At 34.8% G+C, this 72,089-nt stretch overlaps 3 protein-coding genes and 2 long non-coding RNA genes across 6 annotated transcripts in view; all 5 read left to right on the forward strand.

Moving 5' to 3' along the window:
* Window positions 1–16,577: 16,577 nt before the first annotated feature.
* On the forward strand, window positions 16,578–21,852 carry LOC127148998 (uncharacterized). The gene is made up of 4 exons (XR_007820169.1): window positions 16,578–16,677; window positions 17,000–17,050; window positions 21,227–21,299; window positions 21,750–21,852. It is a non-coding gene; the product is annotated as an uncharacterized LOC127148998 (long non-coding RNA).
* Window positions 21,853–25,395: 3,543 nt separating this feature from the next.
* Window positions 25,396–26,390, forward strand: LOC127148943 (uncharacterized). The gene is made up of 4 exons (XM_051083377.1): window positions 25,396–25,713; window positions 25,790–26,002; window positions 26,074–26,166; window positions 26,253–26,390. The coding sequence occupies exons 1-4, from the start codon at window positions 25,411–25,413 to the stop codon at window positions 26,388–26,390; spliced, it is 747 nt and encodes a 248-aa protein (XP_050939334.1). The 5' UTR covers window positions 25,396–25,410.
* A 129-nt stretch (window positions 26,391–26,519) lies between these two features.
* Window positions 26,520–27,621, forward strand: LOC127148914 (uncharacterized). Its single transcript, XR_007820159.1, has 4 exons — window positions 26,520–26,876; window positions 26,967–27,023; window positions 27,111–27,341; window positions 27,412–27,621. It is a non-coding gene; the product is annotated as an uncharacterized LOC127148914 (long non-coding RNA).
* A 10,459-nt stretch (window positions 27,622–38,080) lies between these two features.
* On the forward strand, window positions 38,081–46,482 carry LOC103490018 (uncharacterized). The gene is made up of 7 exons (XM_008449383.2): window positions 38,081–38,334; window positions 38,806–38,939; window positions 39,118–39,207; window positions 45,094–45,146; window positions 45,320–45,425; window positions 45,517–45,622; window positions 46,147–46,482. The coding sequence occupies exons 1-7, from the start codon at window positions 38,106–38,108 to the stop codon at window positions 46,185–46,187; spliced, it is 759 nt and encodes a 252-aa protein (XP_008447605.2). The 5' UTR covers window positions 38,081–38,105; the 3' UTR covers window positions 46,188–46,482.
* Window positions 46,483–66,280: 19,798 nt separating this feature from the next.
* Window positions 66,281–72,089, forward strand: part of LOC103490020 (beta-galactosidase 1) — a 6,322-nt gene continuing 513 nt past the window's right edge. The window contains exons 1-19 of one of the 2 annotated variants that reach the window (XM_008449384.3): window positions 66,281–66,873; window positions 67,087–67,182; window positions 67,277–67,389; window positions 67,513–67,579; window positions 67,692–67,784; window positions 67,930–68,073; window positions 68,513–68,601; window positions 68,732–68,837; window positions 68,926–69,013; window positions 69,421–69,539; window positions 69,618–69,782; window positions 69,933–70,111; window positions 70,223–70,332; window positions 70,546–70,655; window positions 70,792–70,902; window positions 70,997–71,107; window positions 71,255–71,460; window positions 71,562–71,898; window positions 71,979–72,089. The exon at window positions 71,979–72,089 is cut by the window's right edge and continues 513 nt beyond it. In XM_008449384.3, the coding sequence (XP_008447606.2) occupies window positions 66,694–66,873; window positions 67,087–67,182; window positions 67,277–67,389; window positions 67,513–67,579; window positions 67,692–67,784; window positions 67,930–68,073; window positions 68,513–68,601; window positions 68,732–68,837; window positions 68,926–69,013; window positions 69,421–69,539; window positions 69,618–69,782; window positions 69,933–70,111; window positions 70,223–70,332; window positions 70,546–70,655; window positions 70,792–70,902; window positions 70,997–71,107; window positions 71,255–71,460; window positions 71,562–71,898; window positions 71,979–72,089 (2,535 nt within the window). In that variant the 5' untranslated portion in view covers window positions 66,281–66,693. Of the gene's footprint in view, window positions 66,903–67,086; window positions 67,183–67,276; window positions 67,390–67,512; window positions 67,580–67,691; window positions 67,785–67,929; window positions 68,074–68,512; window positions 68,602–68,731; window positions 68,838–68,925; window positions 69,014–69,420; window positions 69,540–69,617; window positions 69,783–69,932; window positions 70,112–70,222; window positions 70,333–70,545; window positions 70,656–70,791; window positions 70,903–70,996; window positions 71,108–71,254; window positions 71,461–71,561; window positions 71,899–71,978 lie in introns of both variants that reach the window. The other variant, XM_051084379.1, reaches the window with a different exon arrangement.

Here is a 72,089-nt window from a genome sequence, read left to right on the forward strand (position 1 = left end):
GCAACCAGAATGGTCCCTAAGACACGAGGCAATCAAATACATTTACACTAAGCGTATAAAGGAGAGTACCTCTGTTAGAGAACATGTCCTGGACATAATGATGCACTTCAACATTGCTGAAGTAAATGGTGGTGCTATCGATGAGGCTAATCGGGTTAGTTTTATCTTAGAGTCTCTTACAAAGAGCTTCATACCATTTCAAACAAATGCGTCTCTAAACAAGATAGAGTTTAACCTAACAACTCTTCTAAACGAGCTCCAGCGATTTTAGACCGTTACCATGGGTAAGGGAAAACAAGTGGAAGCAAATGTTGCTACCACAAAAAGAAAATTTTCAAGAGGATCGTTCTCTAAAACCAAAGTTGGACCCTCAAAACCTAAACCTCAAATAAAAAGAAGGGAAAGGAGAAGACTCCCAAACAGAACAAGGGAAAGAAAGCTGCAGCAAAAGGTAAGTGTTACCTCTGTGGTCAGAACGGGCACTGGTTGAGAAACTACAAAAGTACCTTGCAGAGAAAAAGGCAGAGAAGGAAACGTAAGGTAAATATGATTTACTAGTTGTTGAAACATATTTAGTGGAATATGAAAATTCAACCTAGATATTAGATTCAGGAGTCACTGACCATATTAGTTCTTGGAAAAGGCTTTCAGAAGGCGAGATCACTCTCAAGGTTGGAACAGGAGAGATGGTCTCAACTGAAGCAGTGGGAGATTTAAAGTTGTATTTTGGAAATAAATATATCATACTAAAGAATGTCTTATATTACCACAAATGAAAAGAAATTTAATATCTATATCTTATATTTTGGAACACATGTATAGAATATCTTTTGAAATTAATGAAGCGTTCATTTTCTATAAAGGTATCCAAATCTATTTTGCTATACATGAAAAGAACTTATATAAGTTAAGACCAACACGAGCAAATTTTGTCTTAAATACTGAAATGTTTAGAACAGTCAAAACTCAGAATAAAAGACAAAAAGTTTCTTCTAATGCCTATTTATGGCACTTGATATTGGGAGATTAGTTAAAAGTGGACTTCTAAGTGAGTTAGAAGATAACTCTTTACCTCCTTGTGAATCTTGTCTTGAAGGAAAAATAACCAAGAGATCTTTTACTGGAAAAGGTATCAGAGCCAAAATACCTTTAGAGCTTGTACATTCGGACCTCTGTGGACCAATGAACATTAAAGGTCGGGGAGGGTACGAATATTTCATTAGTTTTATTGATGATTATTCGAGGTACGGTCATGTTACAAGTCTGATTCTTTTGAAAAATTTAAAGAATATAAGGCTGAAGTTGAGAATGAATTGGGTAAAACAATAAAAATACTTCGATCAGATCGAGGTGGAGAATATTTGGACTTACGATTCCAAGACTATTAGATAGAACATGGAATCCAGTCACAACTCTCTGCACCTAGTACGCCTCAGCAGAATGGTGTATCAGAAAGAAGAAACTGAACCTTGTTAGACATGGTTCGCTCTATGTGATCTTTTCTCAGTTGTCAGATTCCTTTTGGGGATATGCTTTAGAAATAGCAGTTTATATTTTGAATAATGTTCCCTCTAAAAGTGATTTAGAAACACCTTATGAGCTATGGAAATGGTGTAAAGGAAGTTTACATCACTTTAGAATTTAGGGATGTCCGGCACACATGTTAGTGCAAAATCCTAACAAATTGGAACATCATTCAAAATTATGCTTATTCATAGGTTATCCAAAAGAATCTAGAGGTAGTCTGTTTTATGATCCTCAAGAAAATAAAGTATTTGTATTAACAAATGTCACATTCTTAGAAGAAGACCACATCAAGGATCATCAACCTTGCAATAAACTAGTATTAAAATAAATTTTCAAGAGTGCTACAGATAAACCTAGTTCATCCACTAAAGTAGTTGATAAAACTAGGAAATCTGGTCAAACACATCCTTTTCAAGAGTTGAGAGAGTCTCGACGTAGTGGGAGGGTTGTTCATCAGTCTGGTTGTTACTTGGGTTTAAGTGAAACTCATGTCGTCATACCTTATGATGGCATAGAGGATTCACTAACCTATAAATAGGCAATAGATGATGTAAACCGTGACCAGTGGATCAAAGCCATTGACCTCGAAATGGAGTCTATGTATTTCAATATTGTCTGGACTTTAGTAGATCAACCAAATGACGTAAACTCTATTGGTTGTAAATGGATCTAAAAAAGAAAATGAGACCAAGCCGGTAAAGTACAGACTTTTAAGGCTCGACTTGTGGCAAAAGGTTATACCTCGAAATGAAGAAACTTTCTCTCTCGTTGCCATGCTAAAGTCAATTAGAATACTCTTATACATAGTCACTTTTTATGATTATGAAATTTGGCTGATGGATGTCAAGACAACTTTTTTGAATGGAAATCTTGAGATAAGTATCTATATGGCTCAACCAGAGGGGTTTATAGAAAAGGGTCAAGAACAAAAGGTTTGTAAGCTTCAAAAATCCATTTATGGTTTGAAGCAAGCATCTAGATCCTGGAATATAAGATTTGATACTGCAATTAAGTCTTATGGCTTTGAACAAAATGTTGTCGAACCTTGTGTTTACAAAAAGGTCGTTAATTCCATTGTAGCATTCTTAGTATTATATGTAGATGATATTCTACTCATTGGGAATGACGTAGGTTATCTTACTGATATCAAGAAATGGCTAGCTACGCAATTTCAAATGAAAGATTTGGGAGATGCACAATAGGTTCTTGGAATCCAACTTGTTTGGAACCATAAAAATAAAACACTAGACATGTCTCAAGCATCCTATATTGAGAAAATGTTGTCTAATATAAAATGCAGAATTCCAAAAAGGATTTGCTGCCGTACAGATATGGAATTCATTTGTCAAAGGAATAATGTCCTAAGACACCTCAAGAAATTGAGGATGTGAGAAAAAATTCCCTATGCTTTCGCTGTTGGAAGTTTGATGTATGCAATGTTATGTACTAGATCTGACATTTGCTTTTCAGTAAGAATGGTCCATAGGTATCAGTCCAATCCCGAACGTGATCACTGGACAACCATTAAGAATATTCTAAAATATCTTAAAAGAACAAAAGACTACATGCTCGTATATGATCTAAGGATCTGATCCTTACTGGGTACACTGATTATGATTTCCAAACGGATAAAGATGCTAGAAAGTCTACATCAGGATCAGTATTCACTTTAAATGGAGGAGCAGTAGTATGGAGAAGCGTAAAACAAACTTGTATAGCCGACTCCACAATGGAAGCTAAATATGTAACAACTTGCAAAGCAGCAAAGGAAGCAGTATGACTAAGGAAATTCTTGACAGATCTGGAAATTGTTCCAAATATGCATCTACCAATCACTTTATACTGTGACAACAGTGGTGTAGTTGAAAATTCACAAGAACCTAGAAGCCATAAACGGGAAAATCATATTGAACGCAAGTACCATCTTATTAGGGAAATTGTACATCGTGGTGATGTTGTAGTGACCCAGATTTCTTCCGAGCAAAACATTTATGATCCTTTTACAAAAGCCCTCACGGCTAAAGTGTTTAAGGGCCACCTACAGAATTTAGGTCTACGATGTTTGTAAATTAGGACAAGTGGGAGATTTATTGGGCATGTGCCTTAGTTTATTGTATTCATATGTTTATTGTACTCATATGTATTATTCTCTCTTATGGTTAAATTCAAACATTTTCATCCCACTAGGAGTTTTAGTCCAAGTGGGAGTTTGTTGGAAATTATGTCCTAAAACTCGTAGTTTGTAATCATATTCTATTCAATAAAGTCGTCATTGAGAAATTGAATACTATAATTTTAAATCCAATAAACTAAGATCCCAAGGCTATTTTGAGTAAACTTGGACTTTTTGTAGAGACGTAAATATGGATTAAGTTCGAGTAAATAGCCTAAATAGTCTATAGTATATAAATAAAGGTTAGGTACCTTATTCAGAGATTTATGGATGTAGCCCGCTTTGTAGTTAATATAAACAATGTAATCTTGAATCGTTCACGTAGAGACATGAAAGTGGAGACATCCTATGTAAAAGGTTTACATAAGATAGAACCATGAAATAGTCACTTTTACGTTATAACGCCGTTTACTGTTTAAAACTAACTATCTCCATTATTGATTACCTAGGTAACTTAATCTTAATCCTAAGCTAACTGTGAACTTCTGTTCACACGAGATTATCCTTAGATCTACATAGGTGAGGGCAACTCATTAGCATTGACCCAATAAGCCTCCCATTTAGAGGTAAGATCGGGTGGATAATTGGTAACATAGGGTGCAAGATGGAATTCACTCCTACTCACCTTAGGGTTAGTAAATAGGTTGTTCTCGTAGAGACTGAATCCAAGTCTTAGGTTGTACCTTAAAACCAATTGTTTAATAGTGGATCAGTGGGACTTAAAGAGAAAGATGTAGTCTTAGGGGTAAAGCGATGCTTTTTGACCCAACCAAGCTTACGAACAACCTGTGAAGGATTAACTTATTGATCATAGTTATATCAAATGGACACAAATATATCTATAGTGAGGGGAGTGCAACTACGGGACTTTAGTGGAATGACCCGTTAGTTAACAAATGTTGATTAGCTCGATATAAAAGAGTTTATCTTGTTAGTCACGGATCGTTGGAGCCTCTGCTAGCTTATATGGAATAAACTTAGAACAGTATGATGGAATGAGTCAAATTGTTTGAAACAGGAAAGGAGAGAGAAACCGACAAGTACATGTGATATAACCATCGGTGTTAAATTACTAATAGAGCTTTATGCTTAAATAGGATTTAAATATTAAAGATATGAATGTGGATTCATACTCGGAAGCTTGAAAAAGATGGAAATAGTCAATGTTGTAAAAAGTCAAAATGTTGATTTTTGATTTTTGAAAAGTCAAACTTTGATTGGCAATATATTCAAATGTGATTTGAATCTTGAGAAAATAAATGCGGATTCATGATTGGAAGGTCAAAATTAGTCAAGACAGACAAAATTGTAAAAAGTCAAAATGTTGACTTTTTGGTTTGAAAAGTCAAAGTTCGACTTTAACCAAAGAATAATTTTAGCCTTTGACCAAAGTTAGTGCGAAAATCCAACATTTTTGTTGGATAAACCCACTAACTATAGTGGGCTAGGTGTTAGCAAACTATGAAGACATTATGCCCTCTAATGGTTAGTGGGTTATATGTTGTTGGCTCATGTGTGTGCATGCACATGCAACCTTACATGTAAATTCTATATAAAATGGACTCTTGGGACCTTAAGAAAAAGGCTTAGCAATTTTTTCTAAAAGAAATTGCAAGATATAGATGCATACGAAGAACAAAGCTCGGGGTGCAGTAGCTCAAGACTCAATACCGATCCTAACCCTTGACTCATCTCTCTCTTTTGGCGAGTAAGTAAACGTAGAAAAAAAGTGAGGGATCAAGTATTAGATCAAAAAGAAGCTCAGCGATGGGAGTTTGAATGAGCTCCTGGGCATTCTTTCTTGTGTAAGTATTTGAAAGTGAGTCATCGTAGGTTCACTACAGAGCCTTCTTGTTATGATAGGGGCTAAGGCAAAAAGCCTAGCCTTTCATGGATAAAGAGAGAAATTAACATATAGCTCATTATCAAATTGAGTCAGATAAAAGATTCAACCACTTCCATGAAGCAAAAAACTCAAGCAAGTTTAGGGTGAACCTTTACTTTGTTCCCAATATCAGTCCTCCTACCAGATCTTAGTGCCTTAAGCAAACGACCACGTAGTGGGCTATAATGATCCTCACTCTACGAAAGAAAAACGAATGAATGTCGAAGAACTCAAGTTTGGTCTGACCCAAGCTTCTCTGAAAGGTGTGGTAAGGTTTCTTATTGGAAGAGCGTTGAGGCTACTTTCTACTGGTTACCTCACAGGATTGTGCATGCCTTCTGACTCTAGGCTTTATTCTTTTCTCCTTGCTCAATAAAATAGAACCTTGTGAAAGCTCTTTTGGGAACTATTCCTGAGACTTCTCCTCCGTCAATCGTCCATTACAGACAAAGGTTTGTCTCGTTTTCAAGATTAGACTTTCACCTATGGTCTCATTGGCTATCCATATTAACCTTGGGATTTGACCCTCTATCTGAATTGCTTTAAAGTCATAAAATAAGGAGAATTTCTGAGTTCCACTCCTTTAAAGGATAAGAAGCAAAGAATCAATCTCCTATGGAGCCTTCCTAACCTCACTCGAGTGGCTTTCGCTCCTCTCCTTACAGTCTCAACGCCTATAGAGCCTCTCCTTTCAGATGAATATGGATTTCTGACTCGTCTAAAGTAACTTAATTAGGACCTGTCCTTCACCTTCCCTAATGGAGGCTCTTCTCCTAACAGTCTCAAATTCTTTGATCCTGTTGACTTGTTTATATCCAGTCCTTATCAATGAGACTTGTGGATCAAATGGAAAGCGATAGCTTTTATGGAATTTCATGAATCCTCCGGACTACTCGTCCTCCGTAGTTGGGTTCATGGAATTTCTCAAATTCTTTGAGCCTGAATAGCCCCTTATTATTTTCTTTGAATCTCTCCTTCCTAACCTCACTCGAGTGGCTTGCCCCTCTCCTTTCAGATGAATATGGAATTCTGATTCGTTTGAAGTATCTTAATTCTAGTTTTTTTAAGTCGAGTGCTTAACCTATCCTATACGGCTAAGCCCTTTCTATCCTATATTTAGGGTCTCTATTGATGATTACATTGATTCGACTTTTGAGACTGTGATACCATCTCGTTGGCATTAGGCTTGATAAACTGAGAATGAATTGATCATAAGAAAGAACTTCGACTTCTCTAAGCTCAGGGGTTGGTTAGCATATTCCTTTATAGAAAAACTGGGAATGATGACTCCTACTCTGCCTCAGCTTATTCCTGAAATACAATGGCGGTCGAGCGCTTTCCTTTATGCCTCTTAGGTCTTGAGTGATTCCTCTGCCTCAGCTTATTCCTGAAATACAATGATTGAAATATTGAAAGAAGAAGATAAGGATCTAGTAATCCTTGACCCTTGCTTCTTCTTCAACTCAAATACTGACCTTGAATCTCATTTTCTCAAGGTAGAAGGATAAGAATCATTCTACCAATGAGAAATCACGTGGAAGAAGACTACTCGTCCTCCGTAGCTTAATTAGGGTAGCAAAGAATTTGCAAAAAGTCAAATAAAAAGATATTTGCAAGAATATTTAGTGATTTTAGTCTGGAGTAATTGAATTCCCTTTGTTCAATGAACTTTGAGCCTTTGTTTCCTTTGACGTAGAAGGAGGATGAATTCGGAGGGTGAAGACGAGGAGTCTGGCCCTTGCTGATGATAGTTAAAATATTCAATAAGATAAGAAAGATAAGAAGATCATGAAAAGTTTTATGTCTCGTTCTTTTTCTCTTTATTTTTTCTCAAATTCTTTGAAGCTTCTCTCTTTCATTTTATTAATAACTTCAAGAGTCATCAAGTCTGAGTTAGCATTCTCAATTTAGGAATCAGAATCAAAGACAGGGGTAGAGGAATGCCCATCGGTCGGAGAAGAGTGAAAAGATTGGGATCGATCGGAAATTGATTTGCTAGGTAGCAGAATGAGAGAGAATAAGTAGGCTTTGGGTTGAGGCATCATTCTCATCATTTGTAAGCATGATTTGCTAAGGCCTCTTGCCTCTCTTCTCTCTTTATTTGTGAAAGATCTTTTCTACTCTTGACTGAGAGTTGGCTTACTGAAGTGAAAAGCAAGGTTATAGCTTAAAGAATACCCAATGATCATCGAAGAACAACTTAAACAAAAAGAGAGAGGCTCCGTAGGAGTTGAGAAGAGGGAACAATGTTTAACTCTCTTCTGATCCTTGTCTTTGAGATAGATTTTTCCCCTCATAGTAGCCACTAGGTAATATTGTTGTCTAGCTTTATGCGAAAGGCGAACTTTCCCACTACGTGGGCTAGTAGGGTGAAGAACTGATATTTGTCCTAATTGAGAGTGGTAAGCAAATAGACACCAGAACTCAAGACCTCTTCTTCGACCTTTCCTCTCGACTCCTTCTATGTCTTTGCACGACTATAAAGTCTCAACTCCTATGGAGCCTCTCTTTTCCTTTATTTTTTATTGAGGGCTTTGACCTCTCAAATTCTTTGAGTCTCTAGACTTGTTTATATCTATATTAACTTTCTGAGAAATAATAGCTTTTATTAATCTAAGGGCTCTTTCACAATCTCTTCGCTCCGTACGTTACGGAGCCTCCCTTTAGTAGGTTTTTTAGGTTTCCTCTCCTTATATTTGAATAGTAGGTTATGCCTTCATCTCCTCTAAAAGGATAGGCTTTGATTTTCTGACTGAACTTTCTAATCTCATAAATTAGAGATTAGGAGTCTTCTTCCTTTTAGTAGGTTTTTTCTTTGCCTCCCTCCTCTTGAGTCTTCTCTGGCTTCTTATCTGACTTGTCTCCGCTTCTTCTGACTGAACCTGATTCGCTTTGTGGGCAGTCGCTTCGCGCCGACTTATATCTTCTTCTTATAATCAAAACTAGTTTATCAAGTCATAACTATTTATTCTTTGATAGAATTCTCTCTTTCTTTAATAAGTTTATGGCTCATGAGTTCATTCTTTCTTCTCACCGCTACGTGGGCCTCGAGCTACTTTCTTTGCGTGTCCATCCTATAGACCTCATGGAAGACATACTGGTGCACGGTCTCCTTCTTCCACCTTCTACTCCTAATTGATAGTGATTCTTCTTAGACAACTACTAGTGAGATAGATTTCTCTTTCTCTTCCACTCATTCCTTTTCTTATGTGAACTGCTTTAAGGATCAGGATAGCGGCTTAGTCGAGAAGATTTCCAGCATCTACTACTCTACTCGAGAATAAAATAAGCAGGGAGACTCCTCAATCCCAACTTGAAAGATAAGATGGAAATTTCAATGGCTTCTCACTGCCTATTGATAGATACTCGAACCCTACGGAAAGGGAGAAACAAAATGAAAGAAGGTTGAATGACTCAAAGATCTCATTCCCCTTCCTCTTCTTCTTACCTATCTGATTTCAAAAAGATAAGGACAAGTCCTTTTACCCTATCCCTACTTGTGTCTTCATCTTTTCATGATGAAAGAGAGAATTCTAACTCTTTCTTGATGAAACTCGGCCCTTCCCCTCTCCGGGATCCTTCCATTCGAGAAGATGACCATTGATTTCTACCTCAAGGAATAACTCAACCACCGCCTGAATGAACAAGGACTCTGACTTATTTGAATTTCAAAAAGATCACATGAAATGCGTGGAAGACTCAAATTGTTAATTCACTGAGAATTCCTCTTTCTTTCTTCTCTCTCATTCCACTTTCAAACTATGAATAAACCTCCCGCTCTCGTCTTATTCAGTAGGTCGAGACTGATCCTTTATCCTCTTCTTGGTTCTTTTGGAATCTCAGACACCTAAAAAACTCATTCTATGCGGTTGAGGAATAGCTTTGCTTATTTGATACAAAGTCAATGAACAAAGCAGAGAACTCATACGATTTAGTTAGTGGATAGCTAGTGATAAGACATTATTTCATAAAATGTATGAAGAAAAAGAGGATGAAGCATCCCCACCTAATAGCGAGCAAGAGGATACCTTCCAGTCTTAGGATTTAACTCATCCCCAGTTTCCATGGCGAAGGACCGAGACCATAAAAAGGCCATATAGGTGAGACCAGGTGCGAGTAGAACGAGATAAAGCTAAGTTAGCAACTGTGATTGGGATCTTTGTAATGATGTATAAGTTCATTGATCTTCATCCTTACATTTCTTCCTCTGAAAGGGCAAGAAAGAGTACTCGGTCAAGATAGAAAGAATCTTTGAACTGCTCTGTGGGCGGCTGATCTCGCTTTTAGCTATGAAATGGAGGAATCAAATAAGTCCTTCTCCACCTAGGAATTGAGCCTTTATTCACTTCTTTGCACTCCTTTTAAGAATAATGATAAGGATTTTCGCTTTCAAATTCTTCTCATTTGATCCTCTTCTTCTTAGTCGAGCTACTTCGCACCTTTCAGTCGAGTTATTTCATAACCTTCGGGGTCCGAAGGACTATCCATATTCAAAACCTTGTTCTCCTTCTCAAATTCTTTGAGCCTTTGTCAAGAATCAATGACCCACGGATTGGTTTGAATGACATCTTTTCCTCGTTCTTTAGTAGAGAAAATGAAAGCGATCTGAGTCGTCCAACTTGCATGTGAAAAGGCCAGCATGAATATAGATACCCTCTCTCCTTGATTCTGCCCTGCTAAGTTGGAGAAGAGTTCCAGTTCGATCCTTAGAAGGAAGATAGTCAGAAAGAGTCTGGTTGAATGAGTCATAGAAATAGGAAGCGAAGCTTTACGACTAATGAAAGGTGTGAAGGAATAGAATAGGTTGAGGAGCAAGGTTAGATACATCCTGTTGAAGCGATAGCAATACCAATAGGGCCACGGAGTGGTGTGAAGCTGCCTAAAGGTAGAATTGTTAATATAGTCTTTTGATTGGAATTCAGAGGTCTGACTATCCACTGAAAGTAGAAAAAGAAGACAAGAGGGGCAAGGGATGAATATGTTCCACGAGTTAAGTTGAATGAAGAATAAAAAGTAGTAGGGTCGGTGCCTACGTAGCGATATGAACAAGACCGAGTTGTAGAAGCAAGCTAGAACTCAGCTACATAAGAGAAAATCTTATTTGGGTCAACTCCTTGTGAAGCCTTGAGTACTATTGTTACCAGAATATCTACCAAGTATTCACAAGACCTTTGATGAGAATGAAGAAAGGGATGAGGCTTGAGCTTGAAGTTGCCTTTTTAGTTAGACTCTTCTTTGGTGTGCTAACACGACGCCATGCCCTATTCCCCCTTCTATTTGATAGTGGTGAGAGAGAGTAAGCTACTTTATGGGAGCCGGTGGGGGAGGATAGAATATGCTACTCCCCCTCTTAAAAAAAGAAGTAATCTTCCCTGTAAACTCATTATCAGTTATAAAAGAATTTTCTCGAGCAAAGAATATCTGTTCTCCTCTCTTTTCTCTCATAAAAGACCTACTGCACTCAATCCCTTGCTTCTTGCTCCAACTTAGGAGTAGGGGCTTGAGAGCTTTTTTCCGATTGAAGGCTGTTATGCTAGTTATAGCCCTCCCGCGCTTGACTAATAGTTTCTCAAGTGAAGGGAACTTTATCATGATCTTACGAATCTACAACTCTCTTTACTGATCGAGACTCTACCTAGATCTAAAGAATCAAATAGCCTTTTTTATTCCTGTGTAGACACCTAAACGAACTCATGTGGACACTCCTTAGCCCAAGGACATCAAATACGATATACTTTATTGTCAGATCTTCCTTTTTCTTTTATTTACTGATTCCTCTCAATTCAATTTTCCATGTTGCACTAAGTTACTTACAGATATATGCATGTGGTTCGGGAACACTTTGGGGTGAACACCCATCCAAACAAGTAAGGTCAATAGCTTAGCATTTAGGCCGTAACATTTAGCAAGAAAGAAAGATTGGACCCAACAAGTGCTCTCTCAACCAAGCTAGATAGTTTCCTATCACTAGGCTTACCAACCAACCTGGACTTTGATTTCTCTTATTCCTTCCGGTCTAGACGATAGAAGTTTGAGTGGTCCTACGTCCGTCCTCAAGCATTGAATGAGTGGAATTCAAAGCTCAAATTATTCGAGACTTCTTTAACTTTATTCGTAAATTATTTGTGCCTCACTCTCCTTTCAATCGAGACCTCTAGAACTCGTCTGGAGTCCTTTCAATATTCTATGAACCTTAACTAAACGAACTCATATTTCATTGAGTCTTTGTTTTTACTTTTACATCTAAGGATCTGTGGAATTCTTATGTTGCACTTTTATAGTTAGGGGCAAAGAATTTGTGAAGGACTCGCTTTCTCTTCTTTTCTTAGATAAATATGTTTCACTTCGCTCCTTTAAACTCGTCTGACCGCCCCATGGAAATATGTAGGATGAAAGGATCCAGAGATGCGGATGACTCAAACTTCTTCTTCTTTTGAACTTATGGGATTATTTCCAGCCTTCCTATATGACATAAGCACTCTTGGGGCCGACCATTCCATTTTTTCTTTGAGAAGGTCGTATTTGATAGTTGGCATGGAGATAGACTGAGCTTCGTAGACTGCCTCCCCAGCCCTTGGAAAGACTGAGTGAGAACGACTAAGGGCGCACAAAGAATGTCGTTACGTGGGGATGCGATTCGCCAAGTTGGGGCAAAGAAAGTCGTTCGGCCCTCCACCAGATTAGGAATGCGAAGGCCTTTCAAAGGAGAAAGGAGACCAAGAAAGAAAGAGCTATGCTATTGACCAACCCTTTTTATCGCTTTGGGTTCCGATCTATATGACCTCCTGGCGGTACAAAGTCAACCTCTGTAGTAGCGGTAGGCAGGTAGTAAGCTAACCTTTCTGAGTCTCTTTAAGGGGAGAGCCCCTTCTGACAATGGAAAGATCTCCGTGCATGATAAGAAATCCTAAAAAAATTGATTCAGACTCCCTCCCCAATCCCATGAAGATCTCTACATACTTGTTCAGTCTAGGACAAGATCTTCTGGTCTGAGTGCATGGGAGCAACTCAAAGAAATAAGAGTCTAGTCTGAATTTTGGGTCGGCCTGTCCGTCTACTGCTAGGTTCAGGAATGGCGCCAAGCAAGGGCATCAACTCCTTCGGAGCCTCTGCTACGCCTAAATTTGATTTGGTTGGCATAGATCACATGAAACCGACCCATTATTACGACGAAAAAGGCCCTACCCTTTTCCTTCACTGCTAGAAGAGTTCGCTACTTTTATTAGCACCGGACCTTGCGTCGAATTTCTCGTGTGTCATGTGCAACGTCCATCAATGATGGTGAATTAATGTCCATTGATTTAGACTCCTTCCCCCTTCCTAACTACTAATAAGAGTGAGAGGAGCCTGAACCAAAGCAAGAACAAAAACAGATGAGATTCACTCCTCATTCTCTCTTAAATAAAGCTCGTCCTCTATAAGTACCAACCAGAAAGAAGAAAGCCTACTCAAAGTATATGGAATAAATCAGTTCGACTATCGATACCTCCTCTTGTTCTCTTTCTGCCACAAGAAAGATGCTGAAAAGTGAAGAGCACGCGAAGGCTTAAAGAAAACAAAGGTCCTCAATGAGCGACTCCGTAGGCCAAAAAAGCAGAGGAGGCTCGACTGAAAGGAGTCCAAGATTCAAGCTGAATCAATGAACAAAGGTTGAAAAGCGACTAATCCAGAGGACTTGTTCATTCCACTAATATGGTAAGGAGCCACGAAGCGAAGCGACTGTGAAGGAACCCTTAGCTTAATAAATCGACTAAAAATGAAAGGATCAAAGAATTTGAGAAGAGTTTAAAAGTGAAAGTCCTTATCCTTATTCTTAAAAAGAGCTCTTAGCTTAATAACTCGACTCAAAATGAAAGGTGCGAAGCAGCTTGACTAAGTAGGAGAGGAGAGGGGCAAAAGCCACTCGAGTGAAGTTAGCAAGGAGAGGCGAAGTAGGAGTTTAGACTGAAAGGTGCAAAGCAACTCGACTAAGAAGAAGAGGAGAGGGCGAAAGGCACTCGAATGAGGTTAGGAAAACGGAGTAAGAGATTGATTCTTTGCTCCTTCAAAGGCTCAAAGAATTTGAGAATTCTACTAGACGAATTTGAGAAAGAATGTTCGTTGAGTAGAACATCAATAGAGCAGTAGAGAACTCTACGATCTTTTCCTCTAATTGTATTAATTAATAAACAAAGAGGTCAGTGTTGCGGCCCCAATTTGATCCAATATTAACCGAGGATGAGCCTTGACTTGCATAGGTCCTTGCTTTTCATAAAGCTCTATGGGACCATGCCAATTTCTCATTCTTGCTCAGTGGGCCCCCTTCTGTTGAATGCCCTGCCCGATTCACTGGGCTCTTGGCCTACCAACACTTGTCCGCTACTCCTTATCTTGATAATTCTCTTTGCTGGGCCCCCCATGGCTCTAGCCATAAGCTATGGTAGCTTCAGCTCGCAACCACAGGCTCCGTAAGGAGTTAACGGCTCGACTATAACGAGAGAGGCGAAAGTAGTCAGGTCCACCCTCATTCGAATTATGTTAGGAGGCTCAAATAATTTAAGCTTTTGCTAGATCTAGAGAGATACTACGAGTCCTCCATCCTAGATTTCATCACCACGGCCATCTCGTTCACCGCTACTACCAAAAAGTCTCATGCTTACTTGACTCTTATTGATTATTAATTATCTTGGACCCCGGTCGTGCTTCTTGTTTCCATTCCCAACATCAGATTTTTTAGAAATCCTCTCGTGCTCCACCACCAGAACTTGGAGTCAGTATCATGGTGAAACCCAATAGCGGTAAGGTTGTGATTCTTGCTCGAAAAAGACACCGAAGGCCTGAGATTTATTGGCTCATTCAACCCAACAGCATTCATGAGTCGCTCCTTCAACTGTCCCTCGAAGACAAGGTCGAGAAGTGTCATGCATCCTTGCCCCTGTCCTTTCATTCCTTCTGATCCTCTAAGTAAAGCCTATTATTTCCTAACTGATACAGAGAATGAAAGAAAGACAGAGTGAATTTTTCTGAGAAAGAAATAAGATGAGCTGATGATCTCAATTGATAGAACTCCGTTGAGTTCCTTCGCTTCATACCATGGGCTTCCTCTTTCTTTTCGGTCTCGCTCAATTACATCGCTACTTCCTGAAGTTTCCTACTATTTAGAGGCTCCTGCACCAGCCTTTTTTTCTTAGTAAAGTCAAGCTTTGGCTCCCTAAAGACCAAAGAAATGGTTAAGGGGGGACTTTTGAAACGGGCTATGCCACCCAAACAAACTGAGGGAAGTCACATCTATCCCATTGCAAGCACCTACAATGTCATGATCACATTGGTTTACCCCTTTTTTCATGGTAGTTCAATGCGCGGTCGCCCCTCCAACAACAAAAGTTATAAATATGGAAACTTCTCTGGCATTTAGATCAAAGAATTTATGGAGGAAACCGGTTTACAATTTCCAGAAACCACACGATTATATAGCCAAAGGGAATACGTCGCGCCTAAAATCATCCCAAGCACGGCTAATGTGGCTACTAAACTATTTCTTTGGAAAGCTCCTACTGAGATGGAAAATTTCCCAAAATGGTTGCTAGTACTAGGTAAACTTATATTGCCCAAAGTGAAAGAGAAGGAAGTGCTAGAGAGATTCAGCATGGTGCTCACTGAACCTCCATAATATCTAACAAGTCGAGTCTAATGTCGATCATATAGAACACCAACACATAGAAAAAAGGCTGAAGGAATCAGTCCATGAATTAACATCGATAGAATGCTACCTCCAATTCCCTGTATATTCGATAAGCCCAAGATTCCCCCTACTGATACAAGTACGTTGATTACCCCCGAACCGTACAAGATAGTTACCACCCATCATACTGCTTTCTAACGACTCTAATTTTTTTGGTTGTTTCGCTCTGTCAGTCGATGATAGTATAAGAGATCTGTAAACCCCCACAATTCTTTACATAATGGTTTCTGCTTTCTACACATAGTTAGCATGTATCTCTCTGGGTCATACTTGATGTATCACATTCCACTACTACAAATTTGGGTTTCAACGACACTAGTAATCAAATTATTGTGTCGTTAAAAGTAAAAAAGGGTGGGGTGGAAGAAAAATGTGTCGTTAAAACTAACAAATGCAGACTTTTTAACGACACATTTTTTGCGTTGTTATTTAATGTTTCTTGACAAAAAATTTTACGTCGCTAATTAACGACAAAATTTCTGTGTCATTAAAAAGTTATTCAAATAAAAAAATAATTTCATTAATTCTTGACACAATTTTCCTTGACAAAAATTTTGCGTCGCTAATTAACGACATAATTAAAGTGTCATTAAAAGGTTATTCAAATAAAAAAAAATATTTTTTGACACAAATTACAAGTGTCAAAAAAAATCCCTAACTTGACCATTCGCGCCGCCTCCCTGCCTTCGACGCCGTCTCTCTCAATCCAATCTCCACCGTCGTCTCCCTCCGTCCTCCACCACTCGCATACCTTAGCCGTCGTTTCCGTCCGCCACCCACCTCTTTAAGCCGTCCGACCTCAGCCGTTCTCTCCCTCCCATCCACCATCGTTGCCGTTTTCTCCCTCCACCAACCGATCGACCTCAGCCGTATAAGCCTTCCACCATCGTCGCTGTTTTCTCCCTCCACCACCCGATCGATCGTTGCCGTTTTCTCCCTCCATCATCCCCCGCTCGCATCTAATTTCCAGCCGCCGACGTCGTCTCTCTCAATCCAATCTCTGCCATCGTTCAGGTAATTCCGTCGTCAATGTAACATTCTGTGTTTTTGTTTTTGTTCAATTTATGGTGTTTTGGGATATGGGTAATGTTCTTTGACCTCTCTTTTTGGTCTTATGGGTAGATCTTGCCGTTTTCTTCGGATTTTATGCTCCCTTCATATATATGTGGAATGAATTGCTCGTATGATTATTAATCGATTACTATCGTACAGTCGTATCGATCTATAGTATGAGCAGGAATGTTGTTTTTGTTTTCTGTGGTTGTTAATTGATTTCTTAATGTAGCTGATACTGGTCTGAAGAAGAAGGTTGAGGATGTTATGTCAATCGCAACCGGACACGAGCGTGAAGAGCTTGAAGCTTCTCTTGAGGTGAAGTATCTTGTATTTTCTTGCTTACTTGGATCTCTTTCCGCTGCGTGTTGTTTTTCCCACGCTTCATTTCACGTTGTGAAATTTACTGGGTTAAAGAGTAGTTTAAAATTTATGGATTCATTTTGATTGTCAAACTGAGCCTGGTATGGTAATTTTCAGTTTCGGAAAGCCAGGTTAAAAATTTTATGCCTTCATTGGTTGGTTCATTTTCATTTTCAAACTGAGCGGTTTATGTTCATATTTTTTATAAGCTGGCTTCTGATGGATGTGTTTTTCGTATTGGATGCAAGTCTCATTTTAGTTGGTTTAACGTTTGCAGGGAAAAGACATACTTGACATAAATCATCCTGTTGGCCCCTTTGGAACTAAGGTTGGTGTTGTTGCTTGTTTTGTCGTTTTTAGAATTAACTTCGATGCTTTATCTTTTATTCAAAGTTTCATCCCATGTAGATATCAAGGCATCGCAAGATAGCAATATTTATTGAGTTTACTGCTTTCACTTGAATTTAAGCTGCACTTTTGTCATGCTACATTGAGATCTCGGACACTCTGAGATATCTGCAAACTGATTGTTCTGAATTTTGGTCTGCAGTTATTTTCACTTCCATCTCCTGACTATCCATACCATTTTTCTTTCATGCTCTATGGCACATCATAACTTAGTAAACAACAAGAAAATTCAAAGTTAATGAGTTTGTGGATTTAAATGCTTAAAAAATTAGTTACATGTATTTCATTCTCAAAATTGTTTACTTTTGTCATATATGTGTCTACTTGGTATATGTAACGAGTGTTTGATGCATGTCTAACAAATGTTGGTCTTCTGTTGACTTTGTACAACTAGACACATCTATTTTACTAATAAGTGTCCTATGTTGAGTTTGTAGTACGTGTAAAAAATGTGTCTGCATGTTGATACATTTATGAGGTGGATACACCGGCCAAACTTAAGTGTCCATGCTTCTTAGCATTTAGAACGAAGAATCTATGCAAGTTCTGATATTGGTCTCACTTCTAGCATTCCCTCATAGCTTTTATTGTTCTGCAAGAGTCTCTAACCTAAATCAAGTCTAGAGAATAAGGTCATTCAAAGAATCTTAAGCTTCCTTTTAAAGCAATAACCGAAAATCTTATGCTCCTCTTCTAAACCCTACCTTTTGCATCTTGTGTATCCTTTTCAAAAATTTTAACTTTTTCTGGTTGAAAAAAATTGTGGTCTTGATTCTTGAAGAGTTAAATGCTTGTCATTGGCTGTAAAAACTGTCTCTCTTGCTTCCGTTCTTCGAAGTCTGAACTCCTAAGTGTTGATTATTTATTACAAAGCATATGAACTAGTGATATAATTCTCAGTGTTGTGATCTTTTGTAGTTTTTGTGCCAATGCCTCTTCACTTTGATGTTTTTTTTGGGTACTTCAAGAGTGCATTCTCTCTGCCTTTTGGTTTTAGATGTATGAGTATCAACTCTTTATTATAACCATTATGGGTTGGTCTAGTAGTAAAAAAGGAGACACAATCTAAATAACTAACTAAAAGGTCATAGGTTCAATCCATGGTGGCTACCTGCCTAGGAATTAATTTCTATGAGTTTCTTTGACACCAAAATGTTATAGGATCGGGCGGGTAGTCCCTTGAGGTTGAGATACGTCTAAGCTGGCTCGGACATTCACAGATGTAAGAAAAAATTTTGAACTCTTTGTTGCACAATTTAGGTAGGAACTTTTCACCTCATTTTGGAAGATAACTCTGAAGATTGGAAAGTTGTTCGTTGAAATAATCTTATTATATCTTGCTGGTCTGAAAATGTAGCAAGGATGGCCACATCGATTGAGGCCCTAGGTGTCGAACCTTGGCTTTGTGCTTTGGCTGGAAGCTTTCTCCTTGGTCTTTCAAAGTTGTAATATAAGGTGCATGAAGTAAGGTTCTCCTAATCTTTGAACAACCAACATTGGAAGAAGAGAATTCATAACATTATAAGGGCAAACAAAACTAAAGTTCGAGACTTTTGAAAATTTTGCCTATAGCCTTAGAGATATGAGAGTTCAAGAAGAGGTGTGTACTTTGGGAAAGAATGGTTATGTTGGATACAAATAAGAGGTGATACTTCTTGAACGTAATCATATCGAATTAAACTCTTTGAAGAAAGCAGACTAAAGGAACACCTTGTACTTTCTAGGAACCTTTGGTATGCAAAACCTTTTTTCATAAATCCAAAAGAAGATAGGATTTTTCCCTCTCTCTCCCTACCTCCCTCTCACTCCCTCCCTCTCCCTCCCTCTCCCTCCCTTCCTCCCTCCCTTCCTCCCTTCCTCCCTCCCTCCCTCCCTCTCCCCGAAACCACAATATAATAAACATAGCTAACTGACAATGCACTTGAAGTGGAATTTCAAACTCTCAGAATCCTGGTTTTAAGGAGACTGAAAACAAACATGATAATAAGGTTCATCCTCTCTTCGATTTCCCTGTAGCTGTGCTACTTTCTGTTTTTTTGAAATGCGACTTTGGTGGTGATTAGCCTCATCCCACAAGTCTTGAACTAGAGGTTTTTTGAGCTGGTATCTATTATGATACCAATAGTATCTTATATTTCTATTAAGTTCCTCAACGATTACAAGAGAGAAAACGTTCACGCCAACACTAACAAAGATCCACAAGGATCAGCACAACAGAACAGACCAGAGAAATATCCAAAAAACGTAAAGATAAATTCAAAGAACTCTAGAAAAAAATAACAAGAGCGAAAGAACTTGGCACTTTGTCTTCCTTCCCACGCAAGGAGGAATTCAGCCCTTCCTCTTCACCACAAAAACTTCGGTACCCTCCCTACTCTTCTTCCCACCTTTTATCCTCCACTACTAACTAACTATGGACCCCACCAGGCTGGTCCCCAACTTCCTTGCTATCCTCCCCACTCCCACGTGTACCTTCCTCATTTGCTTCTGCCTTTTTCTTATTCCTTCTATTATATGTGAATAAATTTGGAGGTCAGCATCACTCTCCTCCTCTAAATCCACCTTGTCCATTAGGTGGAAATCCAGGAACTGCTGTTCGAAATCTGCAGTCTTCCCAAGTTGCTTCGTCTTGGGGAAGTCCCTTCCAGCTAATGAGTACTTCCCACTCCTTGGTAGTAGGGTTCTTGTGATAGCCAAATACTTCTTCGGGCCTTATTGTCTACTCATGATTTACATTCACGTAAGGGTCAAGTGGCTGCACCTGTTCAAGCTTTCCCACTGCCTTTTTGAGTTGAGAAACATGGAACACTGGATGAATGGCCGCTGTATTGGGGAGTTCCAACTTGTAAGCCAATGTCCCAATTCTCTCTAGGACTTTGTATGGCCCAAAGTATTTTGGTGATAGCTTCTCATTACGCTTTCTTCTCAGTGACACTTGCCGATAGGGTCTGATATTAGGAACACCATATCTCCCAATTGGAATTCAACATCTCTTCATTTTAAATCTGCATACTTTTTCATCCTTTCTTGAGCCATTCGCAAATGCTCCTTTAAGGCCCCTAAGATCACATCTCTATCCTTCATCACATTTTCCCATAACTACTTGGACCCTTCAACCTTCCATGACAAAGTATATGATGAAATAGTTACTACTAAGAGAGAACAACCTAAGAAAAATCATCCTAGGCATGTTACATGGATAATGCTCAAATTCTAAACTTAAATTAGGTTAATTGACATGTAAGAGAACCAAGCCATAATTCCAACATATAAAACAAGTCTTGGTCTCCGGCATATGTTTTTTTCTTGATCTCTCATCTCCTTTCTTTAACTCCATCACTTACCAAACAATGATGAGACAAATGCTTCATTTAAAAGATATTGGTCTAAGAAGTAATTGCAAAACACACGGAAAAAGGAGACTGCTTTTAGCTTTTAGCATTTTTAATTGTTTCTTGTCACTCCTCTCGTTTATATTCTTCAATTTTTGTTGTGTTTTTTTTTTATTATTTTTACTGCTGGAAATGATCTTCTTACCTTAAATACCTGAGAAGTGATGTTCGATGATTGTTTTTTCTTTTCTCTTCATGGCCAAAAAGAGCGTTGTTTGTCTGTTTCCTTTAAAGAAATGAAGAATGATTGTTGAATTCTCGTTTTGCTGTTGTTTTACACTGTTTCTTGTTATTCTGGTGGCAAATTAGCTAGTCAAGCATCGGCTTAGTAGTTGTTTGTTCTATGTGAATGGTCAGTAAGCTCACCTAAAGCAACGTTGTCTGACAACCGTTATAGTGAAGGTAGATCGTGTAGTTTCTCTTCAAGGCTGTGAAAGTACATGCCTCAAATTATGTTTAATTGTATGGCTAAATGGAGAAACTACAGGAGCAAAATCTCAAAGAAACCATTAAAATAATAAATCTATGGTGCTGCCAATGAAGGGATATATATATACAAATAATAATTGTGCTAAAGGCAGAGTTTCAGCAGAATATTTAATGTGTAAAACACTAATTATAGCAAGAATAATGGGGTATATAATGAACAGTCACAACTTTTAGGTCTGTTTCACAGAATATCTGAAATTTCTGCTGCCTTATAGGAATTTCTGCTACATTTCAAGTTCATCAAAGAGAGCTCTCTGAATTACTGAGATTTGCTTTTCGTTCATTACGGTACGTTTTTGTTTTCTTATAATCTTCTCTTCACTGTGAACATTTTTAACCTTCTCTTCCTCTAGACTTCCAGCTTGTTTAGTTTCTTTTGCATTCTCATTGGACTTGGAATATGAAACAATGTCTGTTTGCTCAATGTCGTTCCTTCCCCTAGAAGATTTTGTATGCTGCTATGAAGAGCTGAGATGACCCATATTCACCATAGGCCTTTTTGTTTGTAAGCATATGTATGGTGCTACATCCAGCCTAATCATAAATCTAATCAAGACAAGTTTCAGATCAAGGAATTTCCTAAAGTTTTCAATTATGTAATGTTTTTGAATAGGCTCCAATTTTATTTATATTTATCTTTTCTTGTTGAAGCTAGTAAGTCCTATCATGTCACTAGAATTCACTTGCTTGTTATATTCCTAGTGGACCTGACAACTAATGTTGCTTCTCTCCGTACAGTTGCTTTGGATCATATTAGTGGCTTCCTTTGCTACTGTCATCATTCAGTCATTAGCAGTCAATCTAGGGGTTATCACAGGTAAATGACTGCTGCATAACGTTCTTCCTTTCTTTCTTCTTTTTTTTTTTGTTTTTTTTTGTTTTTTTTGCTTATCAAAGTTGTGATATTTTCATAGTCTCAACAGTTGTTTGACATTTAGCAGAGAACTATAAAGCTGAGTACCCCAAAGTTCAAGTGATATTTAGACACCTTTTGATCACTTTTTAGGTTTTTTTGAAACTAAGTTTGTTCAACTTACACACCGGGTTGCCATTTTGGGTCTTTTAGTGTTTTTTCCACACTTTTTGAACTTCTGGGTACGTTATGAGTTACGAAATTGCATTTCATCATTGTTAGGTCATTTTGAAAAGTAATGTGATACTTATAGATGTGTTGAACGCTTTTTTGGTTGGGTAGGTTATGAGTTACGAACTTCAAGTGTTTTTTTAGATGTTTTTAACTTTTTGGTAGGTGATGACTTACAAACTTACACTTATGTTTTGTTAGGTCCTTTTGAAAGTTATGCTTATGCACGTTGTGAATACTTTGTAGGTTTGTTTAAGACTAAGTTTGTTGAACCTACACACTTGGTTGCCAATTAAGCCAGGAAGTGCTTTTTTCGACTTATTTTAACTTTTTAGAAGGTTATGAGTTACGAACTAACACTTGAGCATTGTTAGGTCATTTGAAAGTTCAAGTGACACTTAGACACGTTTTTAGAACTGTTTAAGTTCGTTTGAAACTAAGTTTGTTCAACTTACACACCGGGTTGCCATTTTGGGTCTTTAAGTGTTTTTTCCACACTTTTTGAACTTCTGGGTACGTTATGAGTTACGAAATTGCATTTCAGCATTGTTAGGTCATTTTGAAAAGTAATGTGATACTTATAGATGTGTTGAATGCTTTTTTGGTTGGGTAGGTTATGAGTTACGAACTTCAAGTGTTTTTTTAGATGTTTTTAACTTTTTGGTAGGTGATGACTTACAAACTTACACTTATGTTTTGTTAGGTCCTTTTGAAAGTTATGCTTATGCACGTTGTGAATACTTTGTAGGTTGGTTTAAGACTAAGTTTGTTGAACCTACACACTTGGTTGCCAATTAAGCCAGGAAGTGCTTTTTTTCGACTTATTTTAACTTTTTGGGAGGTTATGAGTTACGAACTAACACTTGAGCATTGTTAGGTCATTTGAAAGTTCAAGTGACACTTAGACACGTTTTTAGAACTTTTTAGGTTCGTTTGTTGTGGAAATTTCTCTACACAGGCTTCAGGTTGGTGAGGGAAAGATATCAAAATGGTCTCCCCACAGGAGATCATCTCCTCCTCAACCTCTCTCTCTAGATGGTCTCCCCAGTACTCCCCCTCTCCGTCACCTATCTTCTCTTAACGAACTATTTAAACTCTCAGTCACTCCCCACTTACTAGGTACATGGTTTCTCTAAATTAAGACTAGATTTGGAACTTTGGAGTGTCTTTCTAAGTTCTAACATGCTTGTTTTAGACGCAAATTTTTGGTCAGGAATTTGATAGCCATTTGGTTTCTTTTTATTTTCTTTTAGAGGATTTGGCCAGTTTTCTTACTATTTCTTTCAAACAGGTTTGACTAAGTCCTAACTTCTGAGATATATAAACCGTGTAATATCGTCTAATGGACAAATCATGGATGATGGAGAATAGGATGTCCAGGGAGTATGAATTGGGAGTGGAAGCGTTCATTCAATTTGGTTTTCGTCATGCCAAAGGTTTCAATACTATCAGGTGTCCATGTTTGAAATGTGGGAACCGTTTGCCGCAAGACGAATCAACAGTCAGATATCATTTATATGCCAATGGGATCGATCAAAGCTATAAGATATGGTTTTGGCATGGCGAATCTTTTACATCAGAGACTTCATGTAATCGACAGGCTTACACGAACGAAGAAACGGTCGACGATGATTTATTTCATGTCATAAATATGGTTCAAAATGTCCGCGATCAGTTTTCTGAAGTATCTAATACGTTTGACAATATGTTCGATGATGCAAAGAAGCCTCTATTTCCTGGTTGTAAAAGATTCACAAAGTTATCAGCATTAGTTAGGCTATACAACCTGAAGGTTAGATTTGGATGGAGTAATGCTAGCTTCTCCGAACTACTGGCAACGATTAGCGAGTTATTGCCTGAAAATAATAAATTGCCGATATCCATGTATGAAGCAAAAAAAACGCTTACTGCGTTGGGCCTTAGTTATCAAAAAATAGATGCATGCCCTAACGATTGCTGCTTGTATAGAAAAGATCTGGCAGACATCAGTAGGTGTCCTAAATGTAACATTTCGAGGTGGAAGACAAGTAAGAACTCAAATGAAGAGATTAAGGGAGTTGCAGCTAAACAGCTGTGGTATTTTCCAATTGTTCCGAGGTTCTTAAGGATGTTCAAGAACTCCGAATATGCAAAGCACTTGTGTTGGCATGCAAATGACAGGAAAGTAGACGGTGTGTTAAGGCATCCAGCTGATACTCCATCTTGGAGGTTGGTAGACCATTTGTGGCCAGATTTTGGGTCCGAACCGAGAAACCTCCGCTTGGGGTTGTCCACAGATGGCATCAATCCATACGGAGATTTATCAACGAAATATAGTTGTTGGCCTGTGATTGCTACAATATACAACCTTCCACCATGGCTATGTATGAGGAGGAAGTATTTGATGTTAACTATGTTAATCTCGGGACCTAAGCAACCAGGATACGACATAAATGTCTACCTAGCACCTTTGATTGATGATCTCAAACTTATGTGGGAAGAAGGTGTTCAGTGTTTTGATGCACATAGAAATGAAAGATTCACCCTGCGAGCTGTCTTACTGTGGACTATCAATGATCTTCATTCAAGGAATATGAGTAGACGATCTTGGATTCACACTAGTTGACCTCAATCGTATAGGACACTATTCAGATTCATTCATATTAGCATCACAAGCAAGACAAGTGTTCTATGTTAAAGATCCCAGTGATGATAGATGGTCCGTCGTTGTGAAGCCACAAGAAAAAGATTTTGTTGATAATTGTTACAACGACGAGCTAGGCGATACATCCCTCCATTGTCCGGCAATTTTAGAATGTCCAGCAGACATGACTAGAGAAGATGAAGAGATCCCATATATCAGGGTCGACTATGAAGGCACTTGGGTAAACACATAAACATTTGGTAATATAATGTTTCTCCAAAGTTTCCCATCATTCATTATAGTCATTGAAAAACATTCATTTTAAGCCTAATAAATAATATTATTGTTTCTTTCTTTGCAGGACACTTTTAATTCCAATTTGGAAGATCTACTTGTAGTATTCAATAGTCCACTTGGCAGTTCTTAGCTTTGTTTTTTAGTATTTCCATTGAGCGATTAGTGATACTTGTAAACATTTTCTTTTACGTCTTGTAACAAACTTATCAAATCTTCATGTATGTTGATCTATATGTTATGTCAACTTTTTGATGGATCTCACTAATGGATTATTGTTGTTTATGATTATTGTTTTTCATTTTCATTTCGCCTAAATAATTGATATGTTGATGAATAGTGTATTATACTGAAAATTATGTGTCATTTCATGCAGTTGGACCATCACTTACCAAACAATGACACTTGGAAAACAAGCTAGATTAGAAGCTGGTTGCTCGAGCGTACCGAGTACCGAGGGAGTCATTAATAAAGGTAAAGGTACACGTGGACCTACGGGAATGTCTGAGATCACACGGGTTAGTTGTGATGGACACAAGAGAGTGGTTGAATACAATGAGCTCGGTCAACCCATTGGTGAAAGTGCAACCAAGTTAAAGAGTTTCATTGGAACAACCGTGCGGGTTCATGTTCCGATCAGTTACCAATCCTGGAAGGATGTACCTACAGAGCTCAAAGATAAAATTTACGAACTAATTGAGGTAATTTTCTGACCTTTAGTTAGTAACGTTGTTCGCATTTTGTCACTAACGTTCATTATATAATGTAATGTAATAGGGTGGCTTCGTAGTAGACCCCAGATCCAAAAAGAGTATTTTACAAAATGCGAGTGTATGTTTTCGAAACTTCAAGTCGTCGCTAACTACAAAGCATGTATTACCATATAAGAAAGATTTGGAGAAACTAAAAGACCCACCAACAGAATACTCTTTCATCGATCGTGAGCATTGGAACATATTTTTCGCTTCCAGATTAACTAAACAATTTGAGGTAACTGTAATCACCATTCTCTTCATTCATATATGACAGTAATTATACTAAAATGTAGTTTATGTGTGAAGATGGTTAGCAACAAGGGACGTGAGCGGAGAAAGAACAACAAGTACAACCATCGAATGTCGCGAAAAGGTTATGCAAACCTTACCGAAGAGATGGTACGCAAAGAATAGTATATATGCTTGTTAACATAGTGCAACATGTAATGCGTTATAACTAATCATAATGTTCTTTCCTTTTTCAGAAAGCAAGCATATCTAATGGTGAGTTAATTGATCGTGCTTTAGTATGGAAGAAAGCACAAACTACTAAAGATGGAGAGATTCCAGACATAGACACAAAGGAGGTGGCCAATAAAATTGTAAGTACTTTCCTCTTGTAAGGCTGTTTTCTTTTTTTTGTACTTACTAAAAATACTATAACCTTTTCATGATAGGACAACCTACTTGTTTCAAAACGTGCGTCTCATTCAATGGACAACGTAACTTGTGATATATTATCGCAAGCCATCGGAGGGAATGATCCACCAGGAAGGATTCGAGGGGTGGGTCAATATGTCACACCAAGTAAATACTTCCACACTGCAAGAGAAAAACGAAAGAAGGTCGGTAAAGAAGAAGATTATGCTGAAGAGCGAGCGAGAATGGCTGCTCGTATCTTAGAACTGGAAGCAGAATTAATGAAGCATAAGAAGGTTCCTGAAGTGGCCACAAAAGGAGAAACTGACGAGAGCAAGATCAAGAGTCAAATGGCTTCTAAAAGCATTGACACATCAGATGATGCAAATGACCATGACGCAAAAGAAGAAAATAGACAAGTTCTAGAAGACTTGACAATAGAGGACTTGACAATAGAAAAATAAGATAAGGTAGAAAGCATCTACTTTTATTTTTTTAACTCAAACGTTATTTTTTTAATGATTAAATATTTGATCAATTAACACTTATGTGCGGCGAAGGTTGGTGAGGAGAACAAATATGTTTGTGCATCGATTGAGACTTTGACAAAAGTGAAGGTCAGTATGAATTTGATTCCTATAGTTTCCAATTTCTCAGACGCAATATAGTAATATGATCATATTTTCTTTCACTGTATATTGTAGGATGGCACTTCTTGTCGACTTGCAATTGGGACTAAGGACAATGTTGTCGGTGCTGGAACTATTTTCGACTACTACATGGACGGTGACAACGTGAAGGTATCAGTGGACATGGTTACCGATGGTAATTGCTTCGTTCCTGTTCCAACAAGGGAAGGTAGGACTATGCTTTCCCAAGAAGTTGGTTCACAGTTGTTATGGCCTCGTCATTTAGTCATTCCCCTAGACGAAAAGGTAATGTGTTTTTCACAATGGATTTGGTTTAAATATATTTCATATGGATGAGATTTTATGTTTGTGGCAGATGAAAAGCGTGTACCAAGCTGATCCGCGATTACCGTCGTTGACACTGAATACAAAGAGAGCACCAGTTACACTACGATTATTGCTATGGGAACTTGATTATATTGGGTCAAAAATTCAAATTCACGTACCTGCTAAAGTTTTTGGGTATGAACGAAAATGTTGCATATTCCTCGAGGCACTCCAAGAATTTTGTCAAATGCAGCCTATATCAACCTAATGCATTGATGCATTCATATTGTAAGTTACCTCTTTTGTACATCAATTACATAGTATAATAACGTGTACCACGCAGTAAAGTCGAGTATGCTGTTCATATTTGTAGTCACCTCTACAAAGTGATGGAAGAGAATGGAACGTTGGGATCCTACAAGTTTGCAGATGCTGGCTCTGTTTCAGTTGGTATAAGTAAAGAAGATCGAGCACAGATCCTGAATGCTAGATTGCTTGGGACCGACCATCATCAGATTTTGATGTTTCCATACAATTCAGGGTATGTGCAAAACTTTTTTCAGCTAATGCACCTAATGAACTATATGACCTTCATTCTAAGTTTAACTCACATTTACCTGTCAATATAGAAACCATTGGTGTCTAATAGCCATCGATTTTTCAAGAGGCACTGCATATTGGATGGATCCTTTGAGAAATCAAATTAACAATGATGCCTCTGATGTCGTCCGGATGTATGTTGGAACTTTTATCTATGATAAAACAATAATGAGTTAATATGTTGCATATGAGACAATGATTGTATAACTTACGTTGTTTGATATGCATTCTTAGGGCTTTCGACATTTCGAACAAGAAGAAGCATGTTTGGAGGATAATCAAGGTATGAGGAATGGGGATTTAGTAGAAGAAATAGGTAAACATACTTTATGTTTTGCAACTGTAACATGGGTATTTTGTTCTTTTTCTCTAATGGATAGTGTCCGAAGCAAGGTGACATTGTGGAGTGCGGGTATTATGTGATGCGATTCATGCGTGATATAATATTGTCAAGCAACAGGACAATCATTGAAGTAGTAAGTATTTCATTTTACCTTTTTGAACTACTTATGTTATGTACAATTGTTGCATATTAAATCATTTTTAAATGATGAATAGATGGAAGGATCAACCTCAACATACTCACAGGACGATTTAGATGTCGTAAGAACGGAGTGGGCTGAGTTCGTTAACAAATATATTTTCTGTTCCCAATCTCAAAGGTAAAATTTGTAAACGAGACAACTTTATATGCTTTTTTGTGTGGATTTTATTACAACACGTGTTGTTGCGTCGACTATCCTGCAGTTATGGTAGTCATTGAAATGCTCTTTTGTTGATTTTTAGACATATGTTTGAGGAATCATGTTGACATGTACTTTGGATATCTGTTCATAGTTGTGTTGACTATCCTGCAGTTATGGTAGTCATTGATAAGCTAGCTATTTTGTTCAATCTGCTTACACATGTTTTAGGAACCGTGTTGACATTGTTTTGTTTTCTTAATTTCTCGTTCACTTCGTTTACTTGTAAAGTTTTATTCGTAGCATAGGTGTTTGTGGAATGGAGGAGGTAAGTCTATGTTTAGGTTTATTAATGACCTTGAAAGTGGGGAGCGGGACGGTGGGAGTGTTAAGTTCATGTTTAAGCTCAACTTTGACTTTAGAAGGGGTGAGGGAGTGGGAAATTGGGGGGGGGGGGGGGGGAGATACATTTATGTTTAATAATGACCTTGGAAGGAGGGAGTGAGTTGCTAAGGTTAGAAATGACTTGGGGCGGGGGGTTGGGACTAGGGGTACGTTTATGCTTAAGTTGTTCTTTGATGCAAACTGAAACATTGTTGGGTCCGTAAAGAATGAATCAAAACAAATTATTACATTACTTATATATTATGCTTATGCTTATGAAGTTGGTGTTTTTATTTCTCTTTTGCTTCCCTTATGAATCTTTTACTAAGAAACTTGGTTGTATGACTTGGGTGGGAGGGGAGTGATACATTTATTTTTGATAATGACCTTGGAAGGAATGAGTGAGATGCTAAGTTAATGTTTAAGTTTATAAATGACTTTGAAGGGGGGGCTAAGGATACATGTATGCTTAAGTTTTAAATTTAAATCAGAATATTGTTAGGTCTTTAAAGATTGAATTGAAACATATTTATTTGATTCTCTGTTTATGCTTATGCTTATGCTTATGTAGTCGGTGTTTTTCTTTCATCTTTTGTGTTCTTTATGGGTCTTTTATAAAGAACCTCGGTTGTATGAACTTTGGACGTTTATGTTAAAAAGTTCCTATTTGGAATGTACTTAATGTTTATGCTTATGCTTATGCATTTTCCGTAATGAAAGTTGACTAAGGTTCATTTTCTTCAACTTTGTAGGTAATTGAAGAATAGATGGATCATGGTATCGATCAAGTTCATTCCTACATTAGTTTGATTAGATTAGGTCATACATATATTACAGTTAATTTATCTTTTGGATTATTGGAAAACCTTTACCGACAATGTAATTTACATTTTTTATTATCAATATAAATATCTTTCCAAACAAATGTGCATAATGTTAAAATGTAGTAATTAATTTTTTTGAAAGAAGAAATATATGACAGGAAATACGTGCCGCGAAAAAGAATAATAACGACACCAAACATGTGTCGACATATAAGCCTTTAGTAAACAGCAACAGTGTCGTCAAAGCACATTTCTTGGCAAGAACTATGTGTAACGAAACATTTACAATGACAATATATTAGTGTCGTTATAAAGGTATTAATGATAATATATTCGGGTCAAGGTATAGATAACGGTGACACATTTGAAGTGTCAATATAAGGGTATTAATGACAATATATTCGTGTCGAGGTATAGATAACGATGACACATTTAAAGCGTCAATAAAATGGTATTAATGACAATATATTTGTGTCGAGGTATAGATAACGGTGACACAATTAAAGCGTCAATGTAAGAGTATTAATGACAGTATATTAGTGTCGAGATATAGATAACGGTGACACTTGATTTACGTCAACGTAAGTGTATTAATGACAATATATTTGTGTCAATGTATAGATAACGGTGACACAATTACAGCGTCAATGTAAGAGTATTAATGACAGTATATTAGTGTCGAGGTATAGATAACGGCGACACCTGATTTGCGTCAATGTAAGTGTATTAATGACAATATATTTTTGTCAAGGTATAGATAACGGTGACACATAATTTGCGTCAATGTAAGAGTATTAATGACACTATATTGGTGTCGTTTTATAGATGACAGCGACATATTTATTGCGTCAAGGTGAAGGTATTAATGACACAATTTTAGTGTCATCGAATCATATTTAACGACACATTTTCCAAAGTGTCGTTAAAGAGCTTTTCTTGACAGTGGCTTCAATGACGCGAAAAGTGTGTCGTTGAAACTCTTTATGACACATATTTTGCGTCGTTGAAGGCCAAATTTGTAGTAGTGTTCGTCACCCCCACACCAACTATATCTTCCTTATCAGTGAACCAGAAATAGTGCATAGATACTATGAAATGCTACCAGGACGAGAGGAGGTGAGATACTAAGATCACATAGAGAAGTGATGCCCTTCAGCTCGGCAATATGGAACCTCTCAATAGCTCTCTTTCCTTTATGAGGTTCTATCGAAAGAGGTAGGCCTAAGCTTTTCCCCTCTTCTCGATCGAGCTTCCTCAAAACTGAAAAATAGAAATTGACGTCGTTAAAGAAAGGCATCGACCCCCCGCTGGGATTTGGCTTTCCTTATCTACATGCGCATTGCATCAGCACTGGCGAAAAAAAGGTTGGCTTTACTAAGGAAGAAGGATTGTGCGGGGCCCATATTTTGGTCGAGTTTACCATACCTCCGACCCTTCTATTACGCAACCATTAGATTTTCTTACCTTTGACCGCAGTTACGCAAGAAAGAAAAGGTTCTACACAAGGTCCCGTTCTACGACATAGTAGCAGGATCAATAGGGGATTGGCTCTGAGTGTAGATAGAGTCAAATATGCAGGGTCATGCAAATACATAGGCCCCTTCTCTTTTGGATGAATGGGGTTATTAAAAAGGTGCTTTCCGATCTACTGTCCCTCAGGGCAAGGGGTTAAGCAGGTAGTATGGGCCCTTTGACTTCCAAATATATGTTATGCAGCTCCTACGAAGCCATGAAAAGAAACGAGAAAGAGCCACCCTAAGAAGCGGTTTGAAGACTACTCCTTCAGAGAGGGCAGAAGAAAAGAAAGTGAAACTGAAAAACTGCAGAGTGGGGGCTCAAAGAATTTGAGAGAAGCTTGCTTTTTTTGTTAGTAGGTTTAGAAAGAAAGCATATCCTTGAAATATAAAGGGTTCATATGGTCTAAAGGACAAGTTAGTGGTTTTTCGTAAATTATTTGTTCCTAGTGAAGGGGTTCGGACGACCGTCTCATTGATAAGGACATATGAATATTCCACTTCGGACCTGCCAAGATAAGGATGCCTTGGTTACTATTTGCTTTTCTCTTTCTTTATTGGAAGCTCAACTTCTACGGAGCCTTTTCTGAATTCATCTAGAGCTTTTAATTTCTCCATATGAACTTCTTCTTTGTAGGAAATTGGAAATAAACCTGGAACATGAAGGAAAAGAAACTATAGGATGAAGTTTGAGTCATCCGCAAATCTTAGTTCCATGAACAAGTCCGACATATGGTAAAGGTCTCAACTGAAAGGAGAGTTCACACGTAGAAGCAAAAACAAAGGTCTTGGTAACTAGTCTTTTAGTGGAATGATCGAAGCGACTCAAATCCTTTGAGCCTCTTTGATCCACTAAGTCAAAGATGGAGCGCAATGAGGAATGAAATGACTAGAAAGGAGTCCGAGATTCAAGCTGGATCAATAAACAAGGATCTGTAGGAGTTGGGGGTCCTTCGAACTTGTGAATAAAGGGTACAATAAATATTGAAGAATAAAGGCTTAAACAAATCAGCCTTTCTCCTACAATGGAATGAACAAGCTAGATTCAATGACGGAGGACGAGTACTTCCATATATATTAACCCTTGTTTATCCAAAACTTTTGTCCGTACTTTATTCTACATATTCCCACTTAACAATTGGACTCATTCATGGAACTCAAACTTCTATCCTTCGGACCACTAAAAATACAAATCCATGAAATATGACGGGTTTGAATTGAAAGGAATAAAAAGAAGAAAAGCAAGTCAATGAACAAAGGCGTAGAAGGAGTACTAGTTAGATTCCCACTCCTTCGATCATTCTTTGAGCCTCCACTCCACTTCTACTCATAAACAAGCCCAACAAGGAAAGCCTAGGATAGTGGTCGACCGGCAGAAAGCTCGCTAAGCTTCCAAAACATCGTAAAGAGAGAATGAAGATCTCATGAAAGAAAGAATGAAAGAAGAAAATATAAAGAACTCGAGAGGTAGGCAAAATCTTGTCTTTTCTCTAGATTTAATGGTCGAGAAAAGAACGAAGTTGAGTTGCTGAGCTAAGAACCTACTAACAAGAAAAGCAAGCTTCTATTTTGATGCCTTCTGAATAACCTTCTCCTTTCTAACTCTTTCTCGCATATTCCAACCTCTCCTTCGTAAAGAAGGAAGAAGTAAGAAAGAGAAAGAGAGAATAGGTCTTTGAATGGATAGCCTTAGATACATGAATTTCATTGATTTTGAGTTTTGGAAAACAGCTCATTAATTCTTATTTTCATTAAAACTCCCCACATCGATCGAAAGAGCGCCAATTTTCTTCGTACACAGAAAGGCAACGAAGTTCAATTCATGAGATTGCATGGCAGCGAAGTAGAGCAACTGTGACATGAAGTTCCTTACCGCCTTAATAAACAAGGGCTGGATCTCGCTAGTGCCACCTAAACGGTAGGTAGGTGATGAATGTATGATGTTTGGAGTTCTCGTTTGTGCACCTGTCCCCAATGAAAGAATGAGTTCACCATTCCCCTATGCATCATGGCCTTACCATTCGGTTCTCGATGGACTAAGGGGGATTCAATATAGCAACTCATGTTCGATTGCGTTACTCCTTCCCGCTTGTCTTAGCTATAGGAAGTATGGTTCCGAAAGTGACTGTGGTTCACCAATTCAGGCTCAACTCCTCACTTGACATTAGAAAACCCACAGGTCAGACCGGGGCTCTTCACTCTTTCTTTCTATATGGGACGATGCCGGGGAGAGAAGGGAATGCGTCGAGGTGGCGAACAAGAAAACTACAAATCTCTTTTGGCTTTTCCCTTCACGAGATGAGCTCATTGCATTGGATGGATAAGAGAACAGAGCAGGCCTAAAAAGTGCTTGGGCACTCTACATACGATGTAGACTCCATCATATACATATCTCTTTCTTTCTTTTTTCTGGATAATAGAAAGAAATAGGAGATTGATCCTTATTAGGATCCCCCAATCCGATCTCAAGAAAGAAGAAGTCAAGAAGTCAATGAACAAGGGAGAGAATGAAAGGGAAAGAGCACTTATTCCTCTTGAAGTTACCTTTCCCTTTCTCTTTGAAAAGCTGCTCCTTTTGAGTCCCCGCTCCGCTTCTTTGCGAATGTTTCTTTATGGAGAAAGAGAAATAGCAATTTTTTCCTATAGAACATCTATAAACAAGAGGGTTTAATCCGAAATATCGACAGATTCCTGTGTGTGGAGTCCAAATAAATATGAAAATGAAATGAAAAAGGGGAAAAAGTTTTTCATAATTTTTTGATCATACATAATTAAGTTATAGAATTGCCAACAAGAATTTGGTTTTTTTTATGAACTTTATTTGATAAATCCCCAGATTTAGAAATTCATTTCGGACAATTGAACCTTCTCAAATTGTTTCTTTTTAAGAACTAAAAAAATTTGTGCCAAAATAACATATGTAAAAAAGAACGAGGAATTCTTTCTGGTTAAAGAATCTCTTTCTAGTTGCTCTGGAACAATTAAGAGATTCTCTAGAAGAAATTGGGTTTCTGCTTCTAGCGGCAACATGTTATGGGGTGGCGGTCCCGCTTATAGGGTCAAATCAATATGTTCAAAGAAGAAATATTGAAATATCAATCTCATCGATCTCATAAGTTGTTGGGATTGATGCCTAAATCTCGTGGTTTTGTAGTTTGTAATTGTATATTATACAAACTTTTATTTATCTAATAAAATAAAGTGTTTTATTTTATTTGACATTTAGTTGCATTAACCCACAAAACCAATAAACTAACATACAAGGTTATCTTCTGTAACATAAACATGTATGTGGAGACATACAAGTGGATCATGTTTAAGTGATAACCTAAATGGTCTATAGTAAATGAATAAGGTTGGATACCTTCCAACCTTATCTTGGTGACACTATGAATACGACCTACTTTGTAGTTGTTACAATTGTTCTAAAGTGCTGCAAATGATTTGATCCTAATCATTCATGTCGAGACATTAGAGCAAGATATTCTATACAAAGAGTTTGTATAAGACCGGACCATGAAATGAATAGTCTCTCTTATTAACACCGTTACTAGTTGAGATTACATTTCACCAAGATGACCATAGGTGACTTGACCTGAATTTTGAGTGAGTTGTGAACTCCTGCCTACGAAGGCGGTCCTTTGATTTGCATGGGTGAGAGTGGCCTATGTAGCCGACTCAATATGCCTACCATTTTGGGGGTTCGTTTGATTGGGGAGCTGAGAACACAGCTACACAAGAAGGAATTCACTCCTTCTCTATAGATAGAGTAAGTAGAGAAATTTCTCACTTAATGGTTGATTCTAGGGCTTGAACAATGTGGCGCCACACTCTCTCTTGGCCTGAGAGGAGTTCAGTTATAGTAGAACTATAATTATTGTTCATTAAAGGAATCAATGATACGTAAGGAGTTATATGTAATTACAGAGGCAAAATGGTAATTTTTGCCTAGTTGTACTTACGAGCAATTTATGAAGGATCATTGCACTATTGATTGGTTATATCTAATGGATACAAACATATATCTACAGTAAAAAAAGTGCAACTATTAGTCTTTAGTGGAATGACTAATAGTTAATTAATAGAGATTAATTTAATTAAAGAGTTTAATTCATTAATTTCATTTCATTGGAGCTTCAATTTGTAGGTCCATAAGGTTCCCTTGTTAGCTCAATAAGGATAAATGAAAATCAAATTTATCTTGGTTTAATTTGAATTGTTCAAATTGATTATAAGGAATAAGTTGTATATGATACAATTAATATAATGTTTTTGATACATTATAATATAAAGTTTTTATGAGAGAAGTTAATATTGGGATATGATTCAAATAATAATAATAATAATATGAATAAGATTCATAAATAAACTATAGGTTAAAATTAATATGGATTTGATTCATATTAGAACTATAGATCACATGAGAGATCTAAACCAGTGGTTATATTATATATGATATAATATAAAGTTTATATTATATGAGATATAATATAGATTAAATTTACATCAATTTTATTAATTTTATTTAATCAATCCTTTTTTCTACGTGAGAAAGAGGGAGAAAGTTATTTTGATAACTTCTTCCTCCATATCAATGGTTAAGATTTTTTTCTTAAAAAGAAAGAGGAAGATTCATTAAAAAGACTTTTTTTTTAATTAATCGATCTCTCTGCGTTCCAAAAGATAGTCAATTCTCTCAAATTTCTCTCACCAAAATTACAGAAGCCCATAACTCTCTTTGATTCTTTACCTGGAGAATAATGAGGAAGACTTCGTGGTGCTCTTGAAAGCTTGGAAGAAAAGTTCTTTAAGGTTCTACAAAGGTTAGTTTCTTTACACATTTTCCTCCATAGAAGCATGCTTAGGCTTTTTGTTTTCTTCTTTGAATTTATTGAATTTACAAATTGAATTTCACTTGCACGGCGTTCATATGCTTCAACTTTGGGAATTCCATTCCTTCATAAGTATCATACTAAATCTCATTAATCGAATCACTTTTTCAAGAAATACGAGACATCTAAGTCATACAAGCAAAGAGATATATTCATTGATAAGAAAGAATGTGAACAGTGATTGGATTGATGAGAAAATTCAATCTTGGGTCTCGAATAGTGATTCAATTGGTGGTAAAGAAAGAGAATTCTTGATTCAATTCTCCACCTTAACAATAGAAAAAAGGATTGATAAATTCTATTTAGTCTGACTCATAGTGATCATTTATCCCCGACCCAATAGTACCCCATTTTTGGAACGTCTAGTGCCAAAGTCGCTGAATGGGTAACTCACCAATCCCTAAAACGGACTATGTAATGTACTTTATCTATTGGGTTACGGGTGGGCATTTTACCAAAGGTTTCTATTGTATCAATCTATCCTTGTTTAATTCCTGTTGAAGCATATACTTGGGGGGTGGGTGCAAGGCAAACGATTTCAAAGCGGACTCCCATTCATTAGATAGAGACGATCGCCAAGATTTCGTGATTCGTTGCCGAACTTATTCCTTCCAATTCAACGAGCATTCTTAAGATTATGCCTTGAAGAGGAAAGGAAGTAGGGTCAAAGTTTTTCTTATCCCTGTGGTCAGCAAATTGGCTAGGTCTTCAACTCACCCGGTGCAGGCTCTCAACTGCTAAGTTATCCCTAATCTTATGTCTTCTTACTCCCGCTTCTCTTAGCAAAATCCTTTCCTATAAGTTAGAGTCTATTCTATGCACAAGTGCTTACCCTTTATTAGAAGGATTGAACTCTCGTAAGATAAGAAGGTTTTTCAACTATAAAAAAAGGTTTCAAGGTCCTTCTTTATCTACCCCATCTTTATAGAAATTCTCTAAGAAAGACTAACCTTATGAAATAACTTCTCATTCTCTCAGGAAGTCTGGTCTTGCTTCTGTCTCATTCAACAGAGAGCCTTTGGGTTGCACCAAGTTTAAAATCGAGTGAATTTCTTTAAACTTTACTAACTAGCCTTGACCTAATAAAAGAATGTGAAAGACTGATTTTTCATATTTCTTGCTGCTTTCTTACGGGTCTAAACCGTTTGAAGGCTCGACTAAAAGGAGTCCAAGATTCAAAATCAATGAACAAAGGTTTGAGAAGCGACTTCATAGGTGCGGAGTAGCTCGACTAAGAAGGAGAGGTGACGTAGGAGGAGAAACATTAGATTTTTTTAACCTCTTTTCTCATGATCTTTTAGCCTTGTCAACCTAAGCCTATGTCACTCTTTCTACCTTTGTCTACTTCTGTCTATTAAAGACAAGAAAGAGGTCGACCTTACTTCTAGTCTAATTCATTATGGGAGGCTTAGGCTGAAACTTCAACTGCAACTCCCAATAGGACGAATCCTTCGAATGGGGACCTTTGGAAGAACCTCCCTACCATCCGATCTGGAGTTAGAGCGATTTTTTTTTTTTTTTTTTTTTTGCTATATTTGTACATATTTTCATTGTATCATGTTATTCATAACAATTCTCATACTTAATTAAATCAATTAAAATAAATAAATTATTATTATTTAATTTAAAACTTGTGCACAATTTTCCATTAAAATATGACTTTATGTGAGAAATGATTGGACGACCTTAACAAACAAGAATCATGGATTCGGCCCCAGCCATAAAGTGTGGTGGGCCTTTAACCAATGACCCACATTGCAAGCAATTGAGCCCATTAGGCCCATTTAACAGCAGCAGTGCTTAAACCTCTCTGAAACCCAAACTCCGATTATCAAGTAGAAAAAAAATGGTAACTTTATCGGCGACTTCGACGTCCATCGTTGCTTCATGGGACACTCAACAGAGGCTTTCATACAATCCCAATGCCCCAAGAAACCCCAACAAGAAACCCAATTCTCTTTCTCCTTCGCCAACCTCACAATCCACCGGAAATGCAACCTTAACCGCAACGACCATTCGAACCGACCAAATTGTCTCCGACCTCCTTAACCGTCGCAATCGCAGCTCAATTGAAGGTAAATTCACGATGGTTTTCGATTTTCTGCTGGAAATTTCTAAGTTTCTTCTGTTTGGTTGATAGAAGTGTTGGGAGTTCTTGTTCAAATCGGGTTTCTATCGTGTTTTATGCATTATGGGGTTGGGAAATTGTAACTGAACTAGATTTCTGTCTGATGGTGGAATTGTCGGGTGTCATGTAAAAGTAGATGCAATGCAACCGAGAGAAATGGAAGGTGAAAGGGCTTGTTGGTTTGGGACTAGAAAAGTTCAATCTGGCATAACTTAGCTTGATTTTTTTTCCCAACAGTTATGTTATATTACACACTGAAGACTTTTGGAAGCTAATTGATGTTGGTTTGTTAAGAGTAGTAGTGGAAGACAAGGCACAATGGAACCGAATTTAGAAGATTATAGTTAAAAGGTTCTCATTGTTATTCTTCCAACTTCCAAACTTTGAGATAATGGAATGTGAGATTTGTTAATTTTAGGCTGCAAATTGGAGGAGCCAGATGGTCTCTATTTGGGATATGATCAGTGGTTGCCAGATCCACCAAAGGTACAGAAGCCGCGGTCTGTGTTCAATGCAGCTTCATTAGCATATATTGGCGACTGCATCTATGAGGTGCATTTGTAACTCTAACTTTTCAGTATTGATGTTCTTTTTCAATTTTATGATTGTTTCTGATGTCCAGATTTTGGAAGCGTTATAGAAATTGATTGCAATTTCATGCCTAGAACGATGTAGAATTGAAGTTTGGTTTTCATTTATGGTTTACCCTGACTGTTTCTGAAATATGCAGCTATATGCTCGCCGGCACTTTCTGTTCCCTCCGTTGAGTATCGAAGAATACAATGACCGTGTTATGGCTGTTGTACGTTGTGAAGCACAAGTATGTCAAGTCTTGCTCAAGTTAATGCTTGAAATGAAATAAATCATTTCCTAACAATGTACAAGTTCCATCTTTATAAATATTGTTCTCTAATCATCTATCCTGATAAACTATCGATTTTTTATGGAGTCTCTGATTGGCATGCAAAAAGACATCGCAAGGATTGAAATCACCTGAAGAGATAATCAACCAAAAACACAAGAATTGGGGAATAGCAAACTAGATTTACAGGACAAGATTACTAGTCAAAAGTAACAACCAGCCAAAAAAGAGGGTTGTTCTCTCCACAGTGAACTATTGTTCTACACAAAACACATAAACCAAGATAACTAACCCTAACACAGAACAACAATATAAATACCAACATTCTCTTGCCATATCAGCCCTCGGGACCACAGCCAACTACCCCTTTGTCGGAGGTGTAAAAGACTTTTTGCCCCTTCTCTTGTACACTTGCTTAATAGGATGCCTAACAATATCCCTATGGAAAAGAGTCACCTGGTCCTCAAGGTGAAAATATGGAAATTGGGTTGTACAGACAGCATAAGCTTCCCATGTCCTTTATGTTCTGGCTGATTCTTCTAAGTAACCAGACATTCCCAACATCTTTTCACTTCATTCCATTTCCAACGCATCTGATTGACCTTGCTTGGCTTCAACACCCACTCCATCTGGCCGTTCATCATCAATACGTCTGTTTGGACCATATGCTTGTCTCTACCAACTTTCTTCAACCGGGACTCATGAAACACTGGATGAATCTTCGCTGTTGCATGTAAGTCCAGCAAATAAGCCACCTCTCCTACTAAACCCATAACCTCGTATGGTTCGAAGAATTTTGGAGACAATTTCTCACAACACTTCTTAGCCAAAGATTTCTGCCGTGAGTATTCTCTCTTTCCTTAGCCCCTCCTATGGCACGAATTGGTCTTCAAGTAAACCTGCCCCAATGTCAAAGACTACGTCCCAACGATGCACATCGACAAATTTCTTCATTTGTTCTTTGCACGTCTCAAATGCTCATTCAGATTAGTAAGTATCTAATCCCGGTTCTATAACTGGTGTTCCACTGAGTTATTGGTTGAGGTATGGGACTGTCCATAGACTCGATACGAAATAATGGGAGGAGGAGGCGGCTGTCCAAACACGACGACATAGGGAAGAGGTGTTGATTGAGGCGTGATAAGTCGTATTGTACTATTATTCTGCCCATGCCAGCTTCTTGCCCCATGTTTTTGGTTTCTCACTACAGAAAGAACACAGATAAAGCTCCAAACACTTGTTCACTACCTCTGTTTGGCCGTCGGTTTGTGGGTGGTATGTTGTGCTTTGTTTCAGTTGGGTGCCCTACATTCTAAATAGATTCTTATCCTTCCAAAAGTGACTCAAAAAAATGCGATCATGGTCTAAAGCGATGGACCGGGGATATCCATAATGTTTCACCACCTCTTTTACAAACACTGCCATTACCGTTTTAGTCGAGAAGGGATGACCCTGCACCAAAAAATGTGCATACTTACTTAAGCGATCAACCATCACCAGCATAGTGTCATACCCTTTTTACATGGGAGACCCTCTACGAACCCATCAAAATATCCTCCCAAATGTGGTTGGGGATGGGTAAGGGTTGTAGCAACACAACTCGAGACAGAGCTTGGACTTTATTTCTTTGGCAGGCATCAATTTTCCACATTTTTTTGTATCCATCTCCATTCCTCCCCAATACAACTTTGCTGCAATTCACTTATAAGTGTGAAGATGTCGCATGTGGCCTCCTATAACTGAATAATGAAACGTACGAAGGACAGTGGGAATCAAATTGGAAGTTTTGGGAATAACTAACTGACCCATGTACAACACCTCCCATGTCTAACTGTATATCGTGGAACACTATTAGGATCTAGAATCTCTCGATCAAAGATGCCTTTCAATTTGGAGTCGGCTTGAACTTCTTTCTCTATTGCACTTACATCAAGCGAACAGAATCATGATTACCTTCAACTATGCTTTGTCGAATATGCCCGAGAGAGCATCAACAACCTTGTTTTTCAGTCCTGCCCTATAGAAGATTTTAAACTTGTATCCCATCAATTTAGTGACCCACTTTCACTCCCTTGGTGGCACTTCCCTCTGTTCCAGAATGTGGCAGAGGGCCTTCTGATTCGTTAGACCGTGAGTAATGATGCCCCAACAAATAGTGTCACCATTTTTCTACCTACAAAACAATGGCCATGAGTTCCCTTTCATACATAGATTTTTGCCTAGCTACTGTCGATAATTTTTGGCCAAAGTACACGATGGGCTTTTTGTTTTGCAATGGCATTGCTTCCAGCCCAACGCCTAAAGTATCAATCTCGATTTTGAAAGGGATGTTGAAATCAAGGAGGGCTAGGACTGGTAGCGTTACCATTGCCTTCTTTAATGTCTCAAAAGTTGTGGTAACCTCCTTATATCGCCTGAATCCACTCTTCTTTGTCAACCGTGTGAGAGGGGCAGCAATAGAGTCGTAGCTTGCTACAAACCGACAGTAGTACCTGGTTAAGCCCATAAATCTTCTCAACTCCTTTATGTTATCAGGTATTTGATGGAACACTGATTTCCTTTACGATTTCCTTCACATTATTGAATTCAGAAACAATTACAGTAAAGGATTGAGGAAATCTCAATCCTTCTCTCAACTCTCCAATGTACTTCTCTCTCTCGAGAAGTTACAAAGGCCTAAACAATTCTAACAGAAATCTCTTGCCCTCTCTTCACTCCCCAACTTCCTATTTATAACCATCTAACTACCACCTAACTAATTACCTTTATATTAACCATTCAATCATTGCTATGATTGTTTCTTAATCTACTTCAACAACCTTTGCCGAAAAAACCAGTGCCTCAGATATTCAATCTCATCTTTCGTAAATTGGCTCTTCTTTTTGTTGGCATATAAGCTATGCTTTAGCAAGAGTTGAAAGACACGTGCTAAGTGCTCCACATTAGTTCTTACATCAGCACTGTATACAAGGATGTCATAAAAAAAACATCAATATAAATTTAAATATGGACGAAAAATCTGATTCATCAAAGATTGAAATGTTTGGGGCGTTGGTTAGGCCAAAAGGCATAACAAGGAACTCATAATGGCCCTCATGTGTGCAAAAAGTCGTCTTCCTCACATCTTCACCACGGACTTGGATTTGAGATATTCGGACTTAAGGTTAATTTTTTAGAACACTGGCCCTATTCAACTCATCAAGTAGCTCGTCGATTATCAGTATTGGAAACTTGTTGGGAGTCGTGGTCCTCTTCAAAGCTCTATAGTTTACGCGAAAACACCTACTCCCATCCTTCTTCACTAGAATCATCGAGTTTGAAAAAGGGTTAATGTTGGGACAAACAACACATGGAGCTAGCATATCATTGGCAAGCTTCTCAATCTCGTTTTTCTGGGCATGGGGATACCAATAGGATGTCACATTAAAATTGGGTATGTCTCTTCTTTCAATTGGATCCTATGGTTAACAAGTTGCATTGGGGGCAAACCGTCAGGCATAGTGAAAATATCTTCATACTATTTTTGCAACTGCTCCAGCTCTTGCTGTAACTCCTCAACCATCTCAGTTACCACCAACTCTTTGTCTTCCTTTGGTCCCCATAGCACGAAAATCAATCAAGAAGTCCTGATCCTTTGATTGCCATGTCTTGGTCAACATCTTCAAAGAAACCTCCATTCAAGATAAAGAAGGGTCACCTCTTAATATCACCTTGGAGTTAGATCCTTCCAATCGATAGTCATCGATACCTATTTTCTTAACCATTGCATTCCCAAAATCCATGTCGAGGTTGTCGAGTTCTAGTGGAAGTTCTTCACGATCATCATTACCAGTAGTCCACAATGACCCTTTTACGCATTCTCTTCGCCTAAACTGCCTTCTCCGAGCCCATGATGACTCCATAATGTGTTGTTTCCGTCATTGGCAGGTTGAGGATTTCCAAAAGTCGTAAGGATATAAAGTTGTGAGTTGCCCGACAATCTATCATGATGACAATCTCTTGATCCTCTAGCATCCCCTTGATTTTGAACATGTCGGGTTTTGTCAATCCAATAACTGAGTTTAGCGACAACTCAACCACGGGACTAACTTTCATCATCCGTGCCTCCATGGCTTCGTGTTCCATCTCCGTATCTTCAAGGTCATATGCCACTACATAGAGGCGCAACTCTTTGTTCTTGCAATGGTGACCTTTACTAAACGGTTTGTCACACCTGTTGCATAATAAACCCTTGTCCCTCCTTGCTTGCAATTTCGAGTCCGTCCACCTCCAAAAAGATTGTTCCTGCTTATTTGTTCCTCCGGTCGTTCCGTGGTTGGTACAAGGGTGTGGAATATTTTCTGCTTAGGTGGCAGTATGCATGACCAAACCCTCTGCGTTTTTTACTGTTGGCTTTTGGGCCAGTTTCCAGTCCTTCCCATATGGACCTTGGGTCGTCCGAGCTGTTTCAATTTCCGTCCATTATATCTTCCTGGCCCATTGCTCTCATTGAGAAAACCTCTGTCTGTATCATCGGATCTAAACCATTTGTAAACATATTCACTAAAACATCATCTGCTATGTCCAGTAAGGTTGCCGATAGTTCTTCAAATCATTGCAAATAATTTGTCACTGTTCCCTCTTGTTTAGTTGCCAAAAATCAAGCACAAGGAGTTCTCTATTGTCACAGATGAAAACAGGTATAGATTCTCTATTTTAACTCCTCCCACGACCTAAACCTCTTCTGATTTTCCGCCTATCAAAACCAATTTAAACCTTTTCCTCAGGTTCACAATTGAAATCTTCAACTTCTCTTTGTCGTTCAAAAAATGCAGTTGGAAGTAGTGTTCCACCCTGTAGAACCATCCATCCATCCAGGCCATTCCCATTGAACACTGATATCTCCAACTTTTTGAATTTGATCCAGTTTTGCCCCGTCGCCGATTCCTTGAGTTGGGAAGATTCCCCCGCCCCAGTCTCCTCCGTTTCATCAACTTCATCCTCCGTTTGCACGTTCCTCTTTTTGGTACTCACTCCCGTTATTTTCGAGGATGCTTGTGGTTGCTGCCGGTCGCCATACGTCTCAGCGAACATGTTGTGCATTTTCTTCACTGTTTTTTCTAAGGCCGGTATCCTCTGTATCTCTTGCTTAATGGCTCCAATGTTCACTTCCGTCGCATTGAGCCTCTTCTCAGTTTGCTTTTGTGTCCTCTTGCTCCACCTCCTTAGAGTTTCGCGACTCTGATACCACTTGCAAGGATTGAAATCATCTGAAGAAATAACCAATTAGAAACACAAGAATAGGGTAATAGAAAACTAGATTCACAGCACAAGATTACTAGTCACAAATAACACCCAGCCAAATAAGAGGGTTGTTCTTTTCAAAGTGAACTATTGTTCGACACAGCACACATAAACCAAGATAACTAACCCTAGCACAAAACAACAATATAAATACCAACATTCTCTTGCCACATTAGCGCTCGGGACCACGGCCAACTATCCCCTTGTTGGGGGTGTAAAACCTTTTTTGCCCCTTCTCTTATACACTTGCTTAATAGGAGGCCTAGCGGACACTGAAAGTAATGGTATTTCACTTTCAGCTCCCACTCAGTATGTGGTTGTTATGTAAGTTGTAAGGTTAGGTTGACTAATGTCCATAACTTTCCAACTCCTCATGAGTCTCCCCAACCCTCCATCCAGAAAACAGGAACTGGGAATGTTCTGTTCTGTCTTTTTCTAATTTGTTAACAATGGAGCCATCTTTACATTATATGGATCTCAACTGTACAACCACATTGTATTTCCTCTTCCTGATACAAAGTAGAAGACGTCTATACTGAGATCAATTTTTTTGTATTTCAGGATGTTCTACTGCAGAAACTTCTAAATGATAATTTTTTAACAGGGGCAGAGAGGTCAGTTTAAGCATTTAAGCATTTTCATATCTAGTCTTCATTACCAATTTTAATGCATGGAACTCGGTTGTCAGTAAGAAGTGGAGAATTTAACTGCCCCTTTAATCCTCGTTCATGTGCATGCTGCACCCATGAACTTTCTCCTGAATCCTGATTTGTTGGATCTAATGTAGGGACATCCTTCGATGGGGAAAAAATGTTGGTTCCTCCTCTAAAACACGAACCAAAAAACGTGCTGGTGCTGCAGTTTATAATCGAGCATCTTCGCTAGAAACCTTAGTCAGCCTCCTTTAACTTCTTGCTCATTTGAAATTATATTGACATTTCATCAAACAAATGTCTGAAACTTATTGTTTATACTTTTTTATAGATTGGTTACCTTTACCTGAACAATGTGAAACGATTGGATGAAATCATGCAAAAACTTGGCTTCTCAACTGATTCATCCTTGCAATTGATTTCAGAGGAATCAAATAGTAAGTTTATTTATAAGACATACAATCCCCTTCGTATTCTACTGGGTAAGCTTCTAGTAGGTGGATAGGCACCACATCAGCCTGTTGACTTGTGACTACCACCGGCTGAGTTCATGCTTGTTAGTAGAAAATTAAATATTAAACTAAAGATTGTCTGCTGTTATGTTTCTATTCCATTGGCAGTAGTAGGCATAAGAAGTTGGATTTTTAGAGAGGCTGAAATTGGGTGAGGATGTTTGAGAGGTGCCTAGATATAACCCTTCCTTATAGGTGTCGGTTACTAACCGTTTTGTTCTTTTTTCTTTTTTTTTTTTTTTTTTTTTGGGGGGGGGGGGGGTGGTGTGGTGGTGGTGGTGGTATGCTCCTTGTGTTTTCTTTCAATTTTTTCTTATTGAAAACACGGTTTCTTACCAATATGATCTTTTACTCTCTGAGTGTGAGATCATTTGTTTCCAACAGTAGTAATTCTCACACATTCATTTTAACCCTTTTCTAACATGAACTCCCAACATTTTTTCCACCAGGTGATCAACCAAGGACGTTAGGTGATGAAGAAAACTCCTGATTGTCGTTGAGCTAAACCATGGTACTGCGCTAATACTTCAAAACAGATTAATCCATTGATGTCTTTACAACTGGTCAGAAATCAATTTTCGTGGCTATTGGTTCTGCATGCTCTCTGCACATCGTCCACCTTTCTTTCCAAGTCGCAAAGTCTTGTGCAAATAGGCATGTTTAGTTGACATTTTTGGTTACTGTTCCTTGCTCTTTGTGTGAGTTCTGTAATTATTCTATAAAACTCAGTAATCACTTCCCAGTTCCCACTTATACCATGTTATATATTTTGATGATTTCTCCAATTTCTATCTGTACCAACATTGCATGGAATAGAGATACCACACCTTATAGGAGATGTTAAGCTCATAATTTGGAATTGAATATAGCATGTGTTTGGATTGTATAGAAGATTAGGTTATACGGGTCAGTTTTGTTTGTGTAGCTTGTAACATGTAGTAGTAGCTAGTAGGGTGTTTTTCGATTATCTTTCTCGGTGTTTATAAACACTTTTTTTAAAATTTATACACTTTTTTTTATACTTCGAAAATCAATTCAAACATGCACGTAGTATAAGACGTGAGTTTCATACGATCGGGCTTGTGCAATTAACAAATTTGTAGCTTGGAATAAGAAAACTGACGTACTAAACTACCTGGAATGAGAAAACTAACGGACTAACCTACATGGGGTCTCCTTTTCTCAACCTTTTTTCCCCTCAACCCTTTCAAATAATACCACTATAGCTTTGAGGCCAAATGACCGTTTTGGACTCAAATCATACCCCAGTAAGCCCGAGATGATCCAAACAGATAGAAATGAAGTCAAGAGAAACCCATCCCTTGCAATTGGGTGAACCCTCAGTGTCTCTAGAATGTGGAGACAAAAAAAGACATGTTCCGGAATCTCTGATATATTCAAGAAGTTTCTGAAGTCAACACCACAAAGAAGATAACACAGGATAGAGTGATAAAAAGGAAGATGATTGAGAACTGATATGAAAAATTGACTGTTTGTTGATGGCTCTGATCTCATGACTCAAGTAGGCCCAACAGTGGCCAAGAGTTTTGGATATGGCTTCCTTCATTTAAAGATTATCCCCTCTCTTGAGTGTGTGGCATTGCCATCCCAATGTCAAGGATAACTCTTACCCTTAGCCTTCCAATTCACACACTTCTCTTCCTCATGAGAGATATGGGAATTTCAATTGGAATTGAGTTCCAAGCCTTTTTCATGCACAAATCTCATCAATGAACTATTTACGTATTACAGGCATTACATATGTTGGGAGGTCATATTTTTTTCTACTTTAACTTACACTTTTTTATAATAAGTTCCTTTGAAAAAACTATAGTTGGGATAACTTTTCAAGTACTTAGAGAGTTGTTCCAAATAGGTTCATAATCTCATTTTTGTACCATTATCTTTATTCAACACAAAATTATTGAATATTGAATGAGATTAATGAAAATATCGTTGTATTAATAGTTTTGATTGAAAATGAAATTATGACAAAATGGGAATTACAATTCATTGTCCCCCATTTATGGGACTCTTAGCTCAAATTTCTGACCAAGCATGCTTTCAAGAGAGGCCACTCATGTTGTGTTCTAACATGGATAAGCATTATGTGTCATCCTCATCATCTACAATAGTGAACCATATTTTCTGTCAACGATCACACCCTTCTCTTATCTTACTTTGAATCCTCAAACATAATTTTCAAAACTATTGTGATTCTCAATTGAAACAACAAACTATTTTGTAGCAATGGCAAGCAAAAGACACTCTTTGGCACAATAATAATAATAATAACAAAAGGAAAAGAAAATACTTGGACCTTTGAAGTGGTGGGATTTTTCTCATTTAAAATGTTTGTGGTGTAGATATGGCCTGCCACTGTTTTCAAGTGGCTGAAGCTTTGGACCCCTCAAAGTGAAAGTGACTAGAAAAGGCAAAAAGGTCACAAATTTTAGAACATGGGGTTTGGTCCCATCTCTTAACCAAACTATAATTTAATGAGGTTTGGGAAGGGGTGAGATTGTTTTCCTTACCTTTCAATCTACCAAAGTTACTTCTACAATTTGTGCATGTTCATGTGTTAATATGTAGTGCGTTTTTAGCTTAGTTAAATTTAGACATTTTGAATTTATGTCAAGTTTCTATCTTCTTTTTTTTCTATCCATAATTTTAGAGGTAGATTTGAATAATTATTTATGAATTTTTTGTATTTATTAACGAGCACAACAAGTTAATAGAAAAATGACCGAGAAAAATTCAAGTAGAAGTTTCTCCTTATTATGAAGTCTAAAATTTATCCCTCTCTACAAAAGAAAAAAAGGGGAAAAAAAAGTTTAATCATACAAGGACTAACCTAATTTCTAACGAGTTTCTAGTTTATTTTTTCTCTTTTTATGATCATGAGTATCTTTAAGAATGCGCCCAAGGAATTCGTTATTTCATTACTAAAATACTCACTTCGATGACTCATAACTCTTTAGATTTTTTAATAATTTAAAATATCATCTCCAAAATTGATAATTTGGGATAGACACCACTAGAGCTTGTTGGATTTGAGTCAGAGTTGGCATAGGTTAAACCAAACGGTTTGAATTTATACAACAAAAAGAGGATTCATGTAATCAAGATCTACTTAACTTCAAATCATTACCCACAACAACAAAAAAAGTTGGATAAAAAGAAAACCCAACACCAATCTTATTTTTCATGCAGTTAGGATAAGATGCTTTCTTATCAAATTACGTAGTGCTATATTTCAAATTAAAACGTCAATTCAACAATCATAAAATAAGGGAGAGAAAAGAAAACCCCTTTTATTTTAATTTTGATGCTTTGAAATTAACATCAAAATCATTAAAGTGATTGATTTTGATATTCTTTTTCAAAATGGAGTAGGAGTCAACTTACGTGTGCCTAAATAATAATGAATAATAAAATAAAATTATGAGTGTTAATTGAATTCATAACTTGTGGTTATGAGTAATTAAAATAATCCATCATTAAATTGTCTTTAATTAAACAAACTGCCATTGATTATGATCCTTTCTAATTGACATTTAAACCAACTCTTTTTCCCCTTTTCCTCACTTTAATAAGAATTGGCTAATCAATGAAAGTTAGTTGAGAAGATAAGAGTTAGTGTGTGTGTGTGTGTATATATGTATTTGTTTATTTATTTATTTATAAACGTAACAAGGTTGACGGCTAAAAAATTTACTCTAAATTTAAGGTTTATATAAATTAAAACCTCAATCGAAACTTTTAGACTTTATTAAAACCATTGATATATATATCTTTCGTCGGTGATTCGTAGCTTTTTTACTTGAAATTAATTTAATCAACTAAAAGCCACGTAAATAAAATTATATTTATTCTTCAAAAGTTTCGTTAAGTAGAAAAAAAATCATCTAATCTTATTTGTTTTAATTTACATTAATTCTTACCTTTAAAAAATTCATCTATATGAAAGTTGTGCATTGATGGTCGTTTTGGAATGAAATGTGTAAATTGATTTAACTAAGAAAGTTTAAAATTTAAATTGGTACAATTGTTAGTTTGGGATTTTGAACGATACAAACTCCAAAGTTTAGGAGTATGAATGCTCGATAAAAATCACAAGTTCTTGACAAACTAGTAGTTTATCGTTGATGTGAAAATGTATGAATGTGTTTGTGTCATTTAGGTATGTAAATTTTTTTAAGGGAATTTCACCTACCAACTTGAGTTTGTTAAAATAACTAAGTACTGTTTGGCTCATCAATTTCGCAAATTAAGGTTGAACTAAACTTCATCAATTCCAATAGTGTTTATTATTGAGTCTACACATTTATCGGACACTCCATCTTTCCTTTTTTTCCCTCTCCCCTTCCTTCCAATATTTCCAATGGTGTCACTTGCCAACGGCCACTACTGGAGACGATTATCGTCTCACTTTGACAACAAAGTCATTGTTAACGACATGTTTCAGTTATATATCACCTTTGATGGCCAATTTCGTCAAGACAACAACAATGACCACACATATGGTGACCAATTCCTCTTACTACCTTAGACGCCAAAACTTTGTCGACAACTATACCTCTGATAGCCAACTTCAATAATCACCACAAACGACATTAACCCCTACGTTCTACTAATCTAAAACTTATAATTATGTTGTTACTATGAAGAGTCTTTTGTCTTCCGCATCAGTACAATGAGTACAATCATAAAAAGTGCAACATATTACATATATGTGAAAATATTTAAGTTAACATCTCAACTTGAGCGTTGAAAATTTGGAGGAAAAATACGTCTAATTGAATAATTGAACAAAAAAATTAAGCAAAGAAAAACAACGAATGGCAAACTAAGTTTTCAATTACAAAAAACCTCACCATAAACTCATGATTAATTAATAAATCAACATCATACTCCAAACACAAACATATTAATTCTACATACATTAAATTCAGGAACATATTAACTACATACGCCATAATTCAGATCATCGTCCCTTATCGATCTTTAAACTCTTTTGTGTTTTTGTGTTTTTGTTTTTTTGTTTTTTTCTTTTTTTTTTTTTTTTGTCAAGTAACTCTTTAGAAATGCAACTTTATCAATAATAAATCCTTGAACTTCAATTATATTTCATGTATAATACATGTACGTAATTTAAAATTTTGGCTAACCTATTCAAAATTTTAACAAATTTAAAAAGGGATTGAAAATGTTGCAATTCTATTATGATTAAATATGTAAATTTTTATCTCTTTGAAGGTTGCATTGCCTAAAATTTTAGAGGTAATTTTCTTTTATTATTTTTTTTTAAGAAATAAACCAATTTCATTGAGCCATCTTTATTTCTTTATTTTTAATATATCAATTATTTCTTTGTGAAATGGTAGGAGTACTTTGTCACACATATAGACAAATTTTGCATAAGAGAGACAATATGGAATCAAACCTTCCCACTACTTTATTAGGAAAAAATAATGAAATTTGATTATGATAATTTATCACTATAAATATAAAAAGAAAAAATTTCAAATATTGGTCCTAGCTAGTACACCAATTTCAAATTACATAACAAACAAAAATCGATACTTTAAATTAAACTTGCTTACTTATACACATCTTTATTTCATTAATCAATTTTCTCGCTTTATTACGTGTTTATCTTGTTTTCTAGTGTTATTGTTTGACATCTTATGATTAGAAATACATTTTGGTCGTAATTTGTAAAAGTTTCAAATCACATAGTGACACTTGTGTTATAAGTCAAATAATTTAGTTAACTTTGGTATTTAAATAATTGATTTTTTTTTTCTTTTTACCTAAAATTGTGAAGGTCTACATCATCAAAACCAATCTACTTCTTTCCCCACAAGAAAAGGAAGAAAATTAAAGATAAGAAAATAGTATAATACCCACATTAATTTTATTAAAATAAAAAATATATTTCCTCTTTTTATTATTATTATCATTATTATTATTTTCTAATTATTTATCTAAAAGAAATAAACACAACATGGGCCTAAAGATGAGCCCACATAAAAAGAGAAGTAACTAGGGCCCACCAAATCCAAGTTTAAATTGATGATTATGATGATGTGGACTGCAATGGCTACTCTAATTTTTGGTTGTGTGGCAAACTCATCCAAAACCCAAAACACAAACAAGATAACCCCTTTCCTCTCTTTAATTCACCATTTTCTCATGGAACTTGTTCCCCCCCCCCCCCCCCCCCTCCTCTTGGGTGGCTCCCACTTGTTCTTTTTGCTGATCTGTTTGCTGATGTGTAATACCCATCCTCTTTTTCTTGCTCTCGTCGTTTTTTTTTTTTCCCATGCTTATCAACTAGGTCATAGCCCAATGATCAAGCTGGGGTTGGCCATCAAAGTTATTGTTTGTTATGATATTGGTTTAATTTCATTTTAGTTAACTTTCATGAGTATAAAGTTTAAGCTTAAGGGGACTAAGTTGGTATTTAAACATATTATGATGATTTTTCTTTTATTATTGAAGTTTTAAATTTTATTTTTGTTGATCTTTTTTTCCTTCTCAAACAAAAAGTAATGTTTTTATGATGGCATTTGCTTACAACTTCATCCCAATCCTTATTATAAACTTTAAAATGTTTGTAATGAATTTTAATATAAAAAAACTCTGCCTGGCGCCAATTTTGAAATGGACGGTTTAGTTTAATTTTATTTTTTATATAAAGGAATATAAATAATTATCATGACAAACTAATCTTCATCCTCTAAAAAAAATTAGGAAAGATTGGGCATCTACAATATTTATTATCAAAATATTAAAAAAGAAAAAAGAATTAATAATTTTAAAGAGATATGCAAGAATATTTGTGTCTCGAGTGTGAAAGCGAGGTATCTTTATTTTTTAGTGTGAACAAAAATTGCAATGACAATAATAATAACCTTTATTTGTAAGTTTCAATTTAAAATAAGATTCCATAAGTTTTACTTTTTAAAAAAAATTGAAAGAAAAAAGAAAAGAAAAAGAAAAAGGTAAGGAAGATGAAGTAAAAATAAAAATAATAAAGGAAATTAAATTAGAAATAGAATTGAGAAGCTATTGAGAATGGATTGAGACTTGAAAGTCCAATGTGAAGAAGAGAGATGATGATGGAGGATTTTTCACGGCCCATCGCTTAATTAATTGAGACCACATAAATATAAGTCTATTATTTATTAAATTTCCATTCACTTCCTTCACTTTTTTTTTTATTCATAATTTTGCATATTCTTTGGAGCTACATTATTTCATAATAAATTTCGGACATCGGTTCCATGTGTTAGTAAAATTATGGTAGAACTTAAATAAACAACACCAAAAGACTTTATTTTATTTTATTTTTCAATTAGTTTTCACAATATAATGACCTTAGATTAATATCAAAATTAGTTTTTAGTTTTGTTATTATTATTCCTTTTATAAAAAAGAAAAGAAAAGAAAAGAAAAGAAAAGAAAAGAAAAGAAAAAAGGAGGTGGGTTGTAAGTATATTAAATGAATTAAAGTGTGTTGATAAAGATGGGATTGACAAATTGGCGTGCGTGCTCCCACCTAAACCTAAACCTAAACCTAAACCACTCTAATTCACTCTCCACTCTCAAGTCTCAACCTACCAATTTATTGTCCATCAATCCATACAATATGAAAAATAATAAAACTATTTACACAAATAGTAAAAACAATATACTATATTTACGTTGTTGATATCAACCTCTACCTGCCTCCGTAACCTAAGAAAATATGCATATTTCTAAAATATGAGTATAATTTTTATTCAAAATGCTACCACTTTATTCTTAAATTTTGATTTACTTTGCTCATTATATTTTAATATTCTTATTTTTAACCTAGATTTTACACTAAATACATACTTTTAATTTTTTTATGTCTAATAAATTAATTAACAAATATAATGAAAGAACATTTTTAAAAATAACAAAATACTACTGAAATTATTTACAAAATTTGACAAAATTCACCCGCTCTCTTCAGCCAATTTAAATATTCTATTGTATTCATAAAAATTCTTCAATTATGAAGTAAGTTTTAGAATTGATTTTAATAGTGATTAAATTAATGAAACTTAATTAACTATAATAATTCTTTAAATTAATTAATAGATATTTAACCTGAACACAACAAGAAAAACACTATATTTTTGTTTACAAAACTTGGATTAAAATTTGTTGGAAACTTATTATATATAGCAAAATATTAAAATTATCTACAAAATATAGCAAAAAGTTTAAACAGGTCAAAAGAGAATTTTGATGGGTTAGTATAATATTTTATAAATGATTCTAATATTATTTTTTGAAAGACCCGTTAAAAATATGATACAAAAATGTAAAAGATCAAATTTGAAACAATTTTGAAGAATAAAAGGTAGGGATTTTTTAAAAAATAGAAAATGTTAGACAAATTTTTTACACTCCCTAGAATATTAATTACACTTTATTCTTATATGAAGCGTAAATATTTTGTTAAATATTATATTTTGGATAATTTTTCTTAAAGTATAATATTTTAAAATTTATAGGTTAAACTAAAATACTCTAAACAAAACCCCGACATTTTGAAATTTAGAATCAAATAAAAAGAAAATTCAAAATTTAGGATAAAAAAAGACACTTTTACCTTTTATTTAGTTAGTTCAATTTGGATAAAGTTTTATCAATTTGACTATCTTCTCTTTTTTCTTTTTCTTTTTATATTCTACTTATCTTTTTCCACCTGCTTGAAGATTTTAATGAAACAAACAAAAAAAAAAAAAAAAGGAATCATTGTAATTTAAGTTTATATTAAAAGGATCATCTCTACAATGACAAAAAAGAAATCTTGAAATTTAAAAATATATAATATAATATAATATAATATTCAAGATCTACGAGAAATTTCAATCCTAATATACTAATACCTTATTTATCTTTTTAGACTAAAGTACAAGTGAGGAACTATGAGTCAAAGTCTCCAAAGCATATATTTTATAACCAATTTAATTAATTATGATTTTGAGATTAACTATAGGTCTCCGACACCTAAAAATTTGTGAATGATATGATGATTAACATACAACCAGAGTGGAAAAAAATTAACGAATAAGATACAAATTAAAATCTAAGTAAATATGCCATCTTATTTTTACGTTCCAACAATAGTAAATTTGTTTAAATCTAAAAGAACGTGACTTGCTGAAATAAAAAAAACTTTACCCAACAATATGGTACTTGTCATGTACAACATTCTAATGCCTAAGAAAACAAAAAATAAGACCGAAAAGAATTTGAGTAGAAGGGTGAAGATACCCATGGAGCAGTAGTGGCATATCTGTGTGGTAGGGTTCAACCTTCCACAGATCACACTAATAGGGGAAATTGAACTAAGTTTGTTTTTCCAATAAGCAAATTGAAGGGGAAAATGCAAATTGGAGGTTAGGGTTAGTAGAAATTTACCTATAACATGAATTATTATAATGTTGTAGAAATAAGAATGATAGCTGGGTAATGAAATAGATATTGTAATCAGAGATTAGGTATATCCAATTTATAAATAAAATGTGTGATATTATTGGCATGCAGTAGAGTGGGATTATAAATTAAAATAAATAAATGATGTGTATGAATAATGAATAAGAAGGTTTAGATTTAATTATCAAATAGATTTGACTTTTTGAACAAAAAGATTAATGAGCTGGGACCCATCAAATTATTAAAATTCTATATTTAAAAAATAATGTTAACTAACTATAATAACTTTATCAAACGGTGCATTATTATAATAACGTTACCCACGTTAAAATTTAACCTAATCAACTTGTTTTGACCCTACTTGTTTATGTTCCTTGTGTGATATTAAGAGACCCATAAATTAATGCCCTCAATAAGCTTATTACTTACTTGATTGGGATTTTTCTAATATTATTGAAGGAAAATGGAAGAAAAAAAAAAAAGGAAACTAACTAATAATACAGTCAAATAAAAGAGACAAGATTTATTAAAATGAGCATATATATATATATATATATATATATATATATATATATATATATATATATATATATATATATATATATATATTATATAGTTGAACTGATAAAATGTTTATAACATGAAGTTCAAAGTAAAAGATAACGAATTTAATTTGAATAGTTATGATCTAAAATAATTAGCTATTAATCGTCGAGAGTTAATCTAATGGTAGAAAAAGAGACAATATAATTTTAATAACTAACTAAGAAGTCACATAGGTTCAATCAACGATGACTACCCATATTTTAAAAAACAAAAACAAAAAAGTAATAACAATATCCTGCGAGTGAAGGAGAACTAAAACAATAGCAATAAAGCAATATTGTTGGTGTCAACGACATATTAGAAAACTTTATTTAAAAAAAGCCAGTCAAATTTCATTTTTCTCGAAAATTTAATGTACAAAAATTTCATTTATCTTATTAGGTTTCAAATGTCAATCATCATAACTCAACCAAACTCTATTGGACAATTGATATTCTTGACACCCAAATCTAGATAGAAAAAATTACTTAACTTTCACGTGATAATAAAAGTAAATATAAAGTTTGTAAAACAAAAGAAAATTGATTTTAACGTTTGAAATGAAAAATGTTGAACCGAGGATAAGTTATAAGTTTGAAATTGAAAATTTGAAGTATGGTATGGAACATAAGTATGGGTTTTATTTTGATATAATTAACTGATTTTATTTGATCTAAGCCCGATTTATGTTGGATTTATCTGCCATTAACCTATTTATTTAACTCCAAATTTAATTACTAATGAAAGTAATTGAATTGTTTCAAAAGTTTTAGCCCTTTTGATTAAATGCAATGGCAAAAAATTGGGATTTCTGGAAGAAAAAAGGTGCTATATACCATTATAAAAACATTGGGATGGACTCACCAACTTTTCTTTATCATCTACATCTACCATTCCTCAAAGAAAATTTATTTGGGCTTCAAATCTCTATTAAAAGTAATATTTTGGTTGAGTAGATATCATTTTTCATTTTATATTTTTTAATTTTTATGTTCCCTTCTTTCTAATTTTCTTACTATTACTTATCATTCTAACATAATGTTTTTTTAGTTAAATTCTAAAATTAGAAATAATTTTATAAATGCTTTTTATTTTCTAGTTTTCAAAATATAACTTAGTTTTAATGAAACATTAGTAGAAAATGTCCAAACATAATAATTATTATTATAGAAGAGAGAGTATATTTTTTTAAAAAAAAAAAGGAACAAATAATAAATTAGTTATTAAACAAGATCTAAATTGTACAACTTTTAATTGATCACACCCACTTTATTCAATTTAGCAGACCAATCTCCTAAACTTACACAACTAATGTGGTATAAATTTTAAATATTACGAAAGGTACAAAATCCTCTCTAATTTTATAAGAATTATTTACCATGATGATCAAACTATAAAATTGTTATAAATGAACCCATTGTTTTTCACTTCCATTAATCTTCAACTTCTCAATAGTATTCATTAAACATAATGGTTTAATTGCAAAAAATATGATGGCAAAGCAATTGAGTTAAATTGCAAAAAATGTATAATTTAAGAGTTAAGTTTAACCATTAATTGTAATAATAGTCTACAAATATATAATTTAAATCTACATACAAACACTTCATAGATTTTAATTTAGACAAGAAAGTTAAAAGATTGGATTGATTTTGTCTCATAATATTGTTTAAAATAAGATTCAACAAAGAATGTTAAAACTGAAATGAAAAGATGTGAAAGTGTAAAGTAAAAGATATTAGAGAAAAACTAGCTAGAGGTTCGCAACTAAAGATTTATACGTGTTGTTATTAGCATAATTAATGAAAAAGGTAAGGGTAGCATAGTGGCCTAGTGGAGGTTTGTTTATAATGGACCATGTGCACATGCCTATTGCCCTTTCTCAAACACCAACCAACACAAAGACATCACTCCAAGAACTTATAAACATCAACACAAATACACTCTTAAATTTATCCCTCAAGTTACAACTATATAGCCTTTAATTATTTTATAACTTTGATGAGAAGTTTCATATCACATTCACATATTGAATAAGTACTTCCACTTCTTATTTACTAGGAATACAATTTATAAACTAATAATAAAACCAACAATTTATTATAGGTTTAATTGAATTTTGCATTGTTGTATTTTTTTAAAAAAAAAAAGAAAAAGGTAGGATATAATTTACAACTTGAATTTAGTCGATATGGTTTGATTGAAGTTTCTTAAATAAATAGTATTTATGATGGAGACTATCTACGAGGATAGTAAAAAAGAAAAACAAACTATTTATAAAATTTTATCAAATTATAATCACTTGATTTTAATTTTTAAAATCTTTCTTTCAAATTATAGGGATAAAATTTATAATTTAACCATAAGAAGAGTACTGAACTCAATTTGATATACTTTGTTTTATAAATGGTAAAAGAATAGGTTTTAATAACCCTAAATCATAGTTGAAAGAAAAAATGTTATATTAAATGATTCTCCTACCACTTGAAATAGATGCCTTTACTTTTTATTTAAAAAATCTAAAATAATTCTCTATAAATAAATAAATAATAAATACCTTTTTTATTTTTTTTAAAAAAAATCTCTTTTAACTTCGTTAACATCTAGACTTTTTTTTTTCTTCAAATTTTGTTATATATATATATAGAATGTGAGATTTAAGTAAATGAAATTAGACTATATTACACAAATTGTTTAAGAAAAATAAAAATACATCAATGAATTTAGATATGTATGGTGAAGAAAATAAAGAAATAGAAATTTATGAATGGATATAAATTTAAAATTGATATAGTGAGAAAAGCGTAGATTATTCAAAATGGAAACAATTAGAAGAATAGATGGATTTTAAAATTAGAATGGAGAGGATATGGATTTGTTTTGTGGGTTGGGAAATGGGAATTAAGAAAATGAAGATATATAGTGATTAGGGTTTTTATTATTAATAATAAATAAATAAATAAATAAATAAATAAATAAATAAATAAATAAAACACCGGCAAGGGAAGGCTGCTTCATTTTTCTACTTCCAAGTCAAACTGGGCAATTTAATTAGAGCACCGACTCAAAAAAAAAAAAACTAACCAATTATCTGAGCTGTCAACCTTACGCCTAAGTTCCCATAACATTCCCCCATGTTTTTCAATGTTTTTACTTTTTCTATCTATACGTTTTACATATACATATACCACTCCTTTCTATCCAAACATACTTCTCAATTTTCAACACCTTCACCATATACAAATTTTGGTTCGTTAAAAATATATAATACTTCAAGACAAAATTATAAAAACCACAAGCACATGATTTTTACTTCTACATCATAGTAACATACTAAACGTTAAGCATCTCCCGGAGAATTAATACATTGTTTACATTCTTTCTTTTCTCGGCACATTTGAATTTTGATTTTGTCTCTCTCAATTAAAATTAGTGAACATAAATCTACTCGTACCATTAACACTTAACAAACAAATATATAATTTTAAAAAAAAATTGAAATATGGTAATAGTTGCAACTATATTCTCGTACATTCAATTGTAAAAATTAACTCCTCAAATCAAATCTATAGGACCGTTATAAAAATTGTGTAATTTTGAGTACAAAGTTTAATATTTGTGTAAATTTAAAGTTTCAATTTCTAAAAAAAAATATTTAAATGTTTTAAAAAATTGAATAGTACCAGTCAATTTTATCATCTACCAATAAAGATGAGTAAATTAACTTTACTTTTTAATGCATAAAAGTACTAAATTGGTATTTCCAAAAACTAATGAAGTTGTAAAGAAAAAAAAACTAAGAAAAAGAGAAACTTTAAAAAATATATATTAAAAAGAAAATAAAAAAAAAAGTTGTAAAGAAAATGGGTATAGGGTTTGGAATGTTGAGATTGGGGGGAAGTAAATGTAAAATTTTAGAGAGCGCCAAAACCAAAACCAAAACCAAAACCAAAACCAAAACCCTATTTTGAAGGGTCTGTTTGGGAATTGTGAAAAAAAAAAAAAGAAAAACAATATTTCTTGTAATTGGGACCCACCCTCTTGTTCCAGCTGGACCACATTTTTTATGCTCTCTGTCCTCTTTCTTCCTTTTCAAGTATAGTACATGGATCATACAATATTTATTTTTAAATTGAGTTTTTTCAATATATATATATATATATATATATATATATATATATATATATATATATATATATATATATCTACACAAACAGTTAAAATTTATACACTTTATAAAATAATTTTGTAAATAAAAAAAGTTTATAGGTCTACAATATAAAATATAAAAAATATCTCAATCAACGTACAACTAATCGACCACATGCATGCATGTAATTTTTATTTTAAACGATCATGATATGTGCATGTTCATGTAGAAAATAAATACGTGATCATGCAAAAAATGATACACGATTATTAATTCATGATAAACAATGGTTTTGAAAAACCCTAGTAAACGATTGTGTAGATGATGGTACATGATCATGTGTATTTAGGATGCACGATAGTGTAGATCATAATACATTATCGTGTAGTTTATGATACACGATCACAGTCGCCTAATTCATGATACACGATCGTGTAGTTCATGATAAATAATGGTTTTGAAAAACTTTATGGTAAACGATCATGTAGTTCATCTTTGTCCAAAACACATTGAAAAAAATAATACAAGATTGATGATTAATTGAAAACAAATAAATAATGACAGAAGTATAATGAAAAAAGAATAATAATAATTGTAGAACAACGATCATGATTTCAAAAAAATATAAAAAGAGACCGTCGCTGTGAAGAAGATGGAAATAAAGAAGGAAGAAATCAGAACCGCCCAAAATTCAAAAGCTGTAAAGGCAAAAACTTGAAATATTTAAAAAAATGGTTGGTTTCATGGGTTTTTTATTATGTTATACAGGTCGTAAACATTTTGTTGTTTTGTAGAGGTGTACATAACTATATAAACCGTGTTTGAGAAAAATTATGGATCAATCCAAAGTATCCGGGTTGGGTTGGATTCAATATGCGAGGGTTAACCCAACCCAACTCAAAAAATCTGAGTTGGGCTATCAGGTTGGTTTTTTTCATCTCTCCGTATATTAGAAAAAATTTCGTATTGTTTTTCAATATGCATGTTGAACAAATTGTCATTCAAGGTGCAAGGTGACACATACATATTATATACATAATCGGGTAGGGTCGGGTTAACCCGACCCCTTACTTGCAATGACCCAATTACTGGCTTTTAACTTTTTTTTCTCCAATTTTCTAACCCAACCCAACCCTTACAGTTTGGGTTAGGTAATCCAGGTTGGTCGGATTACCGGTTTTTTTGAACACCCCTAGTATTTTGTTACATTTGTAAAAATTAGCCATTTAAAATTGTATTCTATTAGTTTTTAGATTTAAAAAATATACCCTATTTGATTTAAGAGTTTTTTTAAATATATCTTTTTATTACTAGAACTTTTAAAAGTAGGTATAAAAAGTTCTAGAATTAGTTTTTATTTGGATTTTTAAAAATAATTATATGACATTTAAGATTAAAAAAATAGTTTTTGAGAGTATATGTTTTTAGAAATTATTCTTTTAATTTAAATGTCATATAATTATTTAAAATAAAAATATGAAGTTATTTAAGGAATCTTTTTAAACATATTTTAGAAAACGCAAAGACTAAAAAATATGCTTTTTTTAGGAGTAAACTGATTTAGTTTGAAAAAAATTAGTTAACATTGTAGCAAATAATTAATAAAAAATAATGAAGGCAAAATTGTACAAGTATGGAAAATAGTAAAAAATCATTACAAACATTTCTATAAATAATACAAGAGAGAAAATCTAAACTTTTAACACTAAAAAAAACATATCTTAATTGTTGGAACGTAAGAAGTTTGACTAGAAATTAGGTTTAGAAAGAACTAACTGACAATTTTAACCACCAACCACTAGGCTAGCTACTGATATTGGTATTATCTCAGTTTTAAAGAACATAAAGTTAATTATCGAGTTCTGTGAACTTACATTAAAAATATACCTATGAAATTGTTTTTCTATAAATGCAAATTCAACATAACCAATTATTTTTCCTAATCTTACCAAACGCATTGGTATCAATTCAAATGTGACATGAAGAAGTAAAATCATTGCAAAACAGCTAGAACCGAAAGTAAGAAGGAAATTGTAAGGATAATTGAAGTAATAATGTTTGATTAGTTGGATTAGGTTGCTTTCCATTAATTAGTTAGTTTGCAAGTGAAAGAAAATTAGTTAAAATAGGAAGATATGGGGTAAAGAAATTAGGCAAAATATAAGATTAATTATGAAAGGTTGAAAAATAATTAGGGTTCACCAAATGGGAAAGACAATGCTAAAGTTTTTTATTTGAAGAGTTATCCAAAATGATTGGGACAAAGAAGAAAGAATTAGAGACTACCAAATATCTTCCTTCAAAGATATGCTTTTCTTTTTTTAAAAAAAAATTGAGTATTCATGTTCATACCAACTAAAGCTTTTATATTATATAATCTCACTTTCTTCTTCTTCTTATTATTATCTTTTTTTTTTTTTTTTTTTAATTTTGATTATTGTCTATCATTCCTCGACACTTCAATGGCACAAAAAGAAAAAAGAATGAAAAAGAAAAGAAGGATCTTTGAATTGTTTTATTTGTTATGTAGATGCTTTTGGAATGCTTTTTTTTTTTCTTAGAATCACCAGTGAAATGAAAAGTTTTCCTTTTCCCTTTAATATTAAATTAACATTTCTTTAAAAAGCTTAATTTCAAATTTTAATTGGATCATACAGTTGGAAAAATATATTTTAAGGAAGAATCGAACATTCTATCTCGAAGTTGATAATACAAATAGAATGTTAAAAATAATTTTAATTTAATCACTCTTATTTCATGGTCAAAATTTTTATTGCAAAAAACGATCTTGATTACTTGTAAATACATACGTAAATAGTTAAACTCTCATCATTTTAAACATCTAATTAACATCTCATGATTTGTTTAAATAATGATTCTTTTTTTATTACGACTATTGGGCATGACTTTAATCTTTTTTCTTCCTCTTTTTTACATGTGAGGATGTTGAATGTTATACGATATAATATTCCTAATTATTCTTTCGTGATAATTGACATGTACCAAACCATATCATTTTAATTATAATAATTAAATTTAGAGTCATTATAAATTTTGAAATTTTAGGAAAACATATAAATTAGGAGAAGCATTTTTTTAGTCTATATATATTTATTACAATGGTTTTTTTTTCCATTATTTACGTAATCATATTTAGTCTTTTGTTAAATAATAAATTTAACTATACGGAAAGAATGAATTTGTACGATTAACTTCAAATATTTGAACTAAATCTATGAAGAAAAGAAAAGTCGTTGGCTTTATTTGCCTTCCTTTAAAAGTTAAACATCTAACACTAACAATAGTGTCTAATACAAAATGTTCCTCTTTAACATAACAACAAGAAAATCCAATATTACAAATTTTGCTAAAAATAAATAATGTTTTATTCCCTTATGAAAATAAATAATAAGGAAGTTGCTCAAACCAAAAAAGAAAAGAGAAAGTTTATATATAAAATGAAAGTAGAAAAAATTAGTTAGAGAGGGCTCACATAATTTAAGTAAGAAGACAAAATGAAGAGGCTATACAATAATAATAATTATAAAAATGAACTGAAGGGGTTTTAGTTTAGGAAATTGTATTAATTAGTAGGTAAAAATAAGAAGTAATAGAATAGAAACAAAGTAATGGAAAGGAAGTGGAAGGACTCTTTGTTCCTGCCGGCAACACAGTCCCTTCCCTTCCTTTCTCAAAAGATTTTTCTTTGGATTTAAAAAAAAAAAAGGTTTCTTAATGGTTACGCACATAATGGGAATCTCAATCATTATATTTATACAACAAATACTTCCCTTACAATATCTAAACGAACAAATTTCATAGCATATCTTTTCATTTTTAATTCTAATTTTTATGTTTCTATTTTTCTTTTAACATTTTCTTTACTATAGTTTCTATATTCTTTAATTGTTTTGGATAGGAAAAAATCTATAACTATTCATAAGGTGGAACAAAAAAAAAAAAAACCTTAAATAAATTATAGAGAATTGGATGGATTTTACTCTATTTTATAAAAAAAATTATTTCAATAACAATAAATTTAAATTAAAAATTCTCCCTTTAGGATGGTACAATAATCATTAATTTAAAATTATATATATATAATTGGTTAAGATTTCTGGTATGGAATGTAAAGTAAAATAATTATGGGTGTGTAGATATATTATATGGTATATATTTGTGGAGGATATTATTGGTGTGGGTTGAAGACGATGGGAAAGGGAACATAATTGCAAACGCCAATTCGGTTGTTACCAAAATACTTATTCACACCCAATTTATTAATTAATGCATCTTCCATACACAACATCTCATCATCATCATCATCATCATCATCATTATTATTATTATGATTATTTATTTGTTTATTTTCTTATCCTTATTATTTATTATTAAGGTTAAATTGCCAAACATTTTCCCATTTCATATTTAAACCATCATAAAAATAATATATATATATATATATAAAAATAAATGGGAAAAGAAGCGTGTAAAATTTGAAGAATGTGATGAAGAAAGAAGAATAACCCGTGACGACAACTGACATTCTTCGTAACGACAAATTTCAATTAAAACATTTTTGAAGTAATTTTGATTTAATTAAAAGCTTCCTTCAACTTTACTCTTATTTATATGTTTATATATACTCCAACTCCAACTCCAACTCCAACTCCAACTCCAACAACATAGCAAATTGGAAAATTCAACACTTTTATAACCAACCTCCCACTATAAACACGAGTTGGACAGTCTTCTACTTACCTCTATTTAAGAATTTAAACATTCATGTTTGATGTTGATATTTTCATTTTCATTTTATAAACAATTACAAATATTCGTGTAAGTATAAATAATTTAAATGAATAGTTTAATATATTCTACCTTTTTTGTTTCTTATTCTTATTCTTTTTACAGTGTAGGTAAGAAGATCATAGTTAATAGTCTAATCTTAACAGTTATCCATGCATATGTTTTGACATTTTTAGAAATATATTTATTGAATATATCCAATACATTGATTTATCATGTTTAGCCCACATATATTATAATACCTAGCTCAAACTATGCATTATTATACTACACTTTAAAAAAAAAAAAGTATATTATTATTATTATGTCTATAAAAACTATAAAGCTACAAATTTCATTATTAAAGATAGTCAAAGTTTTGGGTTGGAAAAATGTTAGGCTCTCCCATGCTCTATAATTCCTAATAGCCTTCCCTCTTACCTTCGGACAACTATACACACACGCATATACACATTACTATTGTTTAATCAATTTTGTTAAAAATTAATTTTCAAAAACTCGTTTAATTTATTAAAAATATATAAATTAAAATAACATCTTCATAATAATTAAAATATTTATAAAATATAACAAAATTTTAAATTTTATCAAAGATAAACATTAAAAAACTTTCATCAATGTATTAGTAGATATTGGTAGAAGTCTATATGTGTTTACTATCGACAGAATTTAAATTCTTATTATTGTTCTTAAACATTTTTAGCCGCTTTTCACTTTTGATAATTTAGATATTTGAAAGCAACGACGTTAAAAAATGTTGATTAATTTTTTTTTTTTTAGCCCTCGAGTAAAAACATTAAATTAATATGAGTTTAGTTTACATTGATAGATAGTAAAAGTTAAATAAAATAAAAAATTTGAATTTTTTATATGTATAAAGAGTAAAGAATATAATTTATAGTTGTTTAAGTTAAAAAGAGAAAAAACTAATATTGGAAGCTTATGAGAAGAATTAATAACTTTAAAAAAAGCATTTAATTTATAATAAATAAAATCCAAAAGTTAATAATTTAGAGTTCATAGAGGGTGACGCGCCATAAAGGAGCGTGGGAAGGACACAAAATGAAAAGGAGTAATGGGCCGGTAAAGTAGGAATGAAACCCGCTGCTTAGCATAGGGATTGAGTTCAACAAGAATCTTTGTAATGTTACAATTTTTATAAATTTATTCTTCTTTTTCTTTTATATATAAACAGAATAACTTTTCTTCACTCTCAGCCAAACACATCCTCACCATTTTTTTCAATTCATCACTTGTTTTTAAAATTATTAATTATTATTTTTTAAATATATAAATTCTAAATTCAAATAGTAGATGTATAGTTGATTGTTATTACTCTACATTACAAAACTAACACGATACCATTTGAATGAATGTATGGATACTAAATCTCTAATTCAACTAAAATTAATGTAAAAAGGGTTTTTTTTTTTTTTTTTTTTTATACTTTAATTAAGGTGTGATTAGATGAAGCTCTCCGCGTGAGTGTTGAAGTATGGCCAAATAAGAAGATGGTCCCACAGAGTTCTTTCCTCCATTTTCGAGTTGTTTTAAAAGCAGCCGAAGAGCATCTTCATTTTTTCACAAAAGACTCGTTCTTTTCAATGCAAGAACCAAAACCCACTTCATAAAAACACACGCTCTCCAATCTTTGTAATAAATTTCCTCACTTTATTTTATTTTCTCTTCAATGATTTCTATTTGAAGAGCCCCAAGAAAAAGTGAGTTGAGAATAGAGTAGAGTTACTGTAACAAAAGGCCTCACCCAACCTAAACCCAGCTGGGTTTCTTTTGTTTTTCCTACCATTTTCCTTTTCCCCTTCCACAATCTCTAATTATACAAGCATAGAATAAAGCGCCTACTAGGGGAAAGGAACAAGAAGAATAACACAAAAACACCCTTCATCTATCTTCATTTCCTTTGGTTGGTTTAAGCTTTTTGAGGGTTTGGGGCTGTTGTTCTGTTTTCATGGTGGAAATGGAGCTGGAGAAGCTCAAAATGTGGAATGTGATAATGGGCTTTTTGTGTTTATTTGGTGTTTTTTCTGTTCAAGCCTCTGTTTCTTATGATTCCAAGGCTATTATCATTAATGGGCAGAGGAGGATTCTCATTTCAGGATCTATTCACTATCCAAGAAGCACTTCTGAGGTGATGTTTTGAATGTGCTTCATTGTGTGGTATATGTGTTGTTTCTTTTCTATTTTCTATTCTTCTTTTCTAGTTTGAGCCTATTCAGATGTGCATTCATAGATGTCCGTCAAAATAATGAATTACATATTATTTTTCCCCTTTGCATGTATTGATTTTTTTCTGGGCTTTCTTACTTATTTTGGAATTTTTTTTCTTTTTGGCCTCCAACAGATGTGGCCAGATCTTATTCAGAAGGCTAAGGAAGGAGGCCTAGATGTGATTGAGACTTATGTCTTCTGGAATGGGCATGAACCTGAACCTGGCAAAGTAATGGAGGACTATATTTTTACTCAAATTTCTTTTTGCTCTTCCTCTTCTAGTATAGAAAACTCAAGCAAAATTTTGATTCATCATCTTGCAGTACTACTTTGAAGGAAACTATGATCTGGTTAGGTTTGTAAAGCTGGTGCATCAAGCTGGGCTTTATGTTCATCTCAGGATTGGTCCTTATGTTTGTGCTGAATGGAACTTTGGGTAATGCATCTTTAGCAACTCTTCTTGTTTACTTATTACTAAAAGTTTCAAAGAAGAAAGAATATAATAAAACATCATAAAGTTCTGGAAATTGATTAAATGTTCTTTCATGAATTATCTCAGTGGGTTTCCTGTTTGGCTGAAGTACATTCCTGGTATCAGCTTCAGGACGGATAATGCCCCTTTCAAGGTAGGTGTTTTGCTGTCTTGAATATGAGATATCAATTTTGTATACTGTCACATGATTATGATTTGTTTTTCTTTTCTAAATCAATTTTCTCTTCTGGTCTTGGACAATCCAGTTCCAAATGGAAAGATTTACCAGGAAAATAGTAAATATGATGAAAGCAGAGAGGTTATATGAATCTCAAGGTGGTCCTATAATTTTATCTCAGGTAAGCTACAAAAATCTTTGCACTGATAAGATAGATGGATTCTCTTTTCTTTCTGAATGCACTTGATTTTTCTTAAAGTTTGTCCTTGACATGAAATGACTCTGTAAAGTAACGAAGCATCTTTCTTTTTCATCATTTGGTATAGATTGAGAATGAATATGGACCTATGGAATATGAACTTGGTGCACCAGGAAAAGCATACTCAAAATGGGCCGCACAAATGGCTTTGGGACTTGGTACCGGTGTCCCATGGGTCATGTGCAAGCAAGATGATGCCCCAGATCCTATTGTAAGCATTACCTTATCTTCTTCTTCTTCTTATTCTCAATGTTTACTTTAAATCTTTCACGTGTCTTGTTTGTTAGTGTACTCTAAATGCTGATTGGAAATGGATTTAATAATCATTTGCTTTGCACATGGATCATGCTTGCTGTTCTTCTGTCTGTTTGTTTGATTGTTGTATTATTATATTTCCTTTGACATATGTGGACTCTTTAATGCTGATTTAAACTTCTTGTTACATTCTTCGGATTCTGTTAATTGTGGAAAAAGTATATGCTTCCATTGTCTCCATCTATTAAAGATTCTGATGTCACTTCACTAAAGTTGATTGGTAAATTTTGATTGGAGAAGTCATTGTTTTAATGTTTTCTCTGTGCTGCTAGTTAATCATACTGTAAGGAATACAAATAACTACTAGGCTAAGTATATTGTTTTGGTTCTAACAGATTAACACCTGCAATGGTTTCTATTGTGATTATTTCTCTCCAAACAAAGCTTACAAACCCAAGATGTGGACGGAAGCATGGACTGGATGGTAAGTTGTCATTCTTTAATATCATGTTTTCATCTATGGCAAGCAGTGGCAGGCACATTTGGATGTAGTAAAAGAATCTATTACTTTCTGGCTAATTTTACTCGTCTTCTCTTTCTCTTTTCTATTACAGGTTTACTCAGTTTGGAGGTGCGGTTCCTCATAGACCAGCTGAAGACATGGCCTTTGCTGTTGCAAGGTTCATACAGAAGGGAGGAGCATTAATTAACTACTACATGGTAAGGGTTCATCGCTGGCTGCCTTTGCTTATTGTAAAGAATATTTAATCAATCAACTGATTTTGAGTCATTTTTGTTATGTTTCTAGTATCATGGTGGAACAAATTTTGGACGAACTGCTGGTGGTCCCTTCATCGCTACTTCTTATGATTATGATGCTCCTATTGATGAATACGGTAAGCTCAAAATGTTTGTACCCGTCTTTAGTGTTACATCTTTATGAAACTACTACTTTTTATATCTTGTATCATATATTATGTTTGGAGAGTTGGTGCTTCAATTCTTTCACCTTCGCAATTGCAAGGAGAATACTAAGAATTTTCAAATTAAAAATGTAAAGTAATTTTTGTCCCCTGTGCCGTACTCTTTGAGTGACATCATTTTACAAGTTCTTTTTTGGTAGCCACAAGAATGGACTCCGTTTTCCGATTTTTGAAGTAATATATTAGAAAGGGACTTCCACTAGGAACTAAAATAATTTCTTCCATTGTGTCCCTATCATGGATTGTATACGAAAACATTATCCTAAAATAGTACCCTAGAACCATCCATCTGAGAGGTATATACTTGACTCTGAATGCAGGCTTATTGAGGCAACCTAAATGGGGTCATCTTAAAGATCTGAATCGAGCAATTAAACTTTGTGAGCCAGCTCTTGTATCCGGAGATCCAATTGTGACACGACTTGGGAATTATCAAGAGGTGAGCATTTTCTTTTATCTGCAAATTCTAGTTGATGAACCTACAAAACTCAACTTCTTACATTCAATATTCTTATAGGCCCATGTATTCAAATCAAAATCTGGTGCTTGTGCTGCGTTCCTCTCGAATTACAACCCAAGATCGTATGCCACAGTGGCTTTTGGTAACATGCACTACAACATTCCGCCTTGGTCTATTAGCATTCTTCCAGACTGTAAAAATACAGTTTTCAATACTGCAAGGGTAAGGCGAAAACTCTACTAATAAATTGTCAAATGTTAAGTCTGCATTTGTTTTGGAAATTTATTTGAAATAACTAAAAACTAAACATTGCATTTCTATTAGTTTAGCATAAAAGATTTTGAATGGATATATTCAAATTCTTGTGTGTAGGTTGGTGCCCAAACTGCGATAATGAAGATGTCCCCCGTTCCAATGCATGGAAGTTTCTCATGGCAAGCATATAATGAAGAGCCAGCCTCTTACAATGAGAAAGCATTTACTACAGTGGGGTTGCTAGAGCAGATAAATACTACAAGGGATGCTACTGATTACTTGTGGTACACAACAGAGTAAGTGATGAATATTTGCACAATCCTTTGTTCTTAACTTTTTCTTCTCGTTCTCTTTTTGATAATCATATCAGATTCTAGATTTAATCATATGTGAATCTCTCTTTTCAGTGTACATATTGATGCTAATGAAGGATTTTTGAGGAGTGGAAAGTATCCTGTTCTTACGGTCCTGTCAGCGGGCCATGCTATGCACGTTTTCGTCAACGGTCAACTAGCAGGTGTGTATAATATTATTGATTAAAGGTTCATCTTCATCATTAGTTATCTAAGTGGGAGAATTTGGAATGACCGTAAATTTATCCTTTATAACAGATGACACTACTTAACTGTGAATGTATATTCCATTAATATTTCTTAACAACATATCTTAAATAATGAAAGGTTCATGATCAAGATTTATCTTGAACTCAAATATATTTTTCCTTTTACAGGAACTGCTTATGGAAGTTTAGACTTCCCAAAGCTAACATTTAGCAGGGAGGTGAACTTAAGGGCAGGGAATAATAAAATTGCACTTCTAAGTATTGCTGTCGGTCTCCCGGTGAGTTTTCTTCCTTTGGAAGAGGCTTAGAATGGAAATCAATGCTTTTGTTGGTTCTCACTTGGTCATTTAAATGATGAAATATTATGATTGTGAATTGCTCCTTGACTTTATGATCTCTTGGAATATGATTCAGAATGTGGGTCCACATTTTGAGATGTGGAATGCCGGCATCCTTGGCCCAGTTAATCTGAATGGTCTCGATGAGGGCAGAAGGGACTTGACCTGGCAGAAATGGACTTATAAGGTACGTACTAAGTTTTTTGATACTGTACTAGAACTGTTTGATGTTCCAGCATCACCATGTCTGACATTTTCCATCTTTGCACATTGTCAATTAGATTGGTTTGGATGGAGAAGCAATGAGTCTTCATTCCCTCAGTGGAAGTTCATCTGTCGAATGGATTCAGGGATCTCTCGTTGCTCAAAAGCAACCACTGACATGGTTTAAGGTAACTTATGTTTTAACCTCATCTTGTGATTCTCTATGGTTGTTGGGGAATGTTTGCATTTGTTGCTTCCTCAAACCGAAAGAGGTGATTTAATCGTATTAGGCTTTTATTTCTGCCACTTACATATCTTGACTTGTTTCTATTCAGACTACTTTCAATGCCCCTGCGGGAAATTCGCCCTTAGCATTAGACATGGGTAGTATGGGGAAAGGGCAAATATGGTTAAATGGTCAGAGCCTCGGGCGCTACTGGCCTGCTTACAAATCAACTGGTTCTTGTGGTTCCTGTGATTATACTGGTACATACAATGAGAAGAAGTGCTCAAGTAACTGCGGGGAAGCATCTCAGAGATGGTAGGCAACAAAATTCCAAAATGAATTCTCAAATCTACTTCTGAAGGTCTTCGGTTCAAACATGGATAAACTAAATGCTCTTTGATCATCTGTTTTATTAGGTACCATGTTCCCCGTTCTTGGTTAAAACCGACAGGAAATCTGTTGGTTGTGTTTGAAGAATGGGGTGGAGACCCGAACGGAATTCATCTAGTTAGAAGAGATGTAGATAGCGTATGTGTCAATATCAACGAATGGCAACCGACCCTTATGAACTGGCAAATGCAATCCTCAGGAAAAGTGAACAAGCCCCTAAGGCCAAAAGCTCACCTGTCCTGTGGCCCAGGCCAAAAGATTTCATCGGTCAAGTTTGCAAGCTTTGGAACCCCAGAAGGTGAATGTGGAAGTTTCAGAGAGGGAAGCTGCCACGCCCATCATTCATATGACGCTTTCCAAAGGGTTAGTAACATTTAGCTTTTCTACTATCCATCCATGCCACTTCTCTTACAACTCATATCTAACTTTCCCTATTCTCGCAGACCTGCGTCGGACTGAACTTCTGCACCGTAACAGTAGCGCCAGAGATGTTTGGAGGTGACCCATGTCCAAACGTGATGAAGAAACTCTCAGTCGAAGTCATCTGCAGCTAA

Source organism: Cucumis melo, chromosome 4 (assembly GCF_025177605.1).
Source record: "Cucumis melo cultivar AY chromosome 4, USDA_Cmelo_AY_1.0, whole genome shotgun sequence".
NCBI lineage: Eukaryota > Viridiplantae > Streptophyta > Magnoliopsida > Cucurbitales > Cucurbitaceae > Cucumis > Cucumis melo.

Excerpts from the sequence above, each read along its gene's own strand:
- LOC127148943 (XM_051083377.1), top strand. The coding sequence starts at position 25,411 with ATGACACTTGGAAAACAAGCTAGATTAGAAGCTGGTTGCTCGAGCGTA. Across the intron at positions 25,714-25,789 it reads AAATTTACGAACTAATTGAG|GGTGGCTTCGTAGTAGACCC; the intron begins GTAATTTTCTGA and ends GTAATGTAATAG. Across the intron at positions 26,003-26,073 it reads GATTAACTAAACAATTTGAG|ATGGTTAGCAACAAGGGACG; the intron begins GTAACTGTAATC and ends TTATGTGTGAAG.
- LOC103490018 (XM_008449383.2), top strand. The coding sequence starts at position 38,106 with ATGGTAACTTTATCGGCGACTTCGACGTCCATCGTTGCTTCATGGGAC. Across the intron at positions 39,208-45,093 it reads TTGTACGTTGTGAAGCACAA|GATGTTCTACTGCAGAAACT; the intron begins GTATGTCAAGTC and ends TTTGTATTTCAG. Across the intron at positions 45,426-45,516 it reads CATCTTCGCTAGAAACCTTA|ATTGGTTACCTTTACCTGAA; the intron begins GTCAGCCTCCTT and ends ACTTTTTTATAG.